Source organism: Melanerpes formicivorus, unplaced genomic scaffold, assembly GCF_026170545.1.
Source record: "Melanerpes formicivorus ecotype bairdi unplaced genomic scaffold, bMelFor1.0.p_v2 SCAF_261, whole genome shotgun sequence".
NCBI classification, from domain to species: Eukaryota; Metazoa; Chordata; class Aves; order Piciformes; family Picidae; genus Melanerpes; species Melanerpes formicivorus.
In genome coordinates, this window is record NW_027142613.1 from 147359 (window position 1) to 215633 (window position 68275).

At 55.8% G+C, this 68275-nt stretch overlaps 2 protein-coding genes across 2 annotated transcripts; both read left to right on the forward strand.

Annotated features, from left to right (window-relative positions):
- The first annotated feature begins 16623 nt into the window (after nucleotides 1-16623).
- Nucleotides 16624-24258, forward strand: LOC137458599 (kinesin-like protein KIF18B). The gene is made up of 16 exons (XM_068169995.1): nucleotides 16624-16787; nucleotides 16864-17334; nucleotides 17869-18026; nucleotides 18446-18550; nucleotides 18829-18939; nucleotides 19101-19298; nucleotides 19420-19596; nucleotides 19855-19929; nucleotides 20048-20160; nucleotides 20464-20578; nucleotides 20807-20913; nucleotides 21564-21784; nucleotides 22269-22794; nucleotides 23207-23356; nucleotides 23926-24021; nucleotides 24150-24258. The coding sequence occupies exons 2-16, from the start codon at nucleotides 17022-17024 to the stop codon at nucleotides 24256-24258; spliced, it is 2574 nt and encodes an 857-aa protein (XP_068026096.1). The 5' UTR covers nucleotides 16624-16787; nucleotides 16864-17021.
- Nucleotides 24259-26199: 1941 nt separating this feature from the next.
- On the forward strand, nucleotides 26200-29040 carry LOC137458600 (basic proline-rich protein-like). The gene is made up of 6 exons (XM_068169996.1): nucleotides 26200-26643; nucleotides 26764-26859; nucleotides 26988-27062; nucleotides 27304-28130; nucleotides 28940-28979; nucleotides 29022-29040. Exons 1-6 carry the CDS (start codon nucleotides 26600-26602, stop codon nucleotides 29038-29040), a joined length of 1101 nt encoding a protein of 366 aa, XP_068026097.1. The 5' UTR covers nucleotides 26200-26599.
- The last annotated feature ends 39235 nt before the right edge of the window (nucleotides 29041-68275 follow it).

The following is a 68275-nucleotide window of genomic DNA, read 5'->3' on the forward strand; positions in this document are numbered from 1 at the left end:
GGTGCCCCACAGGGGTCAGTGCTGGGCCCCATCCTCTTTAACATCTTCATTGATGATCTGGATGAGGGCATTGAGTCAGGCATCAGCACATTTGCAGATGACACCAAGCTGGGGGCAGATGTTGGTCAGTTAGAGGACAGAAGGGCTCTGCAGAGGGACCTCGACCGACTGGACAGATGGGCAGAGTCCAACAGGATGGCATTCAACAAGTCCAAGTGCCAGGGGCTGCACTTTGGCCACAGCAACCCCAGGCAGTGCTAGAGGCTGGGGTCTGAGTGGCTGAGAGCTGCCAAACAGAGAGGGACCTGGGGGTGCTGATTGACAGCTGCCTGAACATGAGCCAGCAGTGTGCCCAGGTGGCCAAGAAGGCCAAGGGCATCCTGGCCTGCATCAGGAATAGTGTGGCCAGCAGGAGCAGGGAGGTCATTGTGCCCCTGGACTCTGCATTAGTTAGGCCACACCTTGAGTCCTGTGTCCAGTTCTGGGCCCCTCAGTTTAGGAAGGAGGTTGACTTGCTGGAAGGGGTCCAGAGAAGGGCAACAAAGTTGGTGAGGGGCTTGGAACACAGCCCTGTGAGGAGAGACTGAGGGAGCTGGGGTTGCTTAGCCTGGAGAGGAGGAGGCTCAGGGGTGACCTTATTGCTCTCCACAAATACCTGAAGGGAGGTTGTGGACAGGCAGAGGCTGGTCTCTTCTCTCTAGCAACCATCCCCAGAACAAGAGGACACAGTCTCCGGCTGTGCCAGGGGAGGTTTAGGCTGGAGGTTAGGAGGAAGTTCTACACACAGAGAGTGATTGGCCATTGGTGTAGGAAAGCAGAAAGTATCTATGGAAGGTTTCAGGACGAGAAAGAACAACAGGCCACTGATACTGGAAGGATGGCTTGATGATAAAGAAGAGCTGACCGTGGTAAACAACCTGACGTGCCAGACAAGAGGATGCGTGCCTCCATACTGGAGAAGACCAACCTGATATGGGATGAAGATAACAATGGACAGCTGCATATCAAATGAGAAAACCCAATTAGCAGCAGTGGTGCAAGAATGTCAGGGAATTGCTTTCCCTGCCCGATTTTTCCTATATAAGCTGCTTGTTCTGTGCCAATAAACGATTCCTGCCTCACCAACATGGGAGTCCGTCCATGCTTTCCGAAAGAGAAGGACAGCTAGAACAGGGGGGAGATAAGGAAGCTGCCTGAGCAGCAAGAGTCCTGGTTAGGAAAGCCAAAGCAGAGTTTGAATTGAATCTAGCCAGGGAGGTTAAAGGGAACACTAAGAACTTCTACAGGCATATGAATGGGAAGAAGAAGCCTAGGGAAGGTGTGGGCCCCCTCAGAAAGGAAACTGGTGACATGGCCACAAGTGATGAGGAAAAGGCTGAGGTACTTAATAACTTCTTTACCTCAGTCTTCACTGCAAGGGCCTCCAGCCACACTCCTGATGTTATGGAAGACAATGCCAGGGACGGGGAGGAAGAACTGCCCATGGGAAGTGAAGATCAGGTTGGTGATCGCCTGAAGAACCTGGAAGTGTTCAAGTCCATGGGACCCCACGGGATACACCCACAGGTACCGAGAGAACTGGCAGAGGAGGTTGCTAAACCCCTCTCTATTCTATTTCAAAAGTCATGGCAGTCTGGGGCAGTCCCCACAGACTGGAAAAGGGGAAACATTGCCCCCATCTGCAAAAAGGGTAAGAAGGAGGAACCAGGGAACTCCAGGCCAGTCAGTCTCACCTCTGTGCCTGGAAAGATCATGGAGCAGATCCTCCTGGAGGCACTACTGGCTCAGAAGAATAGTCCCTGACAAGTTGGCCTGAAGGTACCAACTGTGCTAAACCTCCAGAGGAGAAAGTAACTCGTGCTGAGGAAGCTCCTCCTTACAATGACCTTTCTGATGATGAAAAGAAAGATGCTTTGTTCACAGACGGTTCCTGTCGTCTTGTCGGGAACAAGCGAAGGTGGAAGTCTGCAGTGTGGAGTCCAACACGCCGAGTTGCAGAGGCGAAGGATGGAGAAGGAGAATGCAGTCAGTTCGCAGAGGTAAAAGCTGTCCAGCTAGCTCTCGACGTGGCTGAACGTGAGAGATGGCCAAAGCTTTATCTCTACACCGACTCATGGATGGTAGCCAATGCTCTATGGGGTTGGCTAAAGAACTGGAAGAAGAGTGGTTGGCAGAGGAAAGGAAAACCCATTTGGGCAGCCGACCTGTGGCAGGACATTGCTGATCGAATCGAGAGAATTCCAGTGAAGGTGAGACACATCGATGCTCACATTCCTAAGAGCAAAGCTACTGAGGAACAGCAACACAACCAGCAGGCAGATCTGGCTGCAAGAGTGTCTCAAGTAGACATGGACTCTAATCTTGATCTCGACTGGAAACACCGAGGTGAGATGTTCTTAGCTCGGTGGGCTCACGATTCGTCAGGACATGAAGGCAGAGATGCAACATACCAATGGGCTCGTGACAGATCCATAGACATTTCCATGGATGCTATCACAGCTGGGTTAGGAAGTGGCTGGAGGCTGAGCCCAGAGAGTGGTGGTGAATGGTGCCACAGCCAGCTGGCAGCCAGGCACCAGCGGTGTGCCCCAGGGATCAGTGCTGGGCCCCATCCTGTTCAATATCTTCACTGATGATCTGGATGAGGGCATTGAGTCCATCATCAGTAAATTTGCAGGTGACACCAAGCTGGGGGCAGGAGTTGATCTGCTGGAGGGCAGAGAGGCTCTGCAGAGGGTCCTCAACAGGCTGGACAGACGGGCAGAGTCCAAGGGCAGGAGACTGAACACATCCCAGTGCCAGGTGCTGCACATTGGCCACAGCAACCCCAGGCAGTGCTACAGGCTGGGGTCAGAGTGGCTGAGAGCAGCCAGGCAGAGAGGGACCTGGGGTGCTGGTTGATGGCAGGCTGAACATGAGCCTGCAGTGTGCCCAGGCAGCCAGGAGGGCCAAGGGCATCCTGGCCTGCATCAGGAAGAGTGTGGCCAGCAGGAGCAGGGAGGTCATTCTGCCCCTGTACACTGCACTGGTTAGGCCACACCTTGAGTCCTGTGTCCAGTTCTGGGCTCCTCAGTTTAGGAAGGAGGTTGAGTTGCTGGAAGGTGTCCAGAGAAGGGCAACAAAGTTGGGGAGGGGTTTGGAACACAGCCCTGTGAGGAGAGGCTGAGGGAGCTGGGGTTGCTTAGCCTGGAGAAGAGGAGGCTCAGGGGAGACCTCATTGCCCTCTCCAACTCCCTGAAGGGAGGTTGTAGACAGGCAGAGGTTGGTCTCTTCTCCCAGGCAGCCAGCACCAGAACAAGAGGACACAGTCTCAGGCTGTGCCAGGGGAGGTTTAGTTTGGAGGTTAGGAAGAAATTCTTCCCAACTAGAGTGATTGCCCATTGGGATGTGCTGCCCAGGGAGGTGGTGGAGTCACCATCACTGGAGGCGCACAGGAGGAGACTTGATAGGGTGCTTGGTGTCATGGGTTACTTGATTAGGTGGTGTTGGATGATAGGTTGGACTCGATGATCTTGAAGGTGTCTTCCAACCTGGTCTATTCTATTCTATTCTATTCTATTCTATTCTATTCTATTCTATTCTATTCTATTCTATTCTATTCCATTCCCCTTCACAAGGGGAGGATTAGGTTGGACTCTAGAAGAAATTGCTCCACCAAAATGGTTCTCAGCTCCTGATACAGGCTGCTCATGGAGGTGCTTGAAGCCCCATCCCTGGAAGGGTTTTGAAGAGGCAGAGTTGTGGTGCTGAGGGTCAGGCTTTAACACCAGCCTTGGTAGAGTTAGACTCCATCATCTCAGAGGTCTTTTCCACCTGAGATGATTCTCCCTTGTCTCTGTCCAGTTGATCTCTGGTGTGTTCATATTACCAAAGGGCAGGAGCAATGTGCACAAACTCCCTCCTCCCAGAAAATCTTTGTCAGTTGTGCCTGATGCTGCCAAGAGTTTCAGCTTCTCTGTTGTTGGCATTGGTATTAGAAACAAAAGCATTCACAGAATCACAGAAAGCATCTGGTTGGAAGAGACCTCCAAGCTCCTCCACCCAGCACTGCAGGCTCAACACCAAACCCTGTCCCTAAGCTCCAGCTCCACAGCTGTTGGAACACCCCCAGGGATGGGGACTCCAGCACTGCCCTGGGCAGACCATTCCAATGGCTGAGAGCCCTCTCTGGCAAGAAATAGTTCCTAGCATCCAGCCTGAGCCTCCCCTGCTGCACCTTGGGACCATTGCCTCTGCTCCTTTCCCTTGCCACCAAGGAGCAGAGGCTGTCCCCTCCTGGCTCCAAACTCCCTTCATGGAGCTGCAGAGAGCAAAGAGGTCTCCCTCACCTTCCTCTTCTCCAGCCTGAACACCCCCAGCTCCCTCAGCCCCTCCTCTAGCCCAGGGGCTCCAGGCCCTTCCACACAGTGGAGCTGCAGCTCTTCCTTAAGAACTTCTGGTTCCTGCTTTAAGGATTGATTGACATGTGTAGCTGTGGCACTCTGTGGCATGGTTGAATGGCCACAGTGGTGTTGGCTTGACAGCTTGAGCTGATGGCCTCAGAGGTCTTTCCTAACTGAAGAGATTCTCTGATGTTTATGATCCTAATGCAAAGGCTGGGGCACCTTCCCCTGGGGACAGGCTGAAGAGTTGGGGCTGTTCAGCCTGGAGAAGGGAAGGCTCCAAGGAGACCTTAGAGCAGCCTTCCAGTACCTGAAGGAGGCTACAGAAGAGCTGGGGAGGGACCTCTGACAAGGGCTGGGAGTGCCAGGATGAGAGACAATAGCTTTGAGCTGGGTGATGGAACAGCCACTGAACACTGGCAAGACACATACACAGTCAGAGGCAAGACACTGGAACAGGTTGCCCAGGGGGGCTGTGGATGTCTGCAGCCTGGAGGGGCTCAAGGTCAGTTGGATGAGGCTGTGAGCAACCTGGGCTAGCAACAGGTGTCCCTGCTCTGAAAGGTCCCTTTCAAGCCAAACCATTCTGTGGTTTGTGACATGAAACACCTCACTAAAAATCTGCAGGCTGCCAAATACTCTTCCTTCCTTTACAGGCTCACAGGATGTCAGGGGTTGGAAGGGACCTCTGGACATCTTCCAGTCCAAGCCAGAGCAGGAGCAGAGAATCCAGCACAGGTCACCCAGGAACACATCCAGACAGGGATGGAAAGGCTCCACAGAAGGAGACTCCACAACCTCTCTGGGCAGCCTGCTCCAGGCCTCTGAGATGCTTAGAGTATGGAAGTTCCTCCTCATGTTGAGCTGGAACCTCCTGTGCTGCAGTTTCCATCCATTGCCCCTTGGCCTATCCCAGGGCACAGTGAGCAGAGGCTGTCCCTGTCCCTTCCTTCCTGACCCCCTGCCCTCAGCTCTGGATAGACATTATTCCTTTACTTTGACTTAGCAGTGCCCAAGACCATTGGTTGCTCCTAGTGGGATGTGGGGTTTTTTAACCATGGGTTGTTACCTAATTAGCACTAATTAGACTTTGCAAACATACAAATGTTGTGCTGCAGAGGATGAGAGCTCAGTACTATTTTTACATCTTGACACAAAAGCTTCCTAGTGACAAACAAAATCCAGAACAATTACATTGTTCATGTTCTTGCCTACAGCTAAGAGGCACTCAGCAGTGCCCCCCAGCACCCACCTCACTCCAGCCTCCCTGCAGGGACTTGTAGAGAGCAAGAAGGCCTCCCCTATGCCACCTCCTTTCCAGACTGAATACCCCCAGCTCCCTCAGCTGCTCCTCCCCAGACTGAATTCCCCCAGCTCCCTCAGCTGCTCCTCCCCAGCCCTCTTCTCCAGACTCTTCCCCAGCTTTGTTGCCCTCCTCTGGGCATGCTCCAGCCCTCAGTGTCCTTCTGGGAGTGAGGACTCCAAAAGCAACCCCAGTATTTAGGAGGTGGCCTCACCAGTGCTGGGCACAGGGCAGAATGACTTCCCTGCTCCTGCTGGCCACACTAGTGCTGACCCAGGCCAGCATGCACTTGGCCTTCTTGAGCCCCTGGGCACACTGCTGGCTCATGTTCAGGCAGCTGTCAATCAACACACCAGGTCCTGTTTCTGTTCCTGAGGCCTTATCTGCAGCCACTCTGCCTCAAGCCTGGAGTTTTGCAGGGGGTTGTTGTGACTCAAGTGCAGGACCTGGCACTTGGCCTTGTTGAACCTCAACCTGAGCTGCAGCAAGAGAAGTGTGGGCAGCAGGGCCAGGGAGGGGATTCTGCCCCTCTGCTCCACTCTGCTGAGACCACAGCTGCAGCTCTGGGGCCAGTGCTGGAGCCTCTGTGCCAGGAAGGCTCTGGAGGGGCTGGAAGGTGTCCAGAGAAGGGCCACGAGGAGGAGCAGAGGGCTGGAGCTGCTCTGCTGTGAGGACAGACTGAGAGAGTTGGGGTTGTGCAGGCTGGAGAGGAGAAGGCTCCCAGGAGACCTCATTGTGGCCTTGCAGGATCTGCAGGGGGCTCCAAGAAAGCTGGGGAGGGACTTTTGAGGGTGTCAGGGAGGGATAGGACTGGGGGGGATGGAGCAGAACTAGAAATGGGGAGATTGAGATTGGCTGTGAGGAAGAAGTTGTTGCCCATGAGAGTGGTGAGAGCCTGGCACAGGCTGCCCAGGGAGGTGGTGGAAGCCTCCTGCCTGGAGGTGTTTGCAGCCAGGCTGGAGGTGGCTGTGAGCAACCTGCTGTAGTGTGAGGTGTCCCTGGCCATGGCAGGGGGGTTGGCACTGGCTGAGCCTTGAGGTCCCTTCCAGCCCTGACAATTCTATGATGCTGTGATCCTGTTGGTCTCAGCTCAGTCTTTCCAGCTCCTTCTGTAGAGCCTCCCTCCCCTCAAAGAGGTCCACACCACCTCCTTCTGTATGGTTTGCAGTGATCATAGAGCAAAAGGCAGGCATGAATCTTCAGCAGCATTAATCACAGGAGCTGAAAGCCCTCCTCAAGAGGGACAGACCTCCTCTTCAGTCTACCCCTGTGCACCACTGAAAGGAGGTGCTGCCTAGCAACACTGAGCATTAATATCCATGGTGTGCTCTTTGGGGATGTAATTTGTCCTAAACTTAGTGAGACTGTTGTGTTATGGTGGGCTGGGATCCATGCTGTTCCAGTTCAGAGCAGTTACATGACTTGCTAGCATAGCAGCAGGTAGAAGTGTAGGGGCTGCATGGGTGAGGCCTTTCTCCACATGGCTCTAAGAGAATCAAACATCTCTCTGCTGGCAATTCATTGGGAGAGGAAGAGAAGGGGAACAGAGGAAGTGAATTTACTTCCTCCACTACTGCTTCACAGAAGGCATACAAGTGAAATGGGAGCTCCTGTTGCACAAAGACATTCCAGGGCTACAGGCCAATTAACTTCAATGAGTTGATTACTCAAACCAAGTGGCCTGTTTGCAGCTGCTGGACCACATCACTTGAAGGCTCAGGCTGCCCAGAGGGGTTCCCAGCTCTTCCCAGGCAGAGTGGCTGCCCAAGGGGAGGTGCTGGGGTCATAATGCCTGGGGGTGCATAAGAAGGGAGTGGATGAGGGACTTGGTGCCATGGTCTGGTTGGTTAGTTAGGGTTGGGTGATTGGTTGGGTTTAATAATCTTGAAGTGCTCTTGTTTGGATTCTGGACAGAAGGGTGGAGTCCAACAGGATGGCATTTAACAGGTCTGAGTGCCAGGTTCTACACATTGGCCACAGCAACCCCAGGCAGTGCTGTAGGCTGGGGACAGAGTGGCTGAGAGGGACCTGGGGGTGCTGGTGGACAGCAGCTGAACATGAGCCAGCAGTGTGCCCACAGGGCCAAGAAGGCCAAGGGCATCCTGGCCTGAATCAGGAAGAGTGTGGCCAGCAGGAGCAGGGAGGTCATTGTGCCCTGTGCTCAGCACTGCTTAGGCCACACCTTGAGTCCTGTGTCCAGTTCTGGGCTCCTCAGTTTCAGAAGGACATTGAGAGACTTCAAGGTGTCCAGAGGAGGGCAACGATGCTGGGGAGGGGTCTGGAACACAGCCCTGTGAGGAGAGGCTGAGGGAGCTGGGGTTGCTTAGCCTGGAGAAGAGGAGGCTCAGGGGAGACCTCATTGCCCTCTCCAGCTCCCTGAAGGGAGGTTGTAGCCAGGTGGGGGTTGGTCTCTTCTCCCAGGCAAGCAGCACCAGAACAAGAGGACACAGTCTCAAGCTGTGCCAGGGGAAGTTTAGGCTGGAGGTTAGGAAGAAGTTCTTCACTGGTAGAGTAATTTGCCATTTGAATGTGCTGCCCAGGGAGGTGGTGGAGCCACCATCCCTGGAGGTGTTCAGGAGGGGATTGGATGTGGCACTTGGAGCCATGGTTTAGCAGTCAGGAGGTGTTGGGTGACAGGTTGGCCTTGATGATCTCTGAGGTCTTTTCCAACCTGATTGATTCTCTGATTCTCTGCCCACGTGAGCTAAATGCCTGATGCCTAGGAGAAGGCAGGAGTCTAGGTGTCGACAGCTCCTTTTGATCCCTGGCTCTCAACTGCTGTGTTTAGGGAGAAGCAGCCAGGTTGCTCCTGGGAGGGGGCACTCAATTTTGCAGCAGGCAAAGTGAGGCAGCAAATTAGCAGTGTTTCTAGAAATCCTTTGCCCCTGCTTGCTGGGTGGCATTGAATCTCACAGGTGGTGAGTGGATGAGGTAAAGAAAACCAACAAAACAACAAAGCCCCCAGGCTCTGGCTGAGTGAGGAGGTGTGAGTGCAATCAGGAATGCACAGCAACTTGAGAGGCTTGAAGCCTTTCACTACCTAAATGAAGGTTTCACCTGCAGGAGTGTCCCAGGTGAGGCAGACTCTCTAAGAGCTCTGCACACTGACATAACAAAATGATAACCTTTGGGTTTTAAGAGTGGTGGTGTTAACGGTAAAAGCTTGGATGCAGAAGTTAACTGACAGGAATCTTTTCTGTCTCCTCCAAGAGCTTTTTCTCTTGTCTGAGACAGTTCACAGGCTCACAGGATGTCAGGGGTTGGAAGGGACCACTGCAGATCTTCCAGTCCAAACCCCCTGCCAGAGCAGGAGCATAGAACCCAGCACAGGTCACACAGGAACACATCCAGACAGGGATGGAAAGGCTCCACAGAAGGAGACTCCACAACCTCTCTGGGCAGCCTGCTCCAGGGCTCTGGGACCCTCACAGTCAAGAAGCTCCTCCTCATGTTGAGCTGGAACCTCCTGTGCTGCAATTTCCATCCACTGATATCCAGGATATGGATATCCAGATATGGATAAACATTTATTAAATCCTCTCTCAGCCTTCTTCTCTCCAGACTCAACAGCCCCAGGGCTCTCAGCCTCTCCTCCCCAGGCAGTGCTGCAGTCCCTTCAGCAGCCTTGCAGCCCTCCCTTGGACTCTCTCTAGCAGTCCCTGTCCCTCCTGAATTGGGGAGCCCAGAGCTGGATGCAATATTGCAGGTGAGGTCTCAGCAGGGCAGAGCAGAGGGGGAGGAGAACCTCCCTGGCTCTGCTGGACACCTCCTCTGAATGCCCCCCAGGACCCCCCTTGGCCTTCTTGGCTCCCAGGGCACATTGCTGTCCCATGCAGAGCTTGCTGCCCACCAGCACTCCCAGGTCCTTCTCCCCAGGACTGCTCTCCAGCAGATCCCCTAATTAATCACCCAGTTAATTTTATACTGGAAGTCAATTTTGGTATAGGCAGCAACAAGAATTCTTTTTCATTATCTCAAAGCAGTTTGTTAGGGATCATGTCCATGACTGAGGTTTAACATAAAATAGAATCATAGAGTCACTCCAGCTGGAAAAGTTCTCTAAGATCATCAAGTTCAATCATGAACCTTACTGCACCCTGCCCAGGAAGCCACATCCCAGAGTGCCATATTCACTCATTCCTGGAACACCTACAGGCATGGGGACTCCACCACCTCCCTGGGCAGCCTGTGCCAATCCCTGACCACTCTGGCAGGAAAGACTTTTCCTGATCTCCAGACTAAACCTCCCTTGGTGCAACTTGAGGTTGTTTTCTCTTGTCCTGTGACTTGCATCTAGGGAGAAGAGCCCAACCCCACTCCACTCCAATCTCCTTTCATGGAGACTCCCATGAGTCTCTTCCCCATGAGTCTCTCTTCTCCAGGCTGAACAGCCCTACTTTGCTCAGCTGCTCCTCTGCAGCCCTGTCCTCCAGACCCTTCCTCAGCTGTATTGCCCTTCCCTGTACCAGCTGCAGGACTCCAATGGCCTCCTTGTAGTGAGGAGCCCAAAATTCCTCAAGGTGTGGCCTCACCAGTGCCCAGCACAGGGGCACAATCATAGAATCAACAAGGTTGGGAAAGACCTCAGAGATCATCGAGTCCAACCTAGCACCCAACACCCCCAGACAACCAAACCATGGCTCCAAGTGCCTCATCCAATCCCCTTTTGAACACCTCCAGGGATGGTGGCTCCACCACCTCCCTGGGCAGCACATTCAAATGGCAAATTACTCTACCAGTGAAGAACTTTCTCCTCACCTCCAGCCTAAACTTCCCCTGGCACACCTTAAGACTGTGTCCTCTTGTTCTGCTGCTGGCTGCCTGGGAGAAAAGACCAACCCCCACCTCCCTTCAGGGAGTTGTAGAGAGCAATGAGGTCTCCCCTGAGCCTCCTCTTCTCCAGGCTAAGCAACCCCAGCTCCCTCAGCCTCTCCTCACAGGGCTGTGCTCCAGACCCCTCCCCAGCTTTCTTGCCCTTCTCTGGACACCTTCCAGCAGCTCAACATCTTTCCTAACCTGAGGGGCCCAGAACTGGACAGGAGGAGTTAGGTATTGGGTGAGAGGTTGGACTTGATGATCTCTGAGGTCTTTTCCAACCTGATTGATTCTGAGATTCTGTGATTCTATGACTCCAATCACTTCCAAACCCACCTGGGACAGTTTCTACCTCCTCAGAGGTCACAAGTTCAGGATAATGCTGGGAAGTGCCTCCCCAGGCTCTCGTTTGGTTTCAGTGTCATTTTTATTCCAGGCCTTTTGTCTCCTTAGCACCAGAACAAGCTGAACACAAGCAAGTGATGCCAAACACTGCCCCACAGCCTCCTCAGTTAACAGCAGGAAGGACTTGTTGTGGTTTAGGGAGTTCAGTAAGCAGAATGTCCTCACCAACAAATCAATGATTTGATTAATCAGTTCCTAGTTAGTCAGCAACACAGAGAGAATAAATGCTGCAGACCACCCAGACTGTGAGACAGCAAAACCTCTCATGAAAGCCACTGTTGTGCTCATAGTAAAGAACTTCTTCCTCATCCAATCCAAACCTACCCTGCTCCAGTTTCAAGCCACTGCCCCTGGTCCTCTGGCTGCATACCTTTGGAAACAGCTCCTCCTCAGCCCCCTTCAGCCACTGGAAGGCTACTGTAAGGTCTCCTTGGAGCCTTTGCTCCCCAAGCTGAACTCCTTCAACTCTCCCAGACTGTCTTTATAGGAGAGATGCTCCACGCTGCTGCTCTCAGCTTTGTGGCCTTCCTTGGGGCCTCTTGGTATAGAATCATTGAATCACTAAGGGTGGAAAAGACCTCAGAGATCATCAAGTCCAACCTGCCACCCAACAGCTCCTGACAACTAAACCATGGCTCCAAATGCCAAGGTTGAACACCTCCAGGGATGGTGACTCCACCACCTCCCTGGGCAGCACATCCCAATGGCCAATTTCTCCTCAGCTCCAGCCTGAGTCTCCCCTGGCACAGCTCCCCTGAGTCTCCTCTTCTCCAGGCTAAGCAACCCCAGCTCCCTCAGCCTCTCCTCACAGGGCTGTGCTCCAGACCCCTCCCCAGCATCGTTGCCCTTCTCTGGATACCTTCAAGTCTCTCAATGTCCTTCTGAAACTGAGGGGCCCAGAACTGGACACAGGACTCAAGGTGTGGCCTAAGCAGTGCTGAGCACAGGGCACAATGACTTCCCTGCTCCTCCTGGCCACACTACTCCTGATGCAGGCCAGGATGCCCTTGGCCCTCTTGGCCCTGTGGGCACACTGCAGGCTCATGTTCAGCTGCTGTGCACCAGCACCCCCAGGTCCCTCTCTGCCTGGCTGCTCTCAGCCACTCTGACCCCAGCCTGTAGCACTGCCAGGGGTTGCTGTGGCCACTGTGCAGCACCTGGCACTTGGATGTGGTCAATCTCCTGCAGGAATCCTCTAGCTACTAAATTCTTCAGGACATAGCTTCCTCCTCCTTGCTGCTGCAAGACTTATTGTTGGAAACCACCAGTAACTAATTACAGACCAGGTCCTTGTGTCAGGAGCTCCAAAAGAAAGGAAATATTCATTAGAGATGTCTGCTTCCCCTCCAAATGAAATAGCACCCACAAGCAACTCCTTATGGGCCATAACTGAGGGAGTGGAGCCTGCAATGAGCAAGGGCAGGTGTCATGCCAGGGCTGTGGTCACTGAAAGTCCTCCTAAGATGTAATCTGGCAGAGAGAGTGCACAGCAAGCCCTTGAATCATAGAATCATAGGGAAGGCTGCCTGGGGAGGTGGTAGAGTCACATCCCTGGAAGTATCTCAGAGAGCTGTGGATGTGAGTCATGGTCCAGACAGGGGACTGGTGGTGCTTTGTGAGAGTGATCTCAAATGCAACAACTCAGGAGACTACACCAGGGGTTCACTTCCATCAACAGTGAACCTTCACTGTGTCATCACAGAATGCCAGGGGGGGAAGGGACCCCCAGAGCTCATCCAGGCCAACCCCCCTGCCAGAGCAGGAGCACCCAGAGCAGGTCACACAGCAACACAGCCAGGCAGGTCTTGAATAGCTCCACAGAGGGAGACTCCACAACCCCCCTGGGCAGCCTGCTCCAGGCTTCTCTCACCCTCACAGGGGAAAAATTCTTCCTCCTCTTTCCATGGCACTTCCTCTGCCTCAGCTTCCACCCCTGCCCCTTGTGCTGCCATTGGGCATCCCCCAGCAGAGCCTGGCTCCAACCTCTGGGCACTCCCCCTGCACAGCTTTAGCCACAGCAAGGAGCTCACCCTCAGGTTCCTCCTCTGCAAGCTCCAGAGCCCTCAGCTGCCTCAGGCTCTCCTCCTAAGGAAGATCTTCCACTGCCTGCAGCATCTTTGTGGCTCTGTGCTGGACTCTCTCAAGCAGCTCCCTGTCCCTCTTGACCTGAGGGGCCCAGAACTGGACACAAGATTCCAGATGTGGCCTCAGCAGGGCAGAGCAGAGGGGGAGGAGAACCTCTCTTGACCTACTCACCACAGCCCTTCTAACCCACCCCAGGATGCCCTTGGCCTTCTTGGCCACCAGAGCACATTGCTGGCTGATGCTCAACCTCCCATCCAGCAGCACCCCCAGGTCCCTTTCCCCTTCCCTGCTCTCCAGCAGCTCAGTCCCCAGCCTGTACTGCTGCATGGAGTTGTTCCTTCCCAGGTGCAAGACTCTCCCCTGGCTCTTGTTGAACTTCATCAAATTTCTCCCTGCCCAGCTCTCAGCCTGTCCAGGTCTTGCTGCATGGCAGCACAACCTTCTGGTGTGTCAGCCACTCCTCCCAGCTTGGTGCCAGCAGCAGACTTGCTGGCAGTGCCCTCTGGCACTGTTTGCCCATAAGCTGGTGTGCAATAGGTAGGGAAAAGTGAGAGGAGAAAGGTGGAAAGGTAAAGTGAAGAGAGGAAGAAGTTTATGGCTACCACCACTGTGAGGGTCCAAAGCTGTCTCTCTGGTGCAGTCCTGCTGCTCCTTCTGATCTTCTCTGGATCCTGGTGGGGAAAGCTTTCCTCCTAGGTATTCTTTGCCTTCTTGTGGCAGCCTCTTCTTCTTCTTCTTCTTCTTCTTCTTCTTCTTCTTGTAACCTGTCCCATTGAAAAGGAGACCTCTGTTATAACCAGCTTCACACCTGCCTGTGTCCAAACTCCTCCTCTTTCTCCCCCTCCTGCCCCCAAGAGTAAGGCTTCCACTCATGCCCAAGGAGGAGTGCCTGAGGTGGGGTCTGGGCCCAAGGCATGGTCTGCCTTGGAGCTGGGCAGCTGTGGGCCAGGAGCTGTGTTTGTGTATTCTAATGACATCAGAAGGAGCAGAGCTGCTTCCACCCTCAACAGACCTGGGATGCTGTGGTTCCACACTGCCAGTCACAGAGTCACAGAAACACTCAGGTTGCAAAAGAGCCTCAGGGTCACCAAGGCCAACCCAGAACCCTGCTCTGCAAGGGTCACCCCTCAACCATAGCCCCAAGCACCACAGCCAAACCACAGGAACACATCCAGACAGGGATGGAAAGGCTCCAGAGAAGGAGACTCCACACTTTCTGTGCTTGGATCCTGGCTGGGGAGGAGCTGGGCAAAGAGGAATCCCTGGGGAGCTGCTTGGCAGCTCAGGGGCAGCCCGAAGCCCCCACACTGTCCCCTACCCTGTGAGGGCTGTGCCCCCTGGGGGCCTTCAGGGAGTCTGTGGGGCTGGAGGTGCCCTGACCCCAGGGGCTGGCACAGCCACTGTCCCTGGGGCTGTCCCTGGGGGGCAGGGTGGGGATGCCAAGTGCCACTTGTGGGGTACCTCGGTGCCCCAGAGCAGGTGTCTGTGTGGGCAGAAGCCCTGCCTGGCACTGCTGCCAGCGGCCCAGGACAGCCCCCAGGGCACAGAGCTGGCTGGGCACGAAAGGCAATCCAGCAGCCTCAGTGCCACCAGCCCTCTGCTCCCCAGAGCCTCTGGCTCCCCAGAGCTGGCACCCAGGGGACATGGGGCTGCAGGGAGGCCTCTGCCCCGGGCCTGGCTGGGTGCCAATGGCCTCTTTGCCTTCCTCAGAGCCCTTTGCCCCCCGGGGGCGGGCAGCAGGCACAGAGCTGATGCAGGCAGCAGGGCAGGCAGAGCAATCTATGCCTCAGGCTGGGAGTGAGGATGGGGACCAGGTGCCTGCAGCAGAGCCAGGGCAGCAGGTCAGTGCCTGCAGGGCAGGATTCAAGAGCAGAACCTCTCAGCACTGCCCTGCAGCTCTCTGGTTCCCTACTGCAACTCCTGCCCCACGAGCAGCAGCTGGGCAAGGAGCTCGGTGCCAGCGTGGGGCTGGGTTAAGCAGCTGATCGCCAGCTGCCCTCTGAAGCAAAGCCTCTGCTCGGGACAGGGACTGTGGCAGCCGGCAGGAGCGGAGCTGCGTTTGCTGCTTGTGCCCAGCGCTGCCTCCTGCCCTTCTCTGCTCTCTCGGCAGCCCCGCAGCATCCTTCAGGCCCTCTGAGTGGCAGCGCAGCGAGAGGAGCCCCAGAGTGCTCCGTGCCCCGGCTCGGAGAGCAGAGCCCTTGGCGATGTGTGGGCAGCGCTGGGGCTGGGGCCGGGGCCGGGGTGGGGGACCCCTTGCAGGCCCTGAGGGGTGCCCGGGGCTGGCTCCTCAGGGCAAAGATGGCGGCCAGGCCCCGGCGGCCTACAGCTCCCATGGTGCACTGCGCGGAGCGGCCGCGGCTCGCGGGCGGAGCGGCCGGCAGCGGGCGGGGCTCGTGGGCGGGAGCGGGCGGGGCTCGCGTTGCTGAAGAGCCAATGGGAGGCTCTGCTCGACGATTGACCAATGAGCGCAGGGGGCGTGGTCGGCGGGACTGTTTGAGCCCTCATCGGTGGAAGCAGCGGTAGGAGGAGCTCCGGGGCCCAAAGGGCTAAGGGAGAGGGATGGGGACGGCTGCGGGGGCCGGGGGCAGCCTGGAAAGGCAGGGGAGGACTGCGGGGCTGAGGCAGGATTGCGGGTTCCGCGGGGCTGAGGCGGGCTGCGGGGCTGAGGCAGGATTGCGGGATCCGGGACAGCCTGCAAGGTCAGGGGCAGCCTGTGGGGGCTGCGGGGCTGCGGCGGGCTGCGGGAGGCGGCGGTGGAAGCGCCCTGGGCAGTGCCGGGTGCGGCGCCGGGGAGCGTTGCGGAGCCGGGGCTGTGGAGCATTGCGGAGCCGGAGCCGGGCCCGGGGGAGCGTTGCGTTGCGGGGCCGGGGCCGGGGGAGCGTTGCGGGGCCGGGGCCGGGGGAGCGTGGCGGGGCCGGGGCCGGGGGAGCGTTGCGGGGCCGGGGCCGGGGGAGCGTTGCGGGGCCGGGGCCGGGGGAGCGTTGCGGGACCGGGGCCGGGGGAGCGTTGCGGGGCCGGGGCTGTGGAGCGTTGCGGAGCCGGAGCCGGGCCCGGGGGAGCGTTGCGTTGCGGGGCCGGGGCCGGGGGAGCGTGGCGGGGCCGGGGCCGGGGGAGCGTTGCGGGACCGGGGCCGGGGGGAGCGTTGCGGGGCCGGGGCTGTGGAGCGTTGCGGAGCCGGAGCCGGGCCCGGGGGAGCGTTGCGTTGCGGGGCCGGGGCCGGGGGAGCGTGGCGGGGCCGGGGCTGTGGAGCGTTGCGGAGCCGGAGCCGGGCCCGGGGGAGCGTTGCGTTGTGGGGCCGGGGCCGGGGGAGCGTGGCGGGGCCGGGGCCGGGGGAGCGTTGCGGGACCGAGGCTGTGGAGCGTGGCGGGCCCGGGGGAGCGTGGCGGGGCCGGGGCCCGGGGGAGCGTGGCGGGGCCGGGGCCCGGGGGAGCGTGGCGGGGCCGGGGCCCGGGGGAGCGTTGCGGGGCCGGGGCCGGGGGAGCGTTGCGGGACCGAGGCTGTGGAGCGTTGCGGGCCCGGGGGTGCGTTGCGGGACCGAGGCTGTGGAGTGTGGCGGGGCCGGGGCCCGGGGGAGCGTGGCGGGGCCGGGGCCGGGGGATCGCGGCCGAGGCTGTGGAGGGGCTCTGGGGACCCGCGGTGGGGTCGGAGCGTTGGGGCGGTTGTGAGGACCCGCAGGGGATGCAGGCTCCTTCCGGACGGGGAGAAGGCGCAGGGCTGGGGGGGTGTAACGGCAGCCCCGGCGGCAGCGGCGGCGGTTAGGGCAGGCAGGGCTCGGGAGCAGGCTCCGGGCTCGAGAGGTAAAGGCTTTCTCCAGCCTCAGGCTCCCCCTCCGCCGCTTCCCCTCCCCGCCTGACCCTTGTTGTCTCCTCTCAGAGTGCACTCTCAGGACTTTCGAGCCCAGAGCTGTGTTCTTCGGTGTTCTTCAGCCGGCGCTTTCCTTCGAGCGGTGCTTTGCTTTTCTTGTGGCGGTGCTGTGCGAACCCTAAGGGGAGTGCCCTGAGCCTTGTGTCACCTTCGTCGCCGCCGCCGCCATGGCGGCGGCCCCCGCCCCCCAGGAGGGCACCGTGACCGTCATGGTGCGAGTGCGACCCCCGGCCCCCGGCGAGGGAGCCGCGCAGCACCCGCTGCTGAGGGTGGTCGACCATCACACCCTCCTGTTCGACCCTGAGGGGACTGCTGGTGCCTCCGGCGGTGTGCTGCCTGCTGGCCGCGGCAAGAACCCAGGCAAACATCAGAAGTTCCTCTTCGACCGGGTTTTTGCTGAGCAGGCCACCCAGGAGGAGGTGTTCCAGCACACCACCCGCCAGATGGTCGATACTCTCCTCGACGGCTACAACTGCTCTGGTGAGCCCTAGCAGCCTGCTCTGGCCCTTGCAGGAGCTCCTGCCCATCTGCCCCTGCTCTGGGTGGGCTCAGCAGAGCTGGGGGTTGGTTCCAGAAGCCCTGAGCGGCTGTGGCAGCAGTGGGGATGCAGCGGCTCTGCAGAAAGAGAAAGCCTTGACCTTGTTGTTGGCACCAAGCTGGGGCCGTGACAAGTGTGGCCGGGACAGGGCCAGTGCTGGCCTGGAGATGTCATCCGAGGGCTCTGGGGGCAGGCAGGGCCCAGGCCAGCAAGAGGAGAGCAGAGACAAGCCCAGATGAGTGTGGAGTCCTGCCTGTGGGGTGGCATCAGCTGGGAGCCCTGTGCAGGCTGGGCAGCAGGCTGGTGCAGAGGGCCCCGGGGGCCCTGCTGGACAGGATGTGAGTGGGAGGCAGCAGTGCCCCACAGCAGGAGCTGGGTTTGGGGCTGTGTCCCCAGCTGAGGCAGAGCTGGCAGCATCCCCCCAGTGCTGCTGTTGCTGAAGGCTGCTCTCAGGGCTCCTCCCTTTCTCCTCCCAGTGTTTGCCTACGGAGCAACCGGAGCAGGGAAAACCTACACCATGCTGGGCTCGGAGAACAGCCCTGGCATCATCTACCTCACCATGGAGGAGCTGTTCAGGAGGCTGGAGGCCAGGCAGGAGCAGAAGAGCTGCGAGGTCCTGGTCTCCTACCTGGAGGTAGGCTGTGCCCAGCTGTGCCCCTCCTGCTGCCAGGCCACCACCTCCAAGGTCTGGGCTTGTAGTGCCAGGGCTACCCCTGTGCTGCCAGCTGTGCCCAGGGCAGCCCCAGACTGGAAGCAGGCTGCCCCTGGCCAGGCTGCTGGGCTGGTGCTGCTGGCCTGCCCCCTCTGGAGCTGGGGGCCACAGGGCAATGAGGGCTTCCTGGCTGCAAGGCCTTTGGAGGAGCAGTGGCTCAGTGCCTGGCTGCTGAAGCCTCCTGAGCTGTCCCCTGCCTTAGGGCACCTTCAGCTGCTCCTGCTGGCGGCAGGTGCCAGAGGTGCTGTTGGGTGGGCAGCAGGCCCTGGGGTCCCAAGCTCCTCTGCCTGCTGCCCTCTGGGGCCCCAAGCCTCATCCTGAGCTGGAGCTGCCTGCTGCAGGTCTACAACGAGCAGATCCGTGACCTGCTGGAGCCCAAGGGCCCTCTGCCCATCCGGGAGGATCCTGAGAGAGGAGCTGTGGTTCAGGGCCTCTCCATCCAGCAGGTGGGGGTGGAAGCAGGCACAAGGTGTGGGCAGCGCTGTGCCCGCCCCAGGGGTGCCAGCTGGGACCGGGGGAGCTGGAGGGGGCGGGGAGGGCTGCGGGGCCCCGGGGCAGGGGCTGCGGGGCCCCGGGGGTGCCGGCTGGGTGGGTGCCGGCTGGCAGCAGCGCTGAGCCCGAGGCCGGAGGAGCCCTGCAGGGGCGCAGGAGGCCTCAGCCTGTGGGCGCTCGGTGCCCGTGCCGGGGCTGCGCTGATCCCTGCCCTCTGCCTGCTCCCCGCCAGCCCAGCTCGGCAGAGCAGCTCCTGCAGATGCTGCTCGGGGGCAGCAGGAACCGCACGCAGCATGCCACCGATGCCAATGCCTCCTCCTCCCGCTCCCACGCCGTGCTGCAGGTGAGGGGTGGTGCTTGGGGCAGCCCTTGGCACCGCTGCCCGGAGGGGGGCAGGCGGCGATGCTGTGCCAGGGCCGGCGTGCCAGGGCTGCTGCCGCGGCTGCGAGCGGCGAGCCCGAGCGCCCTGCGGAGCTGCAGCCTGCCCTCTGTGTGCCCTGCCAGGTCTACGTGAAGCAGCAGGACCGCGCCGAGGGCCTCGCTGGGGCCGTGCGGGTGGCCAAGATGAGCTTGGTCGACCTGGCCGGCTCGGAGCGAGCCGCGGTGGCCAAGACCAGCGGCGAGCGGCTGCGGGAGGGAGCCAGCATCAACCGCTCGCTGCTGGCCCTGCTCAGCGTCATCCAGGCGCTGGCTGGGGCCAAGGTGAGGCTGCCGCTGAGGGGCCCTGAGCGCCGTCCCCACGGCAGAGCTGCCGTGGGCTGGGCCTGGCCGGGGCTGGGAGCCGAGGGCCAGCCCCTGAGCGGAGCCTCGCTGTGCCGGGCAGGGCAAGCAGAGCCACGTCCCGTACCGGGACAGCAAGCTGACGCGGCTGCTGAAGGACTCCATCGGCGGCAACTGCCGCACCCTGATGCTGGCTGCCCTCAGCCCCTCGCCGCTCTGCTGCCAGGACACCCTCAACACCCTCAAGTATGCCAGCAGGGCCAAGGAGATCCAGGTCTCGGTGAGCACCTCGCCCCGCGGCCGGCAGCTGCTGGGGCTGGCCGGGAAGGAGCCTGGGGCAGGCTGCTGCTGGCTGCTGCCTCCCTGCCGCCTCTCTGCTGCAGCCGGGCTGCCTCTGGAGCCCCTCTCAGAGTCAGCTGCAGCCCCTCGGGCCCCACCAGCCCAGGGCAGGCTGAGGAGCTGCCCCGCTGCCGCCTCAGCGGAGGGGAAGGAGCTGTCCCGGTGCTGCTCTCAGCTCCGCTCCTCCCTCTCCCCGCAGCTCAAGAGCAACCTGCCGAGCCCGGACTCCCACGTCTGTCCGTACGTTGTGCTGTGTGCGCAGCTGAGAGCGGAGGTGAGCTGCCGGGGGCAGGGCTGGGCTCTGTCTGCGGCTCTGCTTTGCCTGGCACCCAGCCTGCTGAGCTGCTGGGGCTCAGGGCATGCTCTGAGCCAGGGCTGCCCCTTGCTCACAGGTGGCAGAGCTGCAGGCCAAGCTCCGTGCCTATGAGGATGCTGCCCGCGGGGCACAGAGCCAGGCGCCAGAGCCGCTGCCTGCCCTCGGCTCCAGCCCCTTGGAGCTGCCCAGGTGAGGCTGCTGGGCAGGAGGGAGGGAGCCTGGGCTGGCACCTTGGGGTCCCCCAGGGCCAGGAGCTTGCAGAGTTTGGCTGCTGGCTGCAGCCCAAGTGGCTGCCAGGACGCAGCTGAGCTGCTCTGCTGCTGTGCCACAGCCTCTCCGCTGCCCAGCTGGAGTGAGGAGCCTGGCAGCCCCCAGAGCTGGGGGACAAAGGCCAAAGCTGCCCTTGGCTCCATCCCAAACCTTGGTAGGCCAAGGGACGGCTTCCCCAGAGGCTCTTCCCTGGCTCAGGGGCTGCTGCTGTGACTTGTGTAGGGTGGAGGAGGCTGTGCCCGAGGCATGCCTGGAGCTCCCTGGTGGGGAGAGTGCTGGAGAGCAGCAGGAGCTGGCAGCTGGGTGTCCTGCTGCCTTGCAGCTGGCCTTGGAGGAGGTGAGAGGAGGGCTTGGCCCGGTGATGGGACCCAGCTCAGGTACCTTGCTGGGCTGCACTGGGCAGGCTGGGAGAGGGCAGGAGCTGAGCTGCCCTGGGAGGTCTGGGCTCAGCAGGTGCTGGGCTGTGGAGTGCTGGAGAAAGCTCTGAGCCTGGCAGGGAAGGGGCAGCTGGGGGCCCAGGCTCAGCTCAGCTCTGGCCTGATGCTGCTCTGGGGGCTTGCTGCAGGCTGCAGAGGAAAGGTCTGCCCCAGCCATCCAGCAGGCAGATGTGCAGCAGGAAGCAAAGGAAGCAGCTCCCCTCCTGCAGGGCTTGACTGCCAGCCAGCCAGAGGGGTGAGTGTCCTTGTGCCCCCTCCCTGTGCCACTTGCTCCTGGCTGCTCAGAGAGTTTCAACCTTCCTGTGGTGTGCAGCCCCCTGAGGGTGCTGGAGGTGGGGGAGGGCCCAGGCCTTGGCTTACAGAGCAGTGCCTGCCCTCTGAGGTGGGATTTGGCTCCTAGAGAGCCAGTCCCAGGGGAGAAGCTCCCCTGGAAGGGTCAGCAGGGAAGGTTTCCAGGCACAGCAGCTGAGAGCCTTCAGTGCCTCTTGCCAGGCCTGGAGCTGCCTCCCCCAGGGCTCTGCTGCTGCCTCTGCTCCCCGAGGTGCTGCCCTGGCACCACCTGCTGCTGTCTGTGCCCCAATGTCCTGGCAGGGGGAAGGTCTCCCGAGGGAGGCTGCCTGTGCTGTGTGCCTGAGGCCCAGCACAGCTCTGGGGCTGCTGTTGGGTGCCCTGCAGCCCACAGGTGATCTCCCAGCTCAGGTCCTGCAGTGCCAGCCTGGGCACCCCTCAGTCTCAAAGCTTGCCTGGCCCAGAGCTCCCCCCAGGCTGTGCCCCAGCTGAGGAGGGGGCTCAGAGGTGCTGCTGGTGGTGCTGAGCCTGTCTTGGGTGCCAGGGGCTGAGGTTCAGCCCCTGACTGCTCCTTGGCTCTGTCTCTCTCTGCCCCAGGGCTGCAGCTGCTGCCAGGAGCTCCTCCCCAGAGCAGCAGTCCCTGCCCCAGGCTGGCAGCTTCCTTGCTGCTGCTGTGGCCTCTGAGGCACTGCAGCCCCTGGCCCCTCAGGAGGCTGCTGCCAGCCAGGAGCAGGCCTCCTCCCCAGGGAGGGCTGCAGAGGCCAGCAGGGCCAGCCCAGCCCAGAGGAGCCAGCAGGGCAGTGCTGCTGAGGATCCAGGTTGGTGCCCTCTCTCTCCTCTGTCCCAGGCTCTGCTGCAGGGCTGGGGGGTGGTGGGGGGCAGCTGCCAGCTGTGGGCACAGGGCAGGGGCAGAAGTTTCTCCTGCCCTGGCACCCAGTGGGGTCTGAGCCTGCCTTTATCTCCTGTGGGTGACCGCTCTGGGCTGCATCTGCCCCGCTCAGCCCAGCTGTGGCCTGGCTGCTGGCAGCCTGTGTCTGGGCAGGGCTGACCTCTTCCTCCTCATCCTCGGTGCCCATGCATGAGGCCAGCAGCAGAGCCTGGCTCTGCAGAGGCTGCTGCTGGGCACAGGCCAGGCCCTGCCCCGGGGCACTTGCTCTGGGCCCAGGATGGTTGGTGCTGGCTCTTGGGCTTGGTGTGGTTTGGGGCAGTCCCAGCAAAGAGCTGAGGGGGGTGGGGGGCAGGGGGGGAGGGCCTGGGAGCTGCAGCCAGGGAGCTGACTCGGTCTCTGCTCTGCTCCTCCAGCCGAGAGCTGCGTGGCTGTGCCTGGCGCCCCCGTGACCAGCTCTCCCCTGCCAGGCTGGCAGCACCTGGCTGCGCTCAGCAGTGCCAGGCTGCTGGCCCTCAGCCCCATCGGGAAGAGGAGGAGGTCCCCTGAGATGCCAACTCCTGCCCAGCCGGCCTCTGCCTGCAGCCTCTCCCCGCGGCCCAAACGCCGGCGGCCGAGTGGGCAGCCGGCAGAGGCTGCCAGGGCGGCACAGAGCCCCCCCAGCCCCTGCCCCCCGGCTGCAGCCCCCCCAGCCCCTGTGGCGCTGCCAGCCTGGCCCTGCGGCTCCAGCCTGTGCCCGGAGAGGCTCTCCCGGAGCCGCCTGCCCCTGGCGCCGCTGGCAGCTCCCCAGGGCTGTGCCCTGCCCCCGGGCCCTGACCTGGATGGCACCTACCAGGTGTGCAGGCTGCCAGCCTCAGCCAGCCCTGGGCCCCCGGGCTGCAGGGGCCTGGAGCCCCCCAGCCAGGACCTCCTCCGGCAGCAGGATGCCCTCTCGGTGCCCAAGTGAGTGCCGCCCTGGGGCCCTCCCTGCGGGGTTGGGGACCCCCTGGGTGCCTCCTGGGGGGGTGGCTGCGGCTCTGTGGGGAGGGAGGGTGGGCAGGGGGCACAGGGCTGGGAGGTGGGCAGCAGTGGGCTGAGCTCACCTGGGCAGGGGTTGCTGAAGAGAAAAAGCCAAGCAGAAGGCCCCCCTGTGTGCCACTTGCCCTGGCACAGTGTGTGCCCCCTCCTCCTGCACGTAGCTGCCCCAGGGATGAGCTCTGTCTCAAAGCTTGCCTGGCCCAGAGCTCCCCCCAGGCTGTGCCCCAGCTGAGGAGGGGGCTCAGAGGTGCTGCTGGTGGTGCTGAGCCTGTCTTGGGTGCCAGGGGCTGAGGTTCAGCCCCTGACTGCTCCTTGGCTCTGTCTCTCTCTGCCCCAGGGCTGCAGCTGCTGCCAGGAGCCATGACCTCAATGTCACCTACCAGGTCTGCAGGCTGCCAGCCTCAGGCAGCAGCCCTGAGCCCTTGGGCTGCAGGGGCCTGGAGCCCCCAGGCTGGCAGCACAAGCAGGATGCCCTCTCGGTGCCCAAGTGAGTGCTGCCCTGGGGCCTTCCCTGTGGCTTTGGGGATCCTGCCCTCCATGGCTGGGTGCCTCCTGTGTGGGTGGCTGCAGCTCTGTGGAGGGCAGAGGGTGGGCAGGAGGCACTTGGCCAGCAGGCACAGGCTGAGCTCACCTGGGCACGGCTGCACAGGGCAGAGAGCATTCCAAGGGAAGCTTTTCCTGCTCCTGCTCCTCCCTTTGGCCCTGGAGCATCCTCCAGATTGCTTCAGGAGTGCTGGCTGGGAGCAGGTTGGGCATCTGCTCTGCTGGCACTGGGGGTCAGGGCTGTGCCCTTGGGGGCCTGGGCATCTTTGGGGTGGCTTTTGGCTGGTGCAGCAAAGAGGCTCTGGCTCTTCTGGAGCCCTGTGGCTGTGCAGAGGCTGAGCCCCACCTGGCCCTGGTGGTGCAGGACACCCCCAGGGAGACCTCCTTGCTTCTGGGGCTCTGCAAATAGCTCAGAGTGAGGAGAGCTGGAAATGGGGACAGGGCAGGGCCCAGCCCCGTGCCAGGGGCAGTCAGGATCCCCCCTGGCACTAACCATCTCTGCCCTGCCTGCAGGCCCTGCAAGCTGGCCTGTGCCCCACGGACACCCTCTGTGCCCAGGCTGCCTGTGGGCTGCAGAGCCTCTGCCCTGAAGCAGAAGGCAGCTGAGAGGTGAGAGAGCTGCCAGCAGCTGCCTGTGCTCCCCAGTGTGGGCCCTGCCCCATGGCTGCAGCTGCACCTTGCCAGTGCCCTCTGCCCCGAGCCTGCCTGGGTGCCAATGGCCTCTTTGCCTCCCTCAGAGCCCTTTGCCCCCCCGGGGGTGGACAGCGGAGCCGCATCCCCCAGCTGCGCAGCAGGCAGCGAGCTGCCAAGGCCTCTGCAGCCCAGGTGAGGCTGCCCTGGGAGTGAGCCCTGCTGCTGTGCCAGCCCCGTGCCAGCTGGAGCAGAGCCCTGCCATGGGGATGGTTGGTGCTGGGGGTGGCTGCAGCCTGCTGCTGTGCCAGCCCCGTGCCAGCTGGAGGCACAGCCCTGCCATGGGGATGGTTGGTGCTGGGGGTGGCTGCAGCCTGCTGCTGTGCCAGCCCCGTGCCAGCTGGAGGCACAGCCCTGCCATGGGGATGGTTGGTGCTGGGGGTGGCTGCAGCCTGCTGCTGTGCCAGCCCCGTGCCAGCTGGAGGCACAGCCCTGCCATGGGGATGGTTGGTGCTGGGGGGTGGCTGCAGCCTGCTGCTGTGCCAGCCCCGTGCCAGCTGGAGCAGAGCCCTGCCATGGGGATGGTTGGTGCTGGGGGTGGCTGCAGCCTGCTGCTGTGCCAGCCCCGTGCCAGCTGGAGCAGAGCCCTGCCATGGGGATGGTTGGTGCTGGGGGGTGGCTGCAGCCTGCTGCTGTGCCAGCCCCGTGCCAGCTGGAGGCACAGCCCTGCCATGGGGATGGTTGGTGCTGGGGGGTGGCTGCAGCCTGCTGCTGTGCCAGCCCCGTGCCAGCTGGAGCAGAGCCCTGCCATGGGGATGGTTGGTGCTGGGGGGTGGCTGCAGCCTGCTGCTGTGCCAGCCCCGTGCCAGCTGGAGCAGAGCCCTGCCATGGGGATGGTTGGTGCTGGGGGTGGCTGCAGCCTGCTGCTGTGCCAGCCCCGTGCCAGCTGGAGGCACAGCCCTGCCATGGGGATGGTTGGTGCTGGGGGTGGCTGCAGCCTGCTGCTGTGCCAGCCCCGTGCCAGCTGGAGGCACAGCCCTGCCATGGGGATGGTTGGTGCTGGGGGGTGGCTGCAGCCTGCTGCTGTGCCAGCCCCGTGCCAGCTGGAGCAGAGCCCTGCCATGGGGATGGTTGGTGCTGGGGGTGGCTGCAGCCTGCTGCTGTGCCAGCCCCGTGCCAGCTGGAGGCACAGCCCTGCCATGGGGATGGTTGGTGCTGGGGGGTGGCTGCAGCCTGCTGCTGTGCCAGCCCCGTGCCAGCTGGAGGCACAGCCCTGCCATGGGGATGGTTGGTGCTGGGGGGTGGCTGCAGCCTGCTGCTGTGCCAGCCCCGTGCCAGCTGGAGGCACAGCCCTGCCATGGGGATGGTTGGTGCTGGGGGGTGGCTGCAGCCTGCTGCTGTGCCAGCCCCGTGCCAGCTGGAGCAGAGCCCTGCCATGGGGATGGTTGGTGCTGGGGGAGGGCAATAGAGCAGGTATCTGCCAGGGCCTGGGTGTGCCCGGCGCTGCCTGCTGCCCTTCTCTCCTCTCTCTGCAGCCCCAGAGCATCCTTCAGGCCCTCTGAGCAGCAGCGCAGCAGGAGCAGCCCCAGAGTGCCTCCAGCCCCGGGTGAGAGAGCAGAGCCCCTGGGGAGGTGTGGACAGCCCTGGGCGTGCCCCGTGCGGGCCCTGGTGGGTGCCCGGTGCTGGCTTCTCAGCGCTGCTGAGGGGCAGGCGGCGCTGGGCTGGCCGCGGGGGCTGGTCGGGGCCGGAGCTGCCGGCAGGGAGCTGGGAGGAGAAGCTGCCAGGGCAGGGCTGGGGCTGAGGGCAAAGATGGCGGCCGGGCCCCGGCGGCCTACGGCTCCCATGGTGCTCTGCGCGGGCGGGAGGGGGCGGGGCTGTCGGCGTTCGAGAGCCAATGGGGGGCTGCGTTCGGGCACCGGCCAGTGAGCGCAGGGGGCGTGTCCGGCGGCAGCGTTTGAAGCCCTGCGGCGCAGGCGGCGGTGAGTAGCGCTGGGGCCCCGGGAGCGGCGAGGCAGAGGGATGGGGACGGCTGCGGGGAGCGGGGGCTGGGGGAGGCAGGGAGTGCTGGAGGCGGCGGTGGCAGCGCTGGGGGGAAGCTGGGGAGGGCGCCGGGGAGGGCTAGAGGCCGGGGATGTGGGCGTGGGGAGGGGGTTGCGGATCAGGGATCAGGGCTCTGGATGTGGGGGTGTCCCGGGGCGGTTGTAGGAGCGTTAGGGTGGCTGTGGGGACCCCAGGGTGATGTAGGATCCTTGCAGACGCTGGGAACCTGTAGGGCTGGAGGGTATTGGAAGGGCAGCTCTCGGGGTACCGGTGGGAGTTACCACAGGGGGGGTGTGGGAGCAGGGTCCCGGGTGGGGGGCTGGGGGTGTCCAGGCTTTCTCCAGCCTGCGGCTCCCCCTCCGCCGCTTCCCCTCCCTGCCTGACCTTTTTTTCTCCCGAGAGTGCGCCCTCAGGACGTTGGAGCCCGGAGCTGTGTTCTTCAGCCAGTGCTGTCCTTGGAGCGGTGCTGTGCGGACCCCAGGGGCAGTGCCCTCAGCCCTGCGTCGTCGTCACCGCCATGGTGCTGGTCCCTCCCCCCAGGAGGGCGCCGTGGCCGTCACGGTGCGAGTGCGACCCCTGGCCCCCAGGGAGGGAGCCACGCAGCACCCAGGTGCCTCCCAGCCCCGTGCCAGGGGCAGTCAGGATCCCCCCTGGCACTAACCATCTCTGCCCTGCCTGCAGGCCCTGCAAGCTGGCCTGTGCCCCACGGACACCCTCTGTGCCCAGGCTCCCTGTGGACTGCAGAGCCTCTGCCCTGAAGCAGGAGGCAGCTGAGAGGTGAGAGAGCTGCCAGCAGCTGCCTGTGCTCCCCAGTGTGGGCCCTGCCCCATGGCTGCAGCTGCACCTTGCCTGTGGCCTCTGCCCTGAGCCTGGCTGGGTGCCAATGGCCTCTTTGCCTTTCCCAGAGCCCTTTGCCCCCCGGAGAGTGGGCAGTGGAACTCCAGAGCAGGAACAGAGCTGCCCTGTCCTCTGCAGCCCAGGTGAGGCTGCCCTGGGAACCACTCAGCCAGGAATGAGCCCTGCCCCGCGGCAGCCTGCAGCCTGCTGCTGTGCCAGCCCTGTGCCAGCTGCGAGGCAAAGCCCTGGCAGGGGCATGGTTGGTGCTGGGGGGAGGGCGGGAGAGCAGGGAGGTGCCAGTGCCTGGGTGTGCCTCAGGAGGGGAGCTGCGTTTGCTGCTTGTGCCCCAGAGCTGCCTGATGCCCTTCTCTCCTCTCTCTGCAGCCCCGGAGCATCCTTCAGGCCCTGTGAACGGCAGTGCAGCAAGAGGAGCCCCAGAGTGCTCCCAGGCTTCGGCAGCAACCTCTCTCCTTCCAGCCCCCATCCAGTGAAAACTTCAGCAGCCAGGACCCCAGCCCAAGCTGGAGGTCCCGTCCGCGGCGTCCCTGCCCCCGGTCCCCATCCCGTCCCGGTCCCTGGTCCCGTCGCGTCCGCGCCGCCCCTGCCCCGGTCCCTGGTCCCGTCGCGTCCGCGCCGCCCCTGCCCCGGTCCCTGGTCCCGTCGCGTCCGCGCCGCCCCTGCCCCGGTCCCTGGTCCCGTCCCGTCCGCGCCGTCCCTGCCCTGGTCCCGTCCCGTCCGCGCCGTCCCTGCCCCCTGCCCCGGTCCCGTCCCGTCCGCGCCGCCCCTGCCTCGGTCCCTGGTCCCGTCCCGTCCGCGCCGCCCCTGCCCTGGTCCCGTCGCGTCCGCCGTGTCCCTGCCCCGGTCCCTGGTCCCGTCCCGTCCGCGCCGTCCCTGCCCCCGTCCCTGGTCCCGTCCCGTCCGCGCCGTCCCTGCCCCCTGTTCCTGCCCCCGTCTCGTCCGCCGCGCCTCTGCCCCCGGTCCCCGTCCGCGCCGTCCCTGCCCCGGTCCCCACCCCGGTCCCCGTCCGCGGCTTCCCTGGCCCCGGCCCCGTCCCGGCCGCAGCGTCCCGGCCCCGTCCCTTTTTGCAGCTCGGTTCCCCCTACCCCACTTCGCGGTTCCCGGCCCTGTCCCCTCCCCTCTGCGGCGCGGTTCCCCCCTCTGTTTGTGTTGTTCACTAAAGGTTTGGGTTTTGGTTCTTCAGACCTTTTCTGGCTGCTTTTTCCCTCCCCTTGGGGGACCCTGGGGCTGGGGCTCCCTCGGGGGTTGCCTGGGCCAGGCCATTCCTCCTGGCCTGGGCTCTAGTCTGGCTTCCCCCTCTCTACCATCATTGCAGGGGCTCTGGGGCTCTTCTTCTTAGCCTCTGTGGATCAGACTCATCTTCACAGGGGGAAGTTGAAACCAAAGGGCTCTCTTCTTTCATCCCCAACCTCCTGTGCTGCAGTTTCCATCCATTGCCCCTTGGCCTATCCCAGGGCACAGTGAGCAGAGGCTGTCCCTGTCCCTTCCTTCCTGACCCCCAGCCCTCAGCTCTTGATAGCCATTGATCAGATCCCTCTCAGCCTTCTCCTCTCCAGACTCAACAGCCCCAGGGCTCTCAGCCTCTCCTCCCCAGGCAGTGCTGCAGTCCCTTCAGCAGCCTTGCAGCCCTCCCTTGGACTCTCTCTAGCAGTCCCTGTCCCTCCTGACCTGGGGAGCCCAGAGCTGGATGCAATATTCCAGGTGGGGTCTCAGCAGGGCAGAGTAGAGGGGGAGGAGAACCTCCCTGGCTCTGCCGGACACACTCCCCTGAATGCCCCCCAGGACCCCCTTGGCCTTCTTGGCCCCCAGGGCACATTGCTGTCCCATGCAGAGCTTGCTGCCCCCCAGCACTCCCAGGTCCTGTTTCAACCTCTTCAAGGATGTGCTGCCTATGGGAGCCTGGATGCTGCTCAGGGCTCCTGTGAGGAGCTCCAGACAATGAAATACTCTCTTCACTTCTTTTGATCCCCTGTTCCAAACCATTTCCCCTTGTGCCTCACAGCCAGCAATTTGATAACCTCTCCCACTGCCAGCCACACAAGGTGAGTTTCTCACATCAATCTTCATGCTACCTGTGCTTGCAGACAGGGCAAGATCAGCTAGGAGTCCTCAGGGAAAGGGCAAAACAAACCAAGGTTCTTTTGAGACCTTCAGAATGCCAAATCATTTGTTGCTCAGGTGTCAACCACCTGAGTTTCACCAATCATCTTTAATTCTTGTGAGGTGCTGAAGTCAGAACTGGGGGGTGGGGGTGGCTGACACCCCTCAGGCTGTGCTGTCATCCAGGGAACTCTGGAAGAGCTGAGAGCTGGCTGCAGGCAAACCTCATGGAGGTCAGCCAGGACAAGAGCAGGGTCTTGCATCTGGGGAGGAGTAACAGCAGGCACCAGGACAGGTTAGGAGCTGTCCTGCTGGAGAGCAGCTCCATGGAGTCCTTGTGGACAAGTTCTGCATGGGACAGCAATGTGCCCTGGGGGCCAAGAGAGCCAATGGGGTCCTGGGGTGCAGCAAGGAAAGTGTGGCCAGCAGGGCTGGGGAGGTTCTGCTCCCCCTCTGCTCTGCCCTGCTCAGACCACAGCTGCAATCCTGTGTCCAGCTCTGGGCTCCCCAGGTCAAGAGAGACAGAGACCTGCTGGAGAGAGTCCAAGGGAGAGCCAGGAGGATGCTTAGGGGACTTGAGGATCTCCCATGAGAAGAGAGACTGAGAGCCCTGGGGCTGTTTAGCCTGGAGAAGAGGAGGCTCAGGGGAGACCTTCTTGCTCTCTCCAACTCCCTGAAGGGTGGTTGTAGCCAGGTGGGGGTTGGTTTCTTCTCCCAGGCACCCAGCAGCAGAACAAGAGGCCACAGTCTCAAGCTGTGCCAGGGGAGATTCAGGCTGGAGCTGAGGAGAAATTGGCCATTGGGATGTGCTGCCCAGGGAGGTGGTGGAGTCCCCATCCCTGGAGGTGTTCAACCTTGGCATTTGGAGCCATGGTTTAGTTGTCAGGAGCTGTTGGGTGGCAGGTTGGACTTGATGATCTCTGAGGTCTTTTCCACCCTTAGTGATTCAATGATTCTATACCAAGAGGCCCCAAGGAAGGCCACAAAGCTGAGAGCAGCAGCGTGGAGCATCTCTCCTATAAAGACAGTCTGGGAGAGTTGAAGGAGTTCAGCTTGGGGAGCAAAGGCTCCAAGGAGACCTTACAGTAGCCTTCCAGTGGCTGAAGGGGGCTGAGGAGGAGCTGTTTCCAAAGGTATGCAGCCAGAGGACCAGGGGCAGTGGCTTGAAACTGGAGCAGGGTAGGTTTGGATTGGATGAGGAAGAAGTTCTTTACTATGAGCACAACAGTGGCTTTCATGAGAGGTTTTGCTGTCTCACAGTCTGGGTGGTCTGCAGCATTTATTCTCTCTGTGTTGCTGACTAACTAGGAACTGATTAATCAAATCATTGATTTGTTGGTGAGGACATTCTGCTTACTGAACTCCCTAAACCACAACAAGTCCTTCCTGCTGTTAACTGAGGAGGCTGTGGGGCAGTGTTTGGCATCACTTGCTTGTGTTCAGCTTGTTCTGGTGCTAAGGAGACAAAAGGCCTGGAATAAAAATGACACTGAAACCAAATGAGAGCCTGGGGAGGCACTTCCCAGCATTACCCTGAACTTGTGACCTCTGAGGAGGTAGAAACTGTCCCAGGTGGGTTTGGAAGTGATTGGAGTCATAGAATCACAGAATCTCAGAATCAATCAGGTTGGAAAAGACCTCAGAGATCATCAAGTCCAACCTCTCACCCAATACCTAACTCCTCCTGTGTCCAGTCCTGGGCCCCTCAGGTTAGGAAAGATGTTGAGCTGCTGGAAGGTGTCCAGAGAAGGGCAAGAAAGCTGGGGAGGGGTCTGGAGCACAGCCCTGTGAGGAGAGGCTGAGGGAGCTGGGGTTGCTTAGCCTGGAGAAGAGGAGGCTCAGGGGAGACCTCATTGCTCTCTACAACTCCCTGAAGGGAGGTGGGGGTTGGTCTTTTCTCCCAGGCAGCCAGCAGCAGAACAAGAGGACACAGTCTTAAGGTGTGCCAGGGGAAGTTTAGGCTGGAGGTGAGGAGAAAGTTCTTCACTGGTAGAGTAATTTGCCATTTGAATGTGCTGCCCAGGGAGGTGGTGGAGCCACCATCCCTGGAGGTGTTCAAAAGGGGATTGGATGAGGCACTTGGAGCCATGGTTTGGTTGTCTGGGGGTGTTGGGTGCTAGGTTGGACTCGATGATCTCTGAGGTCTTTCCCAACCTTGTTGATTCTATGATTGTGCCCCTGTGCTGGGCACTGGTGAGGCCACACCTTGAGGAATTTTGGGCTCCTCACTACAAGGAGGCCATTGGAGTCCTGCAGCTGGTACAGGGCAGGGCAATACAGCTGAGGAAGGGTCTGGAGGACAGGGCTGCAGAGGAGCAGCTGAGCAAAGTAGGGCTGTTCAGCCTGGAGAAGAGAGACTCATGGGGAAGAGACTCATGGGAGTCTCCATGAAAGGAGATTGGAGTGGAGTGGGGTTGGGCTCTTCTCCCTAGATGCAAGTCACAGGACAAGAGAAAACAACCTCAAGTTGCACCAAGGGAGGTTTAGTCTGGAGATCAGGAAAAGTCTTTCCTGCCAGAGTGGTCAGGGATTGGCACAGGCTGCCCAGGGAGGTGGTGGAGTCCCCATGCCTGTAGGTGTTCCAGGAATGAGTGAATATGGCACTTTGGGATGTGGCTTCCTGGGCAGGGTGCAGTAAGGTTCATGATTGAACTTGATGATCTTAGAGAACTTTTCCAGCTGGAGTGACTCTATGATTCTATTTTATGTTAAGCCTCAGTCATGGACATGATCCCTAACAAACTGCTTTGAGATAATGAAAAAGAATTCTTGTTGCTGCCTATACCAAAATTGACTTCCAGTATAAAATTAACTGGGTGATTAATTAGGGGATCTGCTGGAGAGCAGTCCTGGGGAGAAGGAGCTGGGAGTGCTGGGGGGCAGCAAGCTCTGCATGGGACAGCAATGTGCCCTGGGGGCCAAGAAGGCCAAGGGGGTCCTGGGGGGCATTCAGAGGAGGTGTCCAGCAGAGCCAGGGAGGTTCTCCTCCCTCTCTGCTCTGCCCTGCTGAGACCTCACCTGGAATATTGCATCCAGCTCTGGGCTCCCCAATTCAGGAGGGACAGGGACTGCTAGAGAGAGTCCAAGGGAGGGCTGCAAGGCTGCTGAAGGGACTGCAGCACTGCCTGGGGAGGAGAGGCTGAGAGCCCTGGGGCTGTTGAGTCTGGAGAGAAGAAGGCTGAGAGAGGATTTAATAAATGTTTATCCATATCTGGATATCCATATCCTGGATATCAGTGGATGGAAATTGCAGCACAGGAGGTTCCAGCTCAACATGAGGAGGAACTTCTTGACTGTGAGGGTCCCAGAGCCCTGGAGCAGGCTGCCCAGAGAGGTTGTGGAGTCTCCTTCTGTGGAGCCTTTCCATCCCTGTCTGGATGTGTTCCTGTGTGACCTGTGCTGGGTTCTATGCTCCTGCTCTGGCAGGGGGTTTGGACTGGAAGATCTGCAGTGGTCCCTTCCAACCCCTGACATCCTGTGAGCCTGTGAACTGTCTCAGACAAGAGAAAAAGCTCTTGGAGGAGACAGAAAAGATTCCTGTCAGTTAACTTCTGCATCCAAGCTTTTACCTTTAACACCACCACTCTTAAAACCCAAAGGTTATCATTTTGTTATGTCAGTGTGCAGAGCTCTTAGAGAGTCTGCCTCACCTGGGACACTCCTGCAGGTGAAACCTTCATTTAGGTAGTGAAAGGCTTCAAGCCTCTCAAGTTGCTGTGCATTCCTGATTGCACTCACACCTCCTCACTCAGCCAGAGCCTGGGGGCTTTGTTGTTTTGTTGGTTTTCTTTACCTCATCCACTCACCACCTGTGAGATTCAATGCCACCCAGCAAGCAGGGGCAAAGGATTTCTAGAAACACTGCTAATTTGCTGCCTCACTTTGCCTGCTGCAAAATTGAGTGCCCCCTCCCAGGAGCAACCTGGCTGCTTCTCCCTAAACACAGCAGTTGAGAGCCAGGGATCAAAAGGAGCTGTCGACACCTAGACTCCTGCCTTCTCCTAGGCATCAGGCATTTAGCTCACGTGGGCAGAGAATCAGAGAATCAATCAGGTTGGAAAAGACCTCAGAGATCATCAAGGCCAACCTGTCACCCAACACCTCCTGACTGCTAAACCATGGCTCCAAGTGCCACATCCAATCCCCTCCTGAACACCTCCAGGGATGGGGACTCCACCACCTCCCTGGGCAGCACATCCCAAGGGCCAATCTCTCTTTCTATGAAGAACTTCTTCCTAACCTCCAGCCTAAACTTCCCCTGGCACAGCTTGAGACTGTGTCCTCTTGTTCTGGTGCTGCTTGCCTGGGAGAAGAGACCAACCCCCACCTGGCTACAACCTCCCTTCAGGGAGCTGGAGAGGGCAATGAGGTCTCCCCTGAGCCTCCTCTTCTCCAGGCTAAGCAACCCCAGCTCCCTCAGCCTCTCCTCACAGGGCTGTGCTCCAGACCCCTCCCCAGCATCGTTGCCCTTCTCTGGACACCTTCAAGTCTCTCAATGTCCTTCTGAAACTGAGGAGCCCAGAACTGGACACAGGACTCAAGGTGTGGCCTAACCAGTGCTGAGCACAGGGCACAATGACCTCCCTGCTCCTGCTGGCCACACTCTTCCTGATTCAGGCCAGGATGCCATTGGCCTTCTTGGCCCCCTGGGCACACTGCTGGCTCATGTTCAGCTGCTGTCCACCAGCACCCCCAGGTCCCTCTCAGCCACTCTGTCCCCAGCCTACAGCACTGCCTGGGGTTGCTGTAGCCAATGTGTAGAACCTGGCACTCAGACCTGTTAAATGCCATCCTGTTGGACTCCACCCTTCTGTCCAGAATCCAAACAAGAGCACTTCAAGATTATTAAACCCAACCAATCACCCAACCCTAACTAACCAACCAGACCATGGCACCAAGTCCCTCATCCACTCCCTTCTTATGCACCCCCAGGCATTATGACCCCAGCACCTCCCCTTGGGCAGCCACTCTGCCTGGGAAGAGCTGGGAACCCCTCTGGGCAGCCTGAGCCTTCAAGTGATGTGGTCCAGCAGCTGCAAACAGGCCACTTGGTTTGAGTAATCAACTCATTGAAGTTAATTGGCCTGTAGCCCTGGAATGTCTTTGTGCAACAGGAGCTCCCATTTCACTTGTATGCCTTCTGTGAAGCAGTAGTGGAGGAAGTAAATTCACTTCCTCTGTTCCCCTTCTCTTCCTCTCCCAATGAATTGCCAGCAGAGAGATGTTTGATTCTCTTAGAGCCATGTGGAGAAAGGCCTCACCCATGCAGCCCCTACACTTCTACCTGCTGCTATGCTAGCAAGTCATGTAACTGCTCTGAACTGGAACAGCATGGATCCCAGCCCACCATAACACAACAGTCTCACTAAGTTTAGGACAAATTACATCCCCAAAGAGCACACCATGGATATTAATGCTCAGTGTTGCTAGGCAGCACCTCCTTTCAGTGGTGCACAGGGGTAGACTGAAGAGGAGGTCTGTCCCTCTTGAGGAAGGCTTTCAGCTCCTGTGATTAATGCTGCTGAAGATTCATGCCTGCCTTTTGCTCTATGATCACTGCAAACCATACAGAAGGAGGTGGTGTGGACCTCTTTGAGGGGAGGGAGGCTCTACAGAAGGAGCTGGAAAGACTGAGCTGAGACCAACAGGATCACAGCATCATAGAATTGTCAGGGCTGGAAGGGACCTCAAGGCTCAGCCAGTGCCAACCCCCCTGCCATGGCCAGGGACACCTCACACTACAGCAGGTTGCTCACAGCCACCTCCAGCCTGGCTGCAAACACCTCCAGGCAGGAGGCTTCCACCACCTCCCTGGGCAGCCTGTGCCAGGCTCTCACCACTCTCATGGGCAACAACTTCTTCCTCACAGCCAATCTCAATCTCCCCATTTCTAGTTCTGCTCCATCCCCCTCAGTCCTATCCCTCCCTGACACCCTCAAAAGTCCCTCCCCAGCTTTCTTGGAGCCCCCTGCAGATCCTGCAAGGCCACAATGAGGTCTCCTGGGAGCCTTCTCCTCTCCAGCCTGCACAACCCCAACTCTCTCAGTCTGTCCTCACAGCAGAGCAGCTCCAGCCCTCTGCTCCTCCTCGTGGCCCTTCTCTGGACACCTTCCAGCCCCTCCAGAGCCTTCCTGGCACAGAGGCTCCAGCACTGGCCCCAGAGCTGCAGCTGTGGTCTCAGCAGAGTGGAGCAGAGGGGCAGAATCCCCTCCCTGGCCCTGCTGCCCACACTTCTCTTGCTGCAGCTCAGGTTGAGGTTCAACAAGGCCAAGTGCCAGGTCCTGCACTTGAGTCACAACAACCCCCTGCAAAACTCCAGGCTTGAGGCAGAGTGGCTGCAGATAAGGCCTCAGGAACAGAAACAGGACCTGGTGTGTTGATTGACAGCTGCCTGAACATGAGCCAGCAGTGTGCCCAGGGGCTCAAGAAGGCCAAGTGCATCCTGGCCTGGGTCAGCACTAGTGTGGCCAGCAGCAGCAGGGAAGTCATTCTGCCCTGTGCCCAGCACTGGTGAGGCCACCTCCTAAATACTGGGGTTGCTTTTGGAGTCCTCACTCCCAGAAGGACACTGAGGGCTGGAGCATGCCCAGAGGAGGGCAACAAAGCTGGGGAAGAGTCTGGAGAAGAGGGCTGGGGAGGAGCAGCTGAGGGAGCTGGGGGAATTCAGTCTGGGGAGGAGCAGCTGAGGGAGCTGGGGGTATTCAGTCTGGAAAGGAGGTGGCATAGGGGAGGCCTTCTTGCTCTCTACAAGTCCCTGAAGGGAGGCTGGAGTGAGGTGGGTGCTGGGGGGCACTGCTGAGTGCCTCTTAGCTGTAGGCAAGAACATGAACAATGTAATTGTTCTGGATTTTGTTTGTCACTAGGAAGCTTTTGTGTCAAGATGTAAAAATAGTACTGAGCTCTCATCCTCTGCAGCACAACATTTGTATGTTTGCAAAGTCTAATTAGTGCTAATTAGGTAACAACCCATGGTTAAAAAACCCCACATCCCACTAGGAGCAACCAATGGTCTTGGGCACTGCTAAGTCAAAGTAAAGGAATAATGTCTATCCAGAGCTGAGGGCAGGGGGTCAGGAAGGAAGGGACAGGGACAGCCTCTGCTCACTGTGCCCTGGGATAGGCCAAGGGGCAATGGATGGAAACTGCAGCACAGGAGGTTCCAGCTCAACATGAGGAGGAACTTCCATACTCTAAGCATCTCAGAGGCCTGGAGCAGGCTGCCCAGAGAGGTTGTGGAGTCTCCTTCTGTGGAGCCTTTCCATCCCTGTCTGGATGTGTTCCTGGGTGACCTGTGCTGGATTCTCTGCTCCTGCTCTGGCTTGGACTGGAAGATGTCCAGAGGTCCCTTCCAACCCCTGACATCCTGTGAGCCTGTAAAGGAAGGAAGAGTATTTGGCAGCCTGCAGATTTTTAGTGAGGTGTTTCATGTCACAAACCACAGAATGGTTTGGCTTGAAAGGGACCTTTCAGAGCAGGGACACCTGTTGCTAGCCCAGGTTGCTCACAGCCTCATCCAACTGACCTTGAGCCCCTCCAGGCTGCAGACATCCACAGCCCCCCTGGGCAACCTGTTCCAGTGTCTTGCCTCTGACTGTGTATGTGTCTTGCCAGTGTTCAGTGGCTGTTCCATCACCCAGCTCAAAGCTATTGTCTCTCATCCTGGCACTCCCAGCCCTTGTCAGAGGTCCCTCCCCAGCTCTTCTGTAGCCTCCTTCAGGTACTGGAAGGCTGCTCTAAGGTCTCCTTGGAGCCTTCCCTTCTCCAGGCTGAACAGCCCCAACTCTTCAGCCTGTCCCCAGGGGAAGGTGCCCCAGCCTTTGCATTAGGATCATAAACATCAGAGAATCTCTTCAGTTAGGAAAGACCTCTGAGGCCATCAGCTCAAGCTGTCAAGCCAACACCACTGTGGCCATTCAACCATGCCACAGAGTGCCACAGCTACACATTTCAATCAATCCTTAAAGCAGGAACCAGAAGTTCTTAAGGAAGAGCTGCAGCTCCACTGTGTGGAAGGGCCTGGAGCCCCTGGGCTAGAGGAGGGGCTGAGGGAGCTGGGGGTGTTCAGGCTGGAGAAGAGGAAGGTGAGGGAGACCTCTTTGCTCTCTGCAGCTCCATGAAGGGAGTTTGGAGCCAGGAGGGGACAGCCTCTGCTCCTTGGTGGCAAGGGAAAGGAGCAGAGGCAATGGTCCCAAGGTGCAGCAGGGGAGGCTCAGGCTGGATGCTAGGAACTATTTCTTGCCAGAGAGGGCTCTCAGCCATTGGAATGGTCTGCCCAGGGCAGTGCTGGAGTCCCCATCCCTGGGGGTGTTCCAACAGCTGTGGAGCTGGAGCTTAGGGACAGGGTTTGGTGTTGAGCCTGCAGTGCTGGGTGGAGGAGCTTGGAGGTCTCTTCCAACCAGATGCTTTCTGTGATTCTCTGAATGCTTTTGTTTCTAATACCAATGCCAACAACAGAGAAGCTGAAACTCTTGGCAGCATCAGGCACAACTGACAAAGATTTTCTGGGAGGAGGGAGTTTGTGCACATTGCTCCTGCCCTTTGGTAATATGAACACACCAGAGATCAACTGGACAGAGACAAGGGAGAATCATCTCAGGTGGAAAAGACCTCTGAGATGATGGAGTCTAACTCTACCAAGGCTGGTGTTAAAGCCTGACCCTCAGCACCACAACTCTGCCTCTTCAAAACCCTTCCAGGGATGGGGCTTCAAGCACCTCCATGAGCAGCCTGTACCAGGAGCTGAGAACCATTTTGGTGGAGCAATTTCTTCTAGAGTCCAACCTAATCCTCCCCTTGTGAAGGGGAATAGAATAGAATAGAATAGAATAGAATAGAATAGAATAGAATAGAATAGAATAGAATAGAATAGAATAGATTAGAATAGAATAGACCAGGTTGGAAGAGACCTTCATGATCATCACGTCCAACCCATCATCCAACACCACCTAATCAAGTAACCCATGACACCAAGCACCCTATCAAGTCTCCTCCTGAACACCTCCAGTGATGGTGACTCCACCACCTCCCTGGGCAGCACATCCCAATGGGCAATCACTCTAGTTGGGAAGAATTTCTTCCTAACCTCCAAACTAAACCTCCCCTGGCACAGCCTGAGACTGTGTCCTCTTGTTCTGGTGCTGGCTGCCTGGGAGAAGAGACCAACCTCTGCCTGTCTACAACCTCCCTTCAGGGAGTTGGAGAGGGCAATGAGGTCTCCCCTGAGCCTCCTCTTCTCCAGGCTAAGCAACCCCAGCTCCCTCAGCCTCTCCTCACAGGGCTGTGCTCCAGACCCCTCCCCAACTTTGTTGCCCTTCTCTGGACACCTTCCAGCAACTCAACCTCCTTCCTAAACTGAGGAGCCCAGAACTGGACACAGGACTCAAGGTGTGGCCTAACCAGTGCAGTGTACAGGGGCACAATGACCTCCCTGCTCCTGCTGGCCACACTCTTCCTGATGCAGGCCAGGATGCCATTGGCCCTCCTGGCTGCCTGGGCACACTGCAGGCTCATGTTCAGCCTGCCATCAACCAGCACCCCAGGTCCCTCTCTGCCTGGCTGCTCTCAGCCACTCTGACCCCAGCCTCTAGCACTGCCTGGGGTTGCTGTGGCCACTGTGCAGCACCTGGCACTTGGATGTGTTCAATCTCCTGCCCTTGGACTCTGCCCATCTGTCCAGCCTGTCGAGGCCCCTCTGCAGAGCCTCTCCTAACCCTCCAGCAGATCAACTCCTGCCCCCAGCTTGGTGTCACCTGCAAATTTACTGATGATGGACTCAATGCCCTCATCCAGATCATCAGTGAAGATATTGAACAGGATGGGGCCCAGCACTGATCCCTGGGGCACACCGCTGGTGCCTGGCTGCCAGCTGGCTGTGGCACCATTCACCACCACTCTCTGGGCTCAGCCTCCAGCCACTTCCTAACCCAGCTGTGATAGCATCCATGGAAATGTCTATGGATCTGTCACGAGCCCATTGGTATGTTGCATCTCTGCCTTCATGTCCTGACGAATCGTGAGCCCACCGAGCTAAGAACATCTCACCTCGGTGTGTCCAGTCGAGACCAAGATTAGAGTCCATGGCTGCTTGAGACACTCTTGCAGCCAGATCTGCCTGATGGTTGTGTTGCTGTTCCTCAGTAGCTTTGCTCTTAGGAATGTGAGCATCGATGTGTCTCACTTTCACTGGAATTCTCTCGATTCGGTCAGCAATGTCCTGCCACAGGTCGGCTGCCCAAATGGGTTTTCCTTTCCTCTGCCAACCACTCTTCTTCCAGTTCTTTAGCCAACCCCACAGAGCATTGGCTACCATCCATGAGTCGGTGTAGAGATAAAGCTTTGGCCATCTCTCACGTTCAGCCACGTCGAGAGCTAGCTGGACAGCTTTTACCTCTGCGAACTGACTGCATTCTCCTTCTCCATCCTTCGCCTCTGCAACTCGGCGTGTTGGACTCCACACTGCAGACTTCCACCTTCGCTTGTTCCCGACAAGACAACAGGAACCGTCTGTGAACAAAGCATCTTTCTTTTCATCATCAGAAAGGTCATTGTAAGGAGGAGCTTCCTCAGCACGAGTTACTTTCTCCTCTGGAGGTTTAGCACAGTTGGTACCTTCAGGCCAACTTGTCAGGGACTATTCTTCTGAGCCAGTAGTGCCTCCAGGAGGATCTGCTCCATGATCTTTCCAGGCACAGAGGTGAGACTGACTGGCCTGGAGTTCCCTGGTTCCTCCTTCTTACCCTTTTTGCAGATGGGGGCAATGCTTCCCCTTTTCCAGTCTGTGGGGACTGCCCCAGACTGCCATGACTTTTGAAATAGAATGGAGAGGGGTTTAGCAACCTCCTCTGTCAGTTCTCTCGGTACCTGTGGGTGTATCCCGTGGGGTCCCATGGACTTGAACACTTCCAGGTTCTTCAGGCGATCACCAACCTGATCTTCACTTCCCATGGGCAGTTCTTCCTCCCCGTCCCTGGCATTGTCTTCCACAACATCAGGAGTGTGGCTGGAGGCCCTTGCAGTGAAGACTGAGGTAAAGAAGTTATTGAGTACCTCAGCCTTTTCCTCATCACTTGTGGCCATGTCACCAGTTTCCTTTCTGAGGGGGCCCACACCTTCCCTAGGCTTCTTCTTCCCATTCATATGCCTGTAGAAGTTCTTAGTGTTCCCTTTAACCTCCCTGGCTAGATTCAATTCAAACTCTGCTTTGGCTTTCCTAACCAGGACTCTTGCTGCTCAGGCAGCTTCCTTATCTCCCCCCTGTTCTAGCTGTCCTTCTCTTTCGGAAAGCATGGACGGACTCCCATGTTGGTGAGGCAGGAATCGTTTATTGGTACAGAACAAGCAGCTTATATAGGAAAAATCGGGCAGGGTAAGCAATTCCCTGACATTCTTGCACCACTGCTGCTAATTGGGTTTTCTCATTTGATATGCAGCTGTCCATTGTTATCTTCATCCCATATCAGGTTGGTCTTCTCCAGTATGGAGGCAAGCATCCTCTTGTCTGGCACGTCAGGTTGTTTACCACGGTCAGCTCTTCTTTATCATCAAGCCATCCTTCCAGTATCAGTGGCCTGTTGTTCTTTCTCATCCTGAAACCTTCCATAGATACTTTCTGCTTTCCTACACCAATGGGCAATCACTCTCTGTGTGTAGAACTTCCTCCTAACCTCCAGCCTAAACCTCCCCTGGCACAGCCTGAGACTGTGTCCTCTTGTTCTGGGGCTGGTTGCTAGAGAGAAGAGACCAGCCTCTGCCTGTCCACAACCTCCCTTCAGGTATTTGTGGAGAGCAATAAGGTCACCCCTGAGCCTCCTCCTCTCCAGGCTAAGCAACCCCAGCTCCCTCAGTCTCTCCTCATAGGGCTGTGTTCCAAGCCCCTCACCAACTTTGTTGCCCTTCTCTGGACCCCTTCCAGCAAGTCAACCTCCTTCCTAAACTGAGGGGCCCAGAACTGGACACAGGACTCAAGGTGTGGCCTAACTAATGCAGAGTCCAGGGGCACAATGACTTCCCTGCTCCCACTGGCCACACTATTCCTGATGCAGGCCAGGATGCCCTTGGCCTTCTTGGCCACCTGGGCACACTGCTGGCTCATGTTCAGGCAGCTGTCAATCAGCACCCCCAGGTCCCTCTCTGTTTGGCAGCTCTCAGCCACTCAGACCCCAGCCTGTAGCTCTGCCTGGGGTTGCTGTGGCCAAAGTGCAGCCCCTGGCACTTGGACTTGTTGAATGCCATCCTGTTGGACTCTGCCCATCTGTCCAGTCGGTCGAGGTCCCTCTGCAGAGCCCTTCTGTCCTCTAACTAACCAACATCTGCCCCAGCTTGGTGTCATCTGCAAATGTGCTGATGCCTGACTCAATGCCCTCATCCAGATCATCAATGAAGATGTTAAAGAGGATGGGGCCCAGCACTGACCCCTGGGGGGCACCACTGGTGCCTGGCTGCCAGCTGGCTGTGGCACCATTCACCACCACTCTCTGGGCTCAGCCTCCAGCCAGTTCCTAACCCAGCTCAGAGTGCTGCTGTCCCAGCCAGGGGCTGACAGCTTGGCCAGCAGTTTGCTGTGGGGGACGGTGTCAAAGGCCTTGCTGAAGTCCAGGCAGAGCACATCCACAGCCTGCCCCACACCCACCAGGCAGTCACCTGGTCATAGAAGGAGATCAGGTTGGAGAGGCAGGACCTGCCCCTCCTAAATCCATGCTGGCTGGACCTGAGCCCTTGGCCGTCCTTCAGGTGCGCAGTTATTGCCGCCAGGACAATCTGCTCCATCACTTTCCCTGGCACTGAGCTCAGGCTGCCAGGCCTGGAGTCTCCATGACACTGCTCCCTGACCCCATCGCCCAGCTCCGGAGGCCACTCGCCCTGGACTCCTCCTGCCTTGCTGTTAAACATTGAGGCACAGAAGGTGTTCAGGACCTCAGCCTTTGCCTCCTCTTCAGTCACAGTGTTCCCCTCCAGGTCCCAGAAGGAGTGCAGGTTCTTCTTGCCCTCTTTTTAGCATTCATGTATTTAGAAAGCTGCTTTTTGTTCTCCTTCCCAGCAGAGTTCAGCTTGAGTAACAGCTGGGCCTTTGCCTCTCTCATTTGTCTCCTGCACGTTCCAGCAACATCCTTAAATGTATCTCCAGTTGCCTCCCCCCTTTCCAAAGGGGATACAGCCTCTTGTTTCCCTTCATGCCTTCAGGAGCTGCTTGCCCATCCAGGCCCAGAGCCTTCCCCTCGGCTCATCTTTCAGCCCATGGGAACTGCCAGTTCCTGTGCCTTCAAGAGCTCCTGTTTGAAGTAGGGCCAACCAGCCTGGACCCCTTGGTTCTTGAGGGCTGCTGCCCAGGGAACTTTCCGAGTCAGCTGCTTGAACAAGCTGAAGTTTGCCCTCCGGCAGTCCAGAGCGAGGCTTCTGTTCCTGCTCCTCCCTATCTCCCTGCATATTGAAACCTTCCCTCTCTCATGATCACTGCACCCTAGGCAGCCTCCCACCATCACATCTCACACCAGCCCTTCTCTGTTGGAGACCAGCAGGTCGAGCAGAGCCTGACCCCTGCTAGGCTCACTTAACAGCTGCCTCAGGAAGCTGTCCTCCATGCGCTCCAGGAACCTTCTGGACTGCCTCCTCTCTGCTGAGTTAAGTTCCCAGCAGATAGCTGGCAGGTTAAAGTCACCCACAAGGACAAGAGCTGATGATCTTGAGACAGCCTCCAGTTGCTTAGAGAGTATTTCATCAGCCTCCTCATCCTGGCTGGGTGGTCTGCAACAGACTCCAACCAGGATGTCAGATTTGTTAGGCCTCCCTCTGATCTTAACCCACAGGCACTCAACCCTTTCATCCTCCTCCTCAAGCTCTGCGGCATCGAGCCATTCCCTAACGCACAGAGCCACCCCTCCTCCTCTTCTCCCTCCCCTGTCTCTCCTGAAGAGCCTGGAACCCCCCAGTGCAGTGCCCCACTTGTGTGAATCATCCCACCATGCTTCTGTACTAGCAGCTATATCCTAGTCCTCCTGGTGGACCAGGACTTCCAGCTCCTCTTGCTTGTTGCCCATGCTGGGTGCATTGGTGGAGCTGCACTGCAGCTGGGCTCTCAACTTCTCAATCCACCCTCATTTGTGTCCCACTCTCTCCTCTCCAGAGAGACTGCTTTCCTCACCCACCCCCTTCAGACCTAGTTTAAAGCCCTCCCAATGAGCCCTGCCAGCTCCAGTGCTAGTACCCTCCTGCCCTTTCTGGGTACCTGCACCCCATCAGGACCCAGCAGGTTGGGTGCAGGAGAAGTTGCCCCATGATCAAAGAACCCAAAATTCCACTGCTGGCACCATCCCCTGAGCCAATTGTTGATGGTGTGGGCTCTCCTGTTCCTCTCAGTGTACTCCCCTGCCACTGAGGGGACTGAGCAGAGCACCACTTGAGCTCCTGCCCCATCAATCAATTGTGCCAGGGCCTTGAGTTCCTTTTTGATTGTCCTGCTGCCCTTCTTATCAATCTCATCACTTCCAGCTTGGATTCCTAGCAATGGGTAACAGTCAGAGGGCTGGATCAGCTTAGGGAGTCTCCTGCTGATGTCCCTTCTCTGGGCCCCAGGCAGGCAGCACACTTCCCTATGGGATGGCTCAGGATGACACAGGGCTCCCTCAGTCCCCCTCAGGAGAGAGTCCCCAACAACTATAACCCTTCTCTTTGTCTGGACAGTGCTGGTCCTTACACTTGGTGGGGACTGCTTGGCCTTAGGCATCTCCTTCAATGGTTCCTCTTCAGCCCTCTCCTCCCCGTTGCCCTCGGCCTGCAGGGCCTCATACTGATTGTGCAAGGGCAACTGGGGGGGGAGAGGGCCGGGATGGATTCCCCTTGCTTCCCCTGACAGGGACCTGTACCCATCCCTCCCTGTCTCCAGGGATGCCTCCCTCAACAGGGGAGGGCTGCAGAGCCTGCTCCCACATCTTTAACTGCCTTTGACATTCCCCTGTAGTCCTGAGCCTGGATCCTTCATCCTGCAGCTCGGCCACTCCAGCCTTAAGCTCAGCCAGCAGGCGGAGGAGAAAGTTCACCTGCTCACACCTGGCAGAGGTGTTGTCTCCTTCCCCCTCCATTCCAAGTGCCAGGCTCCAGCACTCTCTGCAGCCAGCAGCCTGGACTCCTGTGTGTTTGTGCACCAGCTCTGTCTGGGCACCAAGTGATTTTCTAATAGCCTTTGGCTGAGTTGTTGCCATGGCTCAGGGGTCTGTTGTTAGCTGTTAAAACAAACTAATCAATACATAGATCTGTTCCACCTCGATACTATCATGTATTTATTTCAGTGCTATAGTTATAAATACAATCATTTGTATTTCCCCTAAATACTATAAACCAACAGAGGAAGCTCTCAGCTCAAGCACGCCGGTGCCGGTGCCGGTGCCGGTGCCGGTGCCAGTCAGCTCTGGAGCCACAATGGCTGCAGAGTGCAATGGCTGCAGGGTGGCAACTTTGCCTGAGCAGGGGCTCTTGGAGTCGCTGGCTGTGGTCAATGGCTGCTCTCCCTCAGCTGCTGTTGCTGCTGGGAGATGCTCTGCAGGCATCCCCAGGGCCTTGTCCCCCAGGGCTGCACCAGGGACCCTGATGGCTTCTCCAATCTGTCCCTCCTCCAGCTGGACCCAGAAGCCAGAGAGAGCCTCAAGGACCTGCAGGTGAAACTCAACCATGTCCTGGAGGAGCTGAGCAGAATCTTTGCCAGCAGGTACACCTGGCTGAGAGGAGGTGGGTTTGGGGGTCAAGGAACTGCAGCTGGGGCCTGGCTGGGGCCTCTGCTTGGCCAAGCAGGTCCTGGGCATGGCTGTGGGAGATGCTGAGCTGACTGAGCACTGTGCTCCCCGGTCTCCAGCCACGCCTGGAGGAGTGCTGAAGCAGCTGGGTGACATCCTGGGCCAGCTGAAGGAAGGGCACTGGCAGTGTCCCTGCCAGCACCTGCAGCAGTGCTGCACAGCATGCTGACCGTGTCCTGCAGCCCACCATGGGCCTCCTGGGCAGCAAGGGAGTGTGGGGCCAAGAGGAACACAGACATCTCTCAGCGACCCTGACCCCCCCGGGAGTGTGGGGGACCTGCAGGCTCTGTAGTTCCTTTGAGCAGTTTGACAGAGTCAGGTTGCTGCTGAAACCAAGCAGACCTTTAGCTGCCAGGGGCAATGCTGCCTGAGCAGGGGCTCTGGGAGCCACTCTGGGCTGTGCATCCTGCAGTGCTCTTCCCTCTCTGAGGTGAGTGAGAAGCAAGACTGCTTCGTAGGGTGAGTTGTGTCTGAAAGAGCATAGAAGGGCTGAGGTTGGAAGGGGCCTCAGAGATCAACCTTCCCAGCCTGGGCAGGGACAGCTCTCAACTGGACTCAGCTGCTGGAGGCCTCATCCCAGCTGGCCTTGGACACCCCCAGGGAAGAGGCAGCCACAGCCTCCCTGGGAAGCCTGGGAGCAGCCTGCAGCCTCGGGGTGCCGGTGGGTGAGAGACTGGAGGGGAGGCAGCAAGGGGCACTTGCAGCACAGGAGGCCAGTGGCAGCCTGGGCTCAGCCAGGGCAGCAGGGCCAGAGGGGCAGGCAGCCGGTTTGTGTCTCCTGGGGCAGCAGGAGCTGTGTGGGGGCTCCCCGCAGGAGCAGCTTGGCAGCCCTGGGGCCCGAGAGGCTTTCTGGGCCTGCCCTGGGGGAGCTGGAGCAGGGCTCCACAGGCAGCTCCCCTGTGGGCTCTGGGCAGCCCTGTGCCCGCTGGCTGCCGTCTGGTCCCAGCGCTGGGCACTCCTCTCTTTGTGCCGCGGTTGCCAGGGGGCCGCTGGGTGGCCTCAGGCTCTGTCGCTGTGGCAACCAGGCACAGCCCGGCCGCGACTGTGTGGCAGTGGGATCGCTGCTGGGTGCTGCTGGGTCCTGGTGGGTGCTGGTGGATCCCATTGGAGACTGGTGCCGGCCCCGGGCCGAGGTGACGATGGCTGTGTCCCCTCCCCAGCCCCAGCCCGGGGGCACTTTGGCTGCTGAGCTCAGGAGGGAGGGCTGGGAGCAGGGCCGGGCAGGGAGGGTGGAAGCCTGAGCGCCGCTGTCCCGCACAGCAGTGCTGAGGCCATTGCCGGCACCCAGCTGCTGCTCGGGGCAGGATGGGAGGGAGGAGGTTGCCCCTGGAGCCAAGCGCAGGTTCTTGTGCTGGGGGAGAGCCCCCTGGAGCTGCAGCACTTGCCATGCTGGGCACCCCCGGAGGAGCTGGAGCCCCTTCTCCCTGCCCCCACAGCTGGACAAACTGCTCCCTGAAACACAAAATCCCTCTGGGTCTTCTTTGTTGCCATGGGATGCTGCTGTGTCTGCATCCAGGCTGGGACTAAACGTGGAGGGGAGAGAGGCTGCCTGTCTCCCTGCTGCCAGTCTGATCCTCCTTCCCTTGCACCTGGGCTTTGGGATGTTTTTGCCTTCAGTTTTCACCTCTGCTGCCCCATCTGCAAGTGAGGGCTGAGAGGATTTCTCCTCTGCCTAGCAAACGCTGTGCAGGCTGAGGATGAAAGATGCAGCAGCTGCCTAGGTAGCAGAGACTGCAAAGCTCCCCCAGCCCAACTCTCCTTTCCTTGCATTTTAAAACCCTAGGGGATTTCCTGAGAAGCAGCAATTCCTGCATCTCTCTCTTGAAAATCCAGAGGCTGGACGGCTTCAGGAGGCTGCAGGTAACTCAGGACAGGTTGTCCAGCCTTGCCTCTGAACTGAGGGATGGGAAACAACTCAGTGAAGTCCAAGCTTCACCAGCACGGGGTCCCAGGCAGTGCTGCAGCAGGGCAGCCGCTGGTAATGTTCCCTGTCCTGGCAGCCAGCAGTGTGTGTGTGTGCTGGGGAGCCGGCACCAGGCTGAGCCTGCCAAGGTCAGGCTGGAGGCTGCATTCCTGCTACTGCTTTTGGTCACTTCCCCTTCTGCAGCTGGGTGTCTCTGAGCTGAGTGTTTCTGTTCTTCCAGAGGCTGGGCCCCAGTGTGGGGGTGGGGCAGGCACACTGAGAATTATTTGCCCAAGAAGGTTTGGAGGATTGAGATGAAAGCAGCTTGGTTGGGACTGAGGTTTCCTGAGCGTTTCAGACCTCTCAGGGAGGCTCCAGGAAGGCAGCTGCTCAGGATGTGACCATCAACAGCCTGTGCTGGACACTGGCAAGTGCTGCTGCAGAATCTGCAGCTGGCTCAGCAAGGGGGAGAGGATGTTGCTTAGGGCTGCTGGCAGTGCCTCTTGTGCCAGCTTGGCTGTGGATCACTGGTGCCCCTCAGCAGAGTGGAGCTCACTGTTGATAGCTTTTGGTTGATGAAGAGAGGTGGTGGCCATGCTGCTGAGTGGAAGAAGTTCACCTGGACCTGCTTCACTCAGGGGGACCTGTTAAGCCATGCTACTTGTAGGCTAAGGAGGCTGGAGAGCCTCTGCTGCTGTTAGGATGAAGCCTTAAGTGGCCCTGCTCTCACCCCTGCAGCATTTCTTGCTGAGCTGCTTCCTCGAGTGGTTTCCTGCTTTTCTTTCTGCTGTTGCAGCCTCTGGAGTGCCTGTAGGGAGCCTGGAGTTTGGGTGTCAGGGAGTGAAGAGCAGGGCCCTCATTCTCCATGGAGAAATGCTGGTGGGCACTGTGGTAGTTGTGTGTCTGGAAGGAGTCATCTTTGCTGGCTCATTTCTGTCCCTGAAGCCAAGCAGAGCAGCCCTGAGCAGCTCTGCTGAGCAGCTCTGCTTCTTGCCCAGGGAATGGAGCTCTGTGCTCCCCGAGTCAGAAACAGCAGCAGGGCAGCCCAGGTGCTCTCCCCTGGGGAAGGATGCCCCAGCCTGGAGACACTGTGGAGCCTTTGGCTTTGCTGGGAGTGGGCTTCTGGCTTTTCAAAGGTCTGCTGCTGCTCCTTGAAGGTGAGCTGAGCCATGGCCACTGAGCAGAACCAGCGCTCCAGGAGGCCCTCCAAAATGCCTGAGGGGCTCCAGGGCACAGTGGCAGCACCTGGCCACCTGAAGCCAGCCAGAGAGGCAAAGCAACCTGCAACTGTAAGTAGCTGCTGTGGTCAAGGAGGAGCCTTGGAACAGGCTGCCCAGAGAGGTTGTGGAGTCTCCTTCTCTGGAGAGATTCCAAACCCACCTAGATGTGATCCTGGGCAAGCTGCTCTGGGTTTCTGCAAGAGGGTTGGACTGGCTGATCCCCAGAGGTGCCTTCCAACCCCCACCCTGCTGGGATAGCCTACATGGAGCACAGAGCCACCCCTCTGGAGCCAGGGCAATTCTTCCTTCCTCTCCATAACTGTCCCCTTTGCTGACTGGAGCTCACCTGACTGGAGATGCCCTGGTGCTGATGGTCTCTCAAGGAGATGTCTCTGTAGGCTTCTGAGGAGGGCTCTGTGAGGCCAGGACAGAGAGAAAAGTGCTAATGAAGGAGAACTCAGACTTGGAGACACTCCTCTGCACCTCAGTCCTGGCACAGGGCTGCTTTTCTGCTCTCCTCTGCCTCCCCCAGCAGTGCCATCTCCACAGGGCAGGCTGGGGAGCCTGGGGCAAGGGCAGAGCTGGGGCAGTTCTGAGCACTCTTGCCCTGCTCTCTTCAGAGCTCCCTGGCTCTATCCAGCAGCACTACAGAGGGAACAAGTGCCCAGAGAGCAGCAAGCCCCAGGCATGCCCCAGCAAAGCAGGCAGCAGCTCATGGGACAGAGCCCCTTGGTTAGAGCTTGTCCCTTCTGCTCTGGCTCAGGAATGCTCTGATCTGAAACACTGCAGCAGGTCCCTCAGGAGGCTCCCAGGACTGGTCTGGTAGCTCTGACCACAAATTACTCCTCAGTGGCACTCGGACAAGAGGAGCAGAGGGCTTGCTGTGGCTTGTGCTGGTGGTGTGTGTTTCAGCTGACTCCCTCCTCCTTCCTGCAGGAGATGCCTGAGCTCATGGAGCAGAGCCTGGGTGGCACTCAGGAGAGGAGCCTGCCCCAGATCATCCAGAGGGGTGGCAAGGCTGAGGAGAGGAGGCTGCCCCAGCTCAAGCAGAGGCTGGGCAGCATTCAGGAGATGTGGCTGCCCCCAGTCTCCACCCAGAGGGGCAGCAGCCTGGAGGGGAAGCTGCCCCCAATCTGCACCCAGAGGGGCAGCAGCCTGGAGGGGAAGCTGCCCCCAATCTCCACCCAGAGGGGCAGCAGCCTGGAGGGGAAGCTGCCCCCAATCTGCACCCAGAGGGGCAGCAGCCTGGAGGGGAAGCTGCCCCCAATCTCCACCCAGAGGGGCAGCAGCCTGGAGGGGAAGCTGCCCCCAGTCTCCACCCAGAGGGGCAGCAGCCAGGAGGGGAAGCTGCCCCCTGTTCCCAGGAGGGGCAAGCCTGAGGCCAGGACCCTGCCCCTGATTGCCCAGCTTGCAGACTCCAGTGAGGCCTCCTGTCCAAAGGTAAACTTTTCCTGCCCTGTTCCTTGCTGTTGGCTGAGGCATTTGGAGAGGAGCCTGCTGGTGGCAGGCCTGCCTCCAGCTTCTCTCTAGAGCTGGCTGGCCAGGTCCTGTTGTGCTGTGCAGCTGCTGGCAGTGCTGAGTTCCTCCTGCCAGGAGAAAGCTCAGACCTTGCTCCCTGCTGAGCTGTTCAAGTCCTGAGCTGTGCTGCAGAAGCTCTGCTGCAGCTGGGGGGGGTTCCTGGAGCTGAGCCCCTGGCACTCAAGCCCCATGCAGGGGGCAGGCTGGGGCAGGACACAAGGGCAGGAGCTTGCCATTTGCCATCCTCCTGCTGCCACAGGCAGCTGCTGCTTGGGGTGGTCGCTGCCAAGGGCCTGGGACTCCTTCGCTGCTGCCAGCCTTGGCCTTGGGGGGCTGAAGGCCTGCAGGAGCTGCTCAGCACTGAGCACACTCAGCTGCAGTGGTGCTTTGGGGTGGAGCAGCAGGGTGGGGCCCTCCCAGGGGGCTGGCTTTGCAGGCTGCAGGCTCCTGCCAGCTGCAGAGGGGCCTCAGCCCCTGGCTGTGCCTTGTCTGGCTCAGTGTTTGCTGCAGCTGTGCCTCAAGCTGCTTTGCTGCAGAGCTGCTGGCCAGAGCACACAGCCCCGAGGGCAGAGCAGGGAGGGAGGCTGCTGAGCAGCAATGGCCAGCAGCACACCTGTGACATACTGCTTGAGGGTTGCCCTGGCCAGCCCAGGAGGTTGGGAAGCCCTCAGCTGGGCACACAGAGGGCTGGCAGCATGCTGCAGCTGCTGGCTTCAGCCTGGCCATGGCTTGTGTGGAGCAGCAGGAGAGCTGCCTGGGTCTGGTGAGTGGGAGCAGCACAGCTGGGAGAGGGGAGGCAAAGCAGGGAGGAACTTTCTCCTAGCAGTGCCTCTGCTCTGCCAGCATTTGCTGCTTGTGTGCATTGCCAGGCTGCTGCTGCAGTGGAGTTGAACAAAAGCAGCAGCACCAGAGCAGGACCAAAGAGCCACTGAAAGCTCCTGGCAGAAGGAGCTGCCAAGTCCAGTCCTCCTCCAGCTGCCCAGTGCTGCAGAGAAAGGAGCTGAACCTCGCCAGCACTCAGCTCTCCTTGTCCTGCCTTCCCTCCTCTGCTGCTGTTCTCTCCTTAGCAGCTCCCAGGCTTTACACTGGCAAAGCTCTTTGGGGCTGTGTGGGCCTCGGCCTCCCTGCCTCAGAGCAAAGATCATCCCCAGAGTGTTTCCCCTGGAGCCTCCTGTCCATTGCTGGCCCTCAGATGCTCCATGAGTGCTGCCAGCACTGTCAGGGAGTGCTCTGGTGCTGTGTGACCACAGCAGCACAGGGCTGTGCCCCGTGTTTGGGAGAGGGAACCTGGAGAGACAGCCCAGGAGCTGCTTAGCCTGAGCCTGCTCAGCACAGCCCAGCTCCTCTTGAGCCACCCAGGAGCCAGGTGGGAGAGCTTCTGCTTGCCCAGGCTGAGCTGGGCAGAGGGACTCGCCAAGAGGCTGGGCTGGGCTGGAGAGCAGTGTAGGCTTCTTGCTCAGGAGTCCTGCTGCCAGCAGCTGAACCTCTGCCTGCTCTCTGTGCACCCCCAGCTGCCAGCTGCCCTGCAGCAGAGCTGCTTTGAGCCTCTCCCAGCAGAGGTGCTCTTCCAGAACTACCTCCCACACCAGGTCTACAAAGAGACGCTGGTGCTGCGCAACAAGGGCAGGGTAAGTGCTGGGGGGTGGGAGGAACCTGCCCTCTCTGGGCATGCTGTCTCTGACACTGCCATGTGCTGCTGGGATCTAGCCCAGAGGAGCTTGCCTAGATAGCAGCCTTGCCTCTGAAAGCCCTGGCTCTCTGACAATGTTGAGGGCTCTGCAGCTGTTCTCTCGTCTCACGCTCTGCCTCAGGTGTGCACCGCATCCTGATGGCTCCTTGGTTAGTCTTGCCTTTGGGGAGGGCCTCTGCCTCTCACAGCCTGCTTAGCTGCTTCAATCCCCTGACAAAGCTCAGGGGTTGTCTTCTCTGCTTGAGGCTGGAATAAGTCCTAGGGAGTGGCACTGAAACTCCAGGAGAGGTGTTTGGAAAGAGCAGTGGAACAGACTGATGGAGCAGCAGCAAGGGGAGGCCTTTAGGCACGACCTGGGGGTCCTGCTACGCTTCATTCAGCCCTGCTGGGGCTTTTCTGGAGCTCTGCTTTCCCTTTGGAACACCACAGCACATTGTGACAGTCTAATAAGTTTGTCTCTCTCTATGTGAGTCAACAAAGATAAAAGTGATAGCAGAGCCACTGGAAAGAAGGTGGAAAGAATCCTGTCCACCAATCCTGGATGCAAATCAGCTTGTGATTGCATCGTGATAACACGGGACTACAACAATGGACCCAAGGACCCAGCCATCACACCTTTAGGGCAAGATAATCACCACCTGTTTCCTGAGCTTTGTCTGGATGGAGACAGGGTAGACGGAGATTCCCCCCTCCTCCAGCCAGGGTCTTGCCTAAACACACAGATTTCCTGCCACTGGAATTCCTGAGGGACAATATTTGACTACATACCTAAGGACTAAAAATCTGTATAAAAGACTTGAGCAACTACTGGTTTGGAGAGAGAAACAAAGGAGAGAAACAGAGGAGAAAAACGGGGAGAAAAACGGAGATGAAGAAAAACACAGGAGACGGGCCAGGCCGCTGAGAAGCCGGGACAATGCTGCTCCGGAGAACAGAAGCTGCCCGGAGGACCACAGCTCCAGCCCTCTACAGACCCAGGCTGCCCAGAGGAGCCTCAGCACTGTTCCTGTATCAACCCAACATCTCCCCAGAGGACCACAGCTGTTCTCCAGCAAAAGCCTCACCACGGTGTTTCTACAAACCCAACATCTCCTGCAGCACCTTTCCTCCACAGACTTTATCTTGGGGGGGATGAGGGGTGTGGTAATATAATTCCTTTCCTCTTCTATCTCTCGTCTCTCTCTCTCTCTCTCTCTCTCTTTATTTTCTCCCTCTCCCTTTCTTATGTCCACTTTCTCTATTTTCTCCCTCTTCCTTTCTTATGTCCACTTTCTTTATGTAGTAAATAGTCTAGCTGTTGATACTTTGGCCTCGTTTGTGCCTTTAATTTCACAACACGGGAATATTTAAAAGAACTGTGTCTCTGGACCGAGACATCTAATGTCTCCGGACCGTGACATTTAAATGGCGTAGTCGGCAGGATTCCCGTGCAGTGAAAAGTATCACAGCAAAATTACTGCATTTCTGAGAACCCCGAAATGTGTGTGTGTGCCTGAGACGTACTTTTAGTACGAAGCGAGAGTGGAGTCCAGATTCGCGTTTCCACTCGCCCGCGAGGGAAGTGGCCGGAGAAGGACGAAGCGAAATTTTCAGAGAGACTGTGTGGGAGTTCTCAAAAGCTTTAAATGTGTGTGCTTTCTCGGGGAAGATTATCCGGGGTACAACTGTTGGTTTTATAGTGTGACCTCCTCGAGAATCCTCTGTACCCTGCTTTAAATTTGTGTGTGCATTCCCGGGGAAGATTATCTGGGGTACAACTGTTGACTTTATAGTGTGACCTCCCCGAGAATTCTCAGTACCCTCTTTTAGGAAACCCAGTGTTGGTGATATTTGTAAAGTGTGGCTTTCCCGAGAAGCCCAGTATTGCAGCAAAAGTTAAGAAACTTCTGCCGGTGTGTGTTCGCTCAGGGAAACAGAGTAACTCTTCCCTAAGAATCACAAGGTTGTTATCCTAGTGTAACAAAAAAAAAATTTGAGGTACAAAAGCTAAGAAGCTTTTGCAAGTGTGGGTTCACTCAGGGAAATAGTGTGACTTCCTTGAGAAGCCCAAGTTGTTGTTGTTTTTTCTTGTGTGTGACCTCTCCTGGGAAATCTATTGTGCATTTTTTCCTGGAGAAGATTATTTTGGAGTAAGCCTTTTAAAAGTGTACGTTTTTCCAGGGAAGATTTTGCTGGTACAAACAGTGTTTTGATCTGACTTCCCCGCGAAACTTAGTGCCCTATTAAGAAATGCTTTCTGAAACAAAAGAGATGGCCGGGAGTGAGAAGCTTTTTAACCTTTTAGAAGTTCACGGTGCCCGCCCATCTTTACAGGTACTTGACTGGGCCCGTGAAAATTGGCATAATTTCCAGAGTGTGGCTGATAGAATTGTGGCCCTGCAGAAAGATGCACGAGCAAAAGCCGGGAAAGGCAAAGGTTTTATTTGTGCGGTTTTAGGTGCCTGTTTAGCCGCCTCAGTGAAGGAGAAAGAGGAATGGCATGAACAGGAAAGTATAACTATTTCCTCTTTGCAGGACTTAGTTTCGTCACTACAAAGCCATGTTGCCACTTTGAAAGACGTAGTGGCAGATCTTAAAATTCAATTGGAAAAGGAGAGGAGGCAAAATTCGTATTTGGACTCAAAAGAGGGTGTGAATTACTCGGAGTCTGCCCCTATGTGCCCTCGGGCAGAATTGACAGCGGCTAAGGAAGCTGCTGCGCATATCAGACCTCTCATTAAAACTGAAGTTTTATATGAGGATGGGGAGGTTACCCCCACTATCACAACCAAAGAAATGCCTTTCTCCTACACTGAATTGGCCAAAATTCGTGCAGAATTTGCACGCTCTGCTGAGGAATCTGAGGTGGAATATGTCTGGCGAGTTTCAAAAACTGGAGGTGATCAGATTCTGTTAACAGAAGCTGAAGCCATGGGATATTGGGGTGATAATGTTTTTCTAACTACAAAAAACAGAAGTGGACCCTGGAGTCTTACGCAAAGGGCTGCCTATTGGGCAGGGGGGTTTGATCCAAAGGAGAGGGGTGAACCCCTAATTCTGCGGGGAGGGATGAATCAGATAATGGAGAATGTGCAAAAGGCTGCATGCCTGCAGATGATATATGAAAGGGAACTAAAACATCATTTTGAATCCCCTCTTTCTGTCCTGGTGGATGCAAACAGAATGACTCCTTTGATCAGGGGCCTCAATGACTTGCTTAAAATAAGAGGTATCCAGCTTCAAAAAGAAATAGCTAATACCCCACTTTCTTCCAGGACATGGCAAGACGTGGGGAGGGAGTTATTAGATTATGCTAGGCAGTATAGTGTACCTGAGGAAATGAAAAAACCTCAAACTAGAGGCTTGAGACATGTGAAAATGACTCACCCACCAAGCCCCCAGGGCCAGATGCGCCGTATTCCTAGTAGGCACCTGGCTAGGGGCAGGGAACACTTGAATACCCGGCAATATTGGTGGGGGATGGGCCAGAAGAAAGGTATTCCAAAAGAAGTGGTTGATGGGGTAGCCACGAGACAATTGCAAATCATTGTGCAATGTTGGCCCGAGCCTAAGAAGAGGGCTGAGGTCACTGCTCCCCTCTTGGTGGGACCATTTGCTGAATTGAGGGGTATGCACCCCAGGGCAACCAAGGGCTTCACTTCCCAGTGGTGAATTGGGGGGTGAAGCATGAATCAGGAGATCACCAAAAAATTGTACTTGGTTTGGAAAAAGGCTTTTGTTTGTGTTTAGCTTGGCTTTGAGAGAACCTGAAACAATCAACGATACTTACAGGCCCATTCAAAGTAATTATCACCTGAGAGGGTGGCTCTGAATGGTAACCTGGAAATACCAGTTTTGTATGTTTCAAGGTTGTGTTTCTTATTTGTGTTTCTTATTTAAGTTCTAATGCTAAATTTAAGTTCTAATGCTGAAGACTACCTGATGTATTGTCAGAAGGACTTGTCTTGCTACAATATGGAAGACTTCTCAAGTTTTGCATCACAGAAGACATCTCTTCAAGGACTGTACTTTCCATAACCCCGCAGACATTCAGATCTGGACTGAAGCTCTCACTTCAATTCCAAACTGAAGGACTGACGGGGTGGGGGGGGTATGGGTTTGTTTGTTCTCCTGGCTTCCAGGAGGAACAAGGATGCTTTCACCTTGTGTAATTACCTGGTTTAATTTTGTTATATTTTCTTAGCATTGTCAATCTTGTATAAATCCCTGTTGTATACAGTGATTCAACATGTAGTGTCCAACATGCAGTTTGTGTCTAATGATGGTGTACAACAGATTTGTGCTGTTAGCCAATCAAAACTTATGTCTATTGCAAAAATTGTTTAAAACTTCTTTCCTTCCTTTTCCACTTCTTTCCTTTCTTTCCTTTCTTTCTTCCTTTTATCTTTGATTGACGGGGTGATGTGACAGTCTAATAAGTTTGTCTCTCTCTATGTGAGTCAACAAAGATAAAAGTGATAGCAGAGCCACTGGAAAGAAGGTGGAAAGAATCCTGTCCACCAATCCTGGATGCAAATCAGCTTGTGATTGCATCGTGATAACACGGGACTACAACAATGGACCCAAGGACCCAGCCATCACACCTTTAGGGCAAGATAATCACCACCTGTTTCCTGAGCTTTGTCTGGATGGAGACAGGGTAGACGGAGATTCCCCCCTCCTCCAGCCAGGGTCTTGCCTAAACACACAGATTTCCTGCCACTGGAATTCCTGAGGGACAATATTTGACTACATACCTAAGGACTAAAAATCTGTATAAAAGACTTGAGCAACTACTGGTTTGGAGAGAGAAACAAAGGAGAGAAACAGAGGAGAAAAACGGGGAGAAAAACGGAGATGAAGAAAAACACAGGAGACGGGCCAGGCCGCTGAGAAGCCGGGACAATGCTGCTCCGGAGAACAGAAGCTGCCCGGAGGACCACAGCTCCAGCCCTCTACAGACCCAGGCTGCCCAGAGGAGCCTCAGCACTGTTCCTGTATCAACCCAACATCTCCCCAGAGGACCACAGCTGTTCTCCAGCAAAAGCCTCACCACGGTGTTTCTACAAACCCAACATCTCCTGCAGCACCTTTCCTCCACAGACTTTATCTTGGGGGGGATGAGGGGTGTGGTAATATAATTCCTTTCCTCTTCTATCTCTCGTCTCTCTCTCTCTCTCTCTCTCTCTTTATTTTCTCCCTCTCCCTTTCTTATGTCCACTTTCTCTATTTTCTCCCTCTTCCTTTCTTATGTCCACTTTCTTTATGTAGTAAATAGTCTAGCTGTTGATACTTTGGCCTCGTTTGTGCCTTTAATTTCACAACACGGGAATATTTAAAAGAACTGTGTCTCTGGACCGAGACATCTAATGTCTCCGGACCGTGACACACATCCAGAGCCATCTCCTCCTGAAGGTCTCCACCTGTGCTTGGAAAGAATTGGTGGTGCTGAGGAGATTCCCCAAAGAAGTGGAGCAGGGAAATGCTGCCAAATGCCAGCAGTTTTGTTCCTGTGGAAAGAGGAAGATTTGAGACCCTTTGAATTTGAGCTGGGGAAACATTTGCTGGAGTGAGGCAGGTGCCCAGAGCAAGCTGGTGAGAAGAGACAGGAGGGAGGAGTGGGGCTGGGTTCAAAGGTGCTCCAGGAGAGAACCCTGTGCACACAGGGGCTTCTCTTGCCATGCAGCAGGCAGTGTGCTGGAGGCAGAGAAGGGTCAACAAAGGAAGTGTCCTGGAAGCTGCTGCTCTGCAATGGAGAGCAAGATGGGAAGGGGAGAGGATGGCAGCTGGGAAGGCAGAAGCAGCCTGCATGAGAGCAGGGGAAGGAGCTCCTCCCCACACACCTCCCTCCTGGGGGAAACAAGGGGACAACAAAAGCTGTGGGGGAAGAGCAAGAGCAGTCCAAGTGTGTCCTGAGAGAAGAGGCTTTGCCAGGGCTGTGGCTGGAAAGAGAAGCCCCTTTGGCAAGGAAGGCTGCAAAGTGTGGTCCCTCTCAGTTACTGCTGGGGAGAACAGAGCCATTCCTGCTCTGGTGCCTGGCTTGGGAGTGTTGGCAAGAGGCCCCTGGGACATTGGTGTGCTCCACACTGACCCCAGACACTGTGCTGCTCTTTCCCCTTTCCTCATTAAAATGGGCCTCAGTTTCTCCTTTCCTCTGGCTCTGCTTCACAGCAGGGCTTGGGCCTGCAGCCCATGTCCCAGAGCTCCTTTGCCCAGGCAGCAGGAACTTGGCTCCAGCCTTGTCCTCTGTGCTGGAAGTGCCTTGGGAAGGAAGGATGGCAGCTGGCCATGGCCAGGTTTCTTCTCACAGTGCCACAGGTGGCAAAATCCCAGTTGTGTCTTCCCTGCAGGTTCCTCAGTGGGTGAAGGTCATCCTGGAGACCTCTCCTTACTTCAAGTTGGTTGGCCCCAAGGATGTGTGCCAGAAGGTAGCACCTGGCATGGCTTCTACTTACTGCATCCTTTTCACCCCTGAGGAGAACAAGGTGAGGCTGCAGGTCTCAAGAGGTTGCTGCCTTCAGTGGTAGGAGGAGCCAGGGAATTCCAGGCCTGTCAGCCTGACCTGAGTGCCAGGCAAGGTTATGGAACAGGTCATCTTGAGTGCAATCACACAGCCCTTACAGGATGGCCAAGGGCTCAGGCCCAGCCAGCATGGATTTAGGAAGGGCAGGTCCTGCCTGACCAACCTGATCTCCTTCCATGCCCAGGTGACTGCCTGGTGGCTGTGGGGAGCTGGGAGCCACTGCTGATGGTGATGTGGCGAAGGCCTTTGGGCAATGTGCCTGAGCATCCCTGCCAAGCTTCCAGGAGGTGCCTGCATTGCTAGGACTGCACTTGGCACCGTGGCACAGCTGGGTGCCTTTCCCAGGATTCAGTGCCCCAGCCTTTGCATTAGGATCATAAACATCAGAGAATCTCTTCAGTTAGGAAAGACCTCTGAGGCCATCAGCTTAAGCTGTCAAGGGAAGGGAAGGGAAGAATTCTAAGGATCATTTTGACTGCCTCCAGAAGTTAGATCAGATGCTCCAACCTGCTGTAAAATGCTTGATTTCGAGAGTGAGCGAAACTAATGAAATCATTATTGGGATAAAACCCAAAGGGAAAGGCCTAGCACCAAATTGCATTGGCCATCTGATCTAACTTCTGGAGGCAGTCCAGATGAGTATTTGAATTCTTCCCTACCTCTTTCCTGTGCTGAGATACAGGCTGCTCCACCCTGCTGTAAAATGCTTGATTTCGAGAGTGAGCAAAACTAATTATAACATTGTTGGGGTAAAACCTAAAGGGAAAGGCCTAGCACCAAATTGCATTGGCCATCTGATCTAACTTCTGGAGGCAGTCAAAATGAGTATTTGAATTCTTCCCTACCTTATTCCTCTGCTGAGATACAGGCTGCTCCAACCTGCTTTAAAATGCTTGGTTTCGAGAGTGATCGAAACTAATGAAAACACTGTTGGGGTAAAAGCTAAAGGGAAAGGCCTAAAACCAAAATGCATTGGCCATCTGATCTACCTTCTGGAGGCAGTCAAAATGAGTATTTGAATTCTTCCCTACCTTATTCCTCTGCTGAGATACAGGGTGCTCCACCCTGCTGTAAAATGCCTGATTTCGAGAGTGAGCGAAACTAATGAAAACATTGTTGGGGTAAAACCTAAAGGGAAAGGCCTAGCACCAAATTGCATTGGCCATCTGATCTAACTTCTGGAGGCAGTCAAAATGATCCTTAGAATTCTTCCCTAACTTATTCCTGTGCTGAGATACAGGCTGCTCCAACCTGCTGTAAAATGCTTGATTTCGAGAGTGAGCGAAACTAATGAAAACATTGTTGGGTAAAACCTAAAGGTAAAGGCCTAGCACCAAATTGCATTTGCCATCTGATCTAACTTCTGGAGGCAGTCAAAATGATCCTTAGAATTCTTCCCTACCTTATTCCTGTGCTGAGATACAGGCTGCTCCAACCTGCTGTAAAATGCTTGATTTCGAGAGTGAGCGAAACTAATGAAAACATTGTTGGGGTAAAACCTAAAGGGAAACGTCTAGGACGAAATACCCTTTGCCATCTGATCTAACTTCTGGAGGCAGTCAAAATGAGTATTTGAATTCTTCCCTACCTTATTCCTGTGCTGAGATACAGGCTGCTCCATCCTGCTGTAAAATGCTTGAGTTTGAGAGTGTGCGAAACTAATGAAAACATTGTTGGGGTAAAACCTAAAGGGAAAGGCCTAGCACCAAATTGCATTGGCCATCTGATCTAACTTCTGGAGGCAGTCAAAATGAGTATTTGAATTCTTCCCTACCTTATTCCTGTGCTGAGATACAGGCTGCTCCAACCTGGTGTAAAATGCTTGATTTCGAGAGTGATCGAAACTAATGAAAATATTGTTGGGTAAAACCTAAAGGAAAAGGCCTAGCACCAAATTGCATTGGCCATCTGATCTAACTTCTGGAGGCAGTCAAAATGATCCTTAGAATTCTTCCCTACCTTATTCCTCTGCTGAGATACAGGCAGCTCCAAACTGCTGGTAAATGCTTGATTTCGAGAGTGATCGAAACTAATGAAAACATTGTTGGGGTAAAACCTAAAGGGAAAGGCCTAGCACCAAATTGCATTGGCCATCTGATCTAACTTCTGGAGGCAGTCAAAATGATCCTTAGAATTCTTCCCTACCTTATTCCTCTGCTGAGATACAGGCAGCTCCAAACTGCTGGCAAATGCTTGATTTCGAGAGTGATCGAAACTAATGAAAACATTGTTGGGGTAAAACCTAAAGGGAAAGGCCTAGCACCAAATTGCATTGGCCATCTGATCTAACTTCTGGAGGCAGTCAAAATGATCCTTAGAATTCTTCCCTACCTTATTCCTCTGCTGAGATACAGGGTGCTCCAACCTGCTGTAAAATGCTTGATTTCGAGAGAGAGCGAAACTAATGAAAACATTGTTGGGGTAAAACCTAAAGGGAAAGGCCTAGCACCAAATTGCACTGGCCATCTGATCTAACTTCTGGAGGCAGTCAAAATGATCCTTAGAATTCTTCCCTACCTTATTCCTCTGCTGAGATACAGGGTGCTCCAACCTGCTGTAAAATGCTTGATTTCGAGAGTGAGCAAAACTAATGAAAACATTGTTGGGGTAAAACCTAAAGGGAAAGGCCTAGCACCAAATTGCCTTGGCCATCTGATCTAACTTCTGGAGGCAGTCAAAATGAGTATTTGAATTCTTCCCTACCTTATTCCTGTGCTGAGATACAGGCTGCTCCAACCTGCTGTAAAATGCTTGATTTCGAGAGTGAGCGAAACTAATGAAAACATTGTTGGGGTAAAACCTAAAGGGAAAGGCCTAGCACCAAATTGCACTGGCCATCTGATCTAACTTCTGGAGGCAGTCAAAATGAGTATTTGAATTCTTCCCTACCTTATTCCTGTGCTGAGATACAGGCTGCTCCAACCTGCTGTTAACTGCTTGATTTCGAGAGTGATCGAAACTAATGAAAACATTGTTGGGGTAAAACCTAAAGGGAAAGGCCTAGCACCAAATTGCATTGGCCATCTGATCTAACTTCTGGAGGCAGTCAAAATGAGTATTTGAATTCTTCCCTACCATATTCCTGTGCTGAGATACAGGCTGCTCCAACCTGCTGTTAACTGCTTGATTTCGAGAGTGATCGAAACTAATGAAAACATTGTTGGGGTAAAACCTAAAGGGAAAGGCCTAGCACCAAATTGCACTGGCCATTTGATCTAACTTCTGGAGGCAGTCAAAATGAGTATTTGAATTCTTCCCTACCTTATTCCTGTGCGGAGATACAGGGTGCTCCAACCTGCTGTAAAATGCTTGATTTCGAGAGTGATCGTAACTAATGAAAACATTGTTGGGGTAAAACCTAAAGGGAAAGGCCTAGGACCAAATACCCTTTGCCATCTGATCTAACTTCTGGAGGCAGTCAAAATGATCCTTAGTATTCTTCCCTACATTATTCCTCTGCTGAGATACAGGCTGCTCCAACCTGCTGTAAAATGCTTGATTTCGAGAGTGAGCGAAACTAATGAAAACATTGTTGGGGTAAAACCTAAAGGGAAAGGCCTAGCACCAAATTGCATTGGCCATCTGATCTAACTTCTGGAGGCAGTCAAAATGATCCTTAGAATTCTTCCCTACCTTATTCCTCTGCTGAGATAGAGGCTGCTCCAACGTGCTGTTAAATGCTTGATTTCGAGAGTGAGTGAAACTAATGAAAACATTGTTGGGGTAAAACCTAAAGGGAAAGGCCTAGCACCAAATACCATTTGCCATCTCATCTAACTTCTGGAGGCAGTCAAAATGAGTATTTGAATTCTTCCCTACCTTATTCCTGTGCTGAGATACAGGGTGCTCCAACCTGCTGTAAAATGCTTGATTTCGAGAGTGAGCGAAACTAATGAAAACATTGTTGGGGTAAAACCTAAAGGGAAAGGCCTAGCACCAAATTGCATTGGCCATCTGATCTAACTTCTGGAGGCAGTCAAAATGAGTATTTGAATTCTTCCCTACCTTATTCCTGTGCTGAGATACAGGGTGCTCCAACCTGCTGGTAAATGCTTGATTTCGAGAGTGATCGAAACTAATGAAAACATTGTTGGGGTAAAACCTAAAGGTAAAGGCCTAGCACCAAATTGCATTGGCCATCTGATCTAACTTCTGGAGGCAGTCAAAATGATCCTTAGAATTCTTCCCTACCTTATTCCTGTGCTGAGATACAGGCTGCTCCAACCTGCTGTAAAATGCTTGATTTCGAGAGTGAGCGAAACTAATGAAAACATTGTTGGGGTAAAACCTAAAGGGAAAGGCCTAGCCCCAAATTGCATTGGCCATCTGATCTAACTTCTGGAGGCAGTCAAAATGATCCTTAGAATTCTTCCCTACCTTATTCCTGTGCTGAGATACAGGCTGCTCCAACCTGCTGTAAAATGCTTGATTTCGAGAGTGAGCGAAACTAATGAAAACATTGTTGGGGTAAAACCTAAAGGGAAAGGCCTAGCACCAAATTGCATTGGCCATCTGATCTAACTTCTGGAGGCAGTCAAAATGAGTATTTGAATTCTTCCCTACCTTATTCCTGTGCTGAGATACAGGCTGCTCCAACCTGCTGTAAAATGCTTGATTTCGAGAGTGAGCGAAACTAATGAAAACATTGTTGGGGTAAAACCTAAAGGGAAAGGCCTAGCACCAAATTGCATTGGCCATCTGATCTAACTTCTGGAGGCAGTCAAAATGAGTATTTGAATTCTTCCCTACCTTATTCCTGTGCTGAGATACAGGCTGCTCCAACCTGCTGTAAAATGCTTGATTTCGAGAGTGATCGAAACTAATGAAAACATTGTTGGGGTAAAACCTAAAGGGAAAGGCCTAGCACCAAATTGCATTGGCAATCTGATCTAACTTCTGGAGGCAGTCAAAATGAGTATTTGAATTCTTCCCTACCTTATTCCTGTGCTGAGATACAGGCTGCTCCAACCTGCTGTAAAATGCTTGATTTCGAGAGTGAGCGAAACTAATGAAAACATTGTTGGGGTAAAACCTAAAGGGAAAGGCCTAGCACCAAATTGTATTGGCAATCTGATCTAACTTCTGGAGGCAGTCAAAATGAGTATTTGAATTCTTCCCTACCTTATTCCTGTGCTGAGATGCAGGGTGCTCCAACCTGCTGTAAAATGCTTGATTTCGAGAGTGATCGAAACTAATGAAAACATTGTTGGAGTAAAACCTAAAGGGAAAGGCCTAGCACCAAATTGCATTGGCCATCTGATCTAACTTCTGGAGGCAGTCAAAATGAGTATTTGAATTCTTCCCTACCTTATTCCTCTGCTGAGATACATGGTGCTCCAACCTGCTGTAAAATGCTTGATTTCGAGAGTGATCGAAACTAATGAAAACTTTGTTGGGGTAAAACCTAAAGGGAAAGGCCTAGCACCAAATACCATTTGTCATCTGATCTAACTTCTGGAGGCAGTCAAAATGAGTATTTGAATTCTTCCCTACCTTATTCCTGTGCTGAGATACAGGCTGCTCCAACCTGCTGTAAAATGCTTGATTTCGAGAGTGAGCGAAACTAATGAAAACATTGTTGGGGTAAAACCTAAAGGGAAAGACCTAGCACCAAATTGCATTGGCCATCTGATCTAACTTCTGGAGGTAGTCAAAATGAGTATTTGAATTCTTCCCTACCTTATTCCTGTGCTGAGATACAGGCTGCTCCAACCTGCTGTAAAATGCTTGATTTCGAGAGTGATCGAAACTAATGAAAACATTGTTGGGGTAAAACCTAAAGGGAAAGGCCTAGCACCAAATTGCATTGGCCATCTGATCAAACTTCTGGAGGCAGTCAAAATGAGAATTTGAATTCTTCCCTACCTTATTCCTGTGCTGAGATACAGGCTGCTCCAACCTGCTGTATAATGCTTGATTTCGAGAGTGATCGAAACTAATGAAAACATTGTTGGGGTAAAACCTAAAGGGAAAGGCCTAGCACCAAATTGCATTGGCCATCTGATCTAACTTCTGGAGGCAGTCAAAATGAGTATTTGAATTCTTCCCTACCTTATTCCTGTGCGGAGATACAGGCTGCTCCAACCTGCTGTAAAATGCTTGATTTCGAGAGTGAGCGAAACTAATGAAAACATAGTTGGGGTAAAACCTAATGGGAAAGACCTAGCACCAAATCCAATTTGCCATCTGATCTAACTTCTGGAGGCAGTCAAAATGAGTATTTGAATTCTTCCCTACCTTATTCCTGTGCTGAGATACAGGCTGCTCCAACCTGCTGTAAAATGCTTGATTTCGAGAGTGAGCGAAACTAATGAAAACATTGTTGGGGTAAAACCTAAAGGGAAAGGCCTAACACCAAATTGCATTGGCCATCTGATCTAAATTCTGGAGGCAGACAAAATGAGTATTTGAATTCTTCCCTACCTTATTCCTGTACTGAGATACAGGCTGCTCCAACCTGCTGTCAAATGCTTGATTTCGAGAGTGATCGAAACTAATGAAAACATTGTTGGGGTAAAACCTAAAGGGAAAGGCCTAGCACCAAATTGCATTGGCCATCTGATCTAACTTCTGGAGGCAGTCAAAATGAGTATTTGAATTCTTCCCTACCTTATTCCTGTGCTGAGATACAGGCTACTCCAACCTGCTGTAAAATGCTTGATTTCGAGAGTGAGCAAAACTAATGAAAACATTGTTGGGGTAAAACCTAAAGGGAAAGGCCTAGCACCAAATTGCGTTGGCCATCTGATCTAACTTCTGGAGGCAGTCAAAATGATCCTTAGAATTCTTTCCTACCTTATTCCTGTGCTGAGATACAGGGTGCTCCAACCTGCTGTAAAATGCTTGATTTCGAGAGTGAGCGAAACTAATGAAAACATTGTTGGGGTAAAACCTAAAGGGAAAGGGCTAGCGCCAATTTGCATTGGCCATCTGATCTAACTTCTGGAGGCAGTCAAAATGAGTATTTGAATTCTTCCCTACCTTATTCCTGTGCTGAGATACAGGCTGCTCCAACCTGCTGTAAAATGCTTGATTTCGAGAGTGATCGAAACTAATGAAAACATTGTTGGGGTAAAACCTAAAGGGAAAGGCCTAGGACCAAATACCCTTTGCCATCTGATCTAACTTCTGGAGGCAGTCAAAATGATCCTTAGTATTCTTCCCTACATTATTCCTCTGCTGAGATACAGGCTGCTCCAACCTGCTTTAAAATGCTTGATTTCGAGAGTGAGCGAAACTAATGAAAACATTGTTGGGGTAAAACCTAAAGGGAAAGGCCTAGCACCAAATTGCATTGGCCATCTGATCTAACTTCTGGAGGCAGTCAAAATGATCCTTAGAATTCTTCCCTACCTTATTCCTCTGCTGAGATAGAGGCTGCTCCAACGTGCTGTTAAATGCTTGATTTCGAGAGTGAGTGAAACTAATGAAAACATTGTTGGGGTAAAACCTAAAGGGAAAGGCCTAGCACCAAATACCATTTGCCATCTCATCTAACTTCTGGAGGCAGTCAAAATGAGTATTTGAATTCTTCCCTACCTTATTCCTGTGCTGAGATACAGGGTGCTCCAACCTGCTGTAAAATGCTTGATTTCGAGAGTGAGCGAAACTAATGAAAACATTGTTGGGGTAAAACCTAAAGGGAAAGGCCTAGCACCAAATTGCATTGGCCATCTGATCTAACTTCTGGAGGCAGTCAAAATGAGTATTTGAATTCTTCCCTACCTTATTCCTGTGCTGAGATACAGGGTGCTCCAACCTGCTGTAAAATGCTTGATTTCGAGAGTGATCGAAACTAATGAAAACATTGTTGGGGTAAAACCTAAAGGTAAAGGCCTAGCACCAAATTGCATTGGCCATCTGATCTAACTTCTGGAGGCAGTCAAAATGATCCTTAGAATTCTTCCCTACCTTATTCCTGTGCTGAGATACAGGCTGCTCCAACCTGCTGTAAAATGCTTGATTTCGAGAGTGAGCGAAACTAATGAAAACATTGTTGGGGTAAAACCTAAAGGGAAAGGCCTAGCCCCAAATTGCATTGGCCATCTGATCTAACTTCTGGAGGCAGTCAAAATGATCCTTAGAATTCTTCCCTACCTTATTCCTGTGCTGAGATACAGGCTGCTCCAACCTGCTGTAAAATGCTTGATTTCGAGAGTGAGCGAAACTAATGAAAACATTGTTGGGGTAAAACCTAAAGGGAAAGGCCTAGCACCAAATTGCATTGGCCATCTGATCTAACTTCTGGAGGCAGTCAAAATGAGTATTTGAATTCTTCCCTACCTTATTCCTGTGCTGAGATACAGGCTGCTCCAACCTGCTGTAAAATGCTTGATTTCGAGAGTGAGCGAAACTAATGAAAACATTGTTGGGGTAAAACCTAAAGGGAAAGGCCTAGCACCAAATTGTATTGGCAATCTGATCTAACTTCTGGAGGCAGTCAAAATGAGTATTTGAATTCTTCCCTACCTTATTCCTGTGCTGAGATGCAGGGTGCTCCAACCTGCTGTAAAATGCTTGATTTCGAGAGTGATCGAAACTAATGAAAACATTGTTGGAGTAAAACCTAAAGGGAAAGGCCTAGCACCAAATTGGATTGGCCATCTGATCTAACTTCTGGAGGCAGTCAAAATGAGTATTTGAATTCTTCCCTACCTTATTCCTCTGCTGAGATACATGGTGCTCCAACCTGCTGTAAAATGCTTGATTTCGAGAGTGATCGAAACTAATGAAAACTTTGTTGGGGTAAAACCTAAAGGGAAAGGCCTAGCACCAAATACCATTTGTCATCTGATCTAACTTCTGGAGGCAGTCAAAATGAGTATTTGAATTCTTCCCTACCTTATTCCTGTGCTGAGATACAGGCTGCTCCAACCTGCTGTAAAATGCTTGATTTCGAGAGTGAGCGAAACTAATGAAAACATTGTTGGGGTAAAACCTAAAGGGAAAGACCTAGCACCAAATTGCATTGGCCATCTGATCTAACTTCTGGAGGCAGTCAAAATGAGTATTTGAATTCTTCCCTACCTTATTCCTGTGCGGAGATACAGGCTGCTCCAACCTGCTGTAAAATGCTTGATTTCGAGAGTGAGCGAAACTAATGAAAACATAGTTGGGGTAAAACCTAATGGGAAAGACCTAGCACCAAATCCAATTTGCCATCTGATCTAACTTCTGGAGGCAGTCAAAATGAGTATTTGAATTCTTCCCTACCTTATTCCTGTGCTGAGATACAGGCTGCTCCAACCTGCTGTAAAATGCTTGATTTCGAGAGTGAGCGAAACTAATGAAAACATTTTTGGGGTAAAACCTAAAGGGAAAGGCCTAACACCAAATTGCATTGGCCATCTGATCTAAATTCTGGAGGCAGACAAAATGAGTATTTGAATTCTTCCCTACCTTATTCCTGTACTGAGATACAGGCTGCTCCAACCTGCTGTCAAATGCTTGATTTCGAGAGTGATCGAAACTAATGAAAACATTGTTGGGGTAAAACCTAAAGGGAAAGGCCTAGCACCAAATTGCATTGGCCATCTGATCTAACTTCTGGAGGCAGTCAAAATGAGTATTTGAATTCTTCCCTACCTTATTCCTGTGCTGAGATACAGGCTACTCCAACCTGCTGTAAAATGCTTGATTTCGAGAGTGAGCAAAACTAATGAAAACATTGTTGGGGTAAAACCTAAAGGGAAAGGCCTAGCACCAAATTGCGTTGGCCATCTGATCTAACTTCTGGAGGCAGTCAAAATGATCCTTAGAATTCTTTCCTACCTTATTCCTGTGCTGAGATACAGGGTGCTCCAACCTGCTGTAAAATGCTTGATTTCGAGAGTGAGCGAAACTAATGAAAACATTGTTGGGGTAAAACCTAAAGGGAAAGGGCTAGCGCCAATTTGCATTGGCCATCTGATCTAACTTCTGGAGGCAGTCAAAATGAGTATTTGAATTCTTCCCTAACCTTATTCCTGTGCTGAGATACAGGCTGCTCCAACCTGCTGTAAAATGCTTGATTTCGAGAGTGATCGAAACTAATGAAAACATTGTTGGGGTAAAACCTAAAGGGAAAGGCCTAGCACCAAATTGCACTGGCCATCTGATCTAACTTCTGGAGGCAGTCAAAATGAGTATTTGAATTCTTCCCTACCTTATTCCTGTGCTGAGATACAGGGTGCTCCAACCTGCTGTAAAATGCTTGATTTCGAGAGTGATCGTAACTAATGAAAACATTGTTGGGGTAAAACCTAAAGGGAAAGGCCTAGGACCAAATACCCTTTGCCATCTGATCTAACTTCTGGAGGCAGTCAAAATGATCCTTAGTATTCTTCCCTACATTATTCCTCTGCTGAGATACAGGCTGCTCCAACCTGCTGTAAAATGCTTGATTTCGAGAGTGAGCGAAACTAATGAAAACATTGTTGGGGTAAAACCTAAAGGGAAAGGCCTAGCACCAAATTGCGTTGGCCATCTGATCTAACTTCTGGAGGCAGTCAAAATGATCCTTAGAATTCTTCCCTACCTTATTCCTCTGCTGAGATAGAGGCTGCTCCAACGTGCTGTTAAATGCTTGATTTCGAGAGTGAGTGAAACTAATGAAAACATTGTTGGGGTAAAACCTAAAGGGAA

Excerpts from the sequence above, each read along its gene's own strand:
- LOC137458599 (XM_068169995.1), top strand. The coding sequence starts at position 17,022 with ATGGCGGCGGCCCCCGCCCCCCAGGAGGGCACCGTGACCGTCATGGTG. Across the intron at positions 23,357-23,925 it reads GATGCCCTCTCGGTGCCCAA|GCCCTGCAAGCTGGCCTGTG; the intron begins GTGAGTGCTGCC and ends CCCTGCCTGCAG. Across the intron at positions 24,022-24,149 it reads AAGCAGAAGGCAGCTGAGAG|AGCCCTTTGCCCCCCCGGGG; the intron begins GTGAGAGAGCTG and ends TGCCTCCCTCAG.
- LOC137458600 (XM_068169996.1), top strand. The coding sequence starts at position 26,600 with ATGGTGCTGGTCCCTCCCCCCAGGAGGGCGCCGTGGCCGTCACG. Across the intron at positions 26,644-26,763 it reads AGGGCGCCGTGGCCGTCACG|GCCCTGCAAGCTGGCCTGTG; the intron begins GTGCGAGTGCGA and ends CCCTGCCTGCAG. Across the intron at positions 26,860-26,987 it reads AAGCAGGAGGCAGCTGAGAG|AGCCCTTTGCCCCCCGGAGA; the intron begins GTGAGAGAGCTG and ends TGCCTTTCCCAG.